The sequence below is a fragment of the Lycorma delicatula genome, chromosome 10, assembly GCF_047948215.1.
Source record: "Lycorma delicatula isolate Av1 chromosome 10, ASM4794821v1, whole genome shotgun sequence".
NCBI classification, from domain to species: domain Eukaryota; kingdom Metazoa; phylum Arthropoda; class Insecta; order Hemiptera; family Fulgoridae; genus Lycorma; species Lycorma delicatula.
In genome coordinates this window covers 110,135,962-110,208,050 of record NC_134464.1, presented here as the reverse complement: position 1 = coordinate 110,208,050, position 72,089 = coordinate 110,135,962, and the positions used below count along the sequence as shown (strand labels likewise).

The following is a 72,089-nucleotide window of genomic DNA, read 5'->3' as shown; positions in this document are numbered from 1 at the left end:
TATAAAACCGAAACTTTGTTTGTTTGTTCTCGCATCACGCTAGAACCAACCGGCCAAAAAAAAGCTGCTGTCAAATTTTCCGGATACAGTCGTGTTATCCCAAAGAAGATTTTAAGTTTTAGATCGAGACCCTAGTAGCCCCCTTGGGAGGTGAAGTTGTGAATTAAAGATATTCATTAAAGAAAAGATTAATCTCCTTACTGCGTTATTATTGTATTCTTATCACCGCAGCAACAAAATAAGTCAGGAATTCTTCGTCGTCAGAGGTGTATACTTTAGTTACCGTAGTTACTATTATTCTGTGTTTTGTAATCGAGTTTCTTTTTCAGGTTTCATTGAATACTTTAATATCATTGTAAACATCGAACACTGCGGTGGCCAGGGGGCGGAGCCATCTGGATAGACGGATTGGCGATCGAAGCCAGTTCTGCGTAAAGAGCGAACAAAGCGAGCTATGCGGGGGTCCAGGGATGGAACCTTCTGGCTAGATGGGAACGGCGAGCGAAGCGAGCTCTGCCGCCCTGGGGTAGGCCCCGGGGAGCCACTGGGTCGACCTGGATCTGGGGGCGGGCTATATCGACTAGTATATATACTGTATATACCAGCATCTCCGTCGCGGTTTCGCTTGCGCTGTGTGGTTACTTGCAGTCATGGGAAGTCCAGCCGGTTAGGGTTTTCTGTGCTCGTTAAACTTGTAAGAATAAGATAGTTAAATAAAAATTAAACTGTTGCAATTTATAAAAACTATCAGTATATTGTCATTTCTTCAGAGCATCAGTTTGGTTAGTGCAGGACCTGCTAATCGGTTATTAGATTTCCCATCGCGGCTTCGTTTGCGAAATACATAATCAGTATTACAAACGTAAATTACCATCAAAATTTTACCAAATCTCATAAAGATTGATTCAACATTGATAGTATAAAATTGTAAAAACGGACAAAATTTTTTTAATCTTTAAAAAATAGTTCTTTACTTCTTAGAATCTTGAAATTCCAAAAACCCGTAAATCGGTTTTAGGTTCACATCTGTAGACTTATTGCAAGCACGAATCGAGTGAATATCTCGTGTTTAGTATAGATGGAAATGTGGAAAATTTGTAAGTTTTGTGGAAATTTATTTACGTATTTTCACCCTTTTCAACGTCGAATTTCAATAAAAATTAGAAATTGGTTTTTAGATATTCACATGAAGATAAAACACGTAAATAATCATGTTGATATCTTCGTTTGTCGTCACCGATTGGCTTGATATCACCGAAACATTAAAAAAAAATAGCCGGGTTTCAAAAAACGCGTCTTCCCAAATCAGCTGATTTGGAAGTCGAGAGTTACAGCGTTCAAGTCCTAGTAAAGCCAGTTATTTTTACACGGATTTGAATACTAGATCGTGGATACCGGTGTTCTTTGGCGGTTGGGTTTCAATTAACCGCACATCTCAGGAACGGTCGAACTGAGAATATACAAGACTACACTTCATTTACACTCGTACATATCAACCTCATTCATCCTCTGAAGAATTATCTAAACGGTAGTTACCAGAGGCTAAACAGGAAAAAGAAAGCCGGGTTTCAAAAAAATTCAAAACTCTATTTTAACCCTTTATGCTCGGGATTTCAAAAAAAATTAGAAGTTGTTTTTTCATATTCATACGAAAATTACTCGCTAAAGCCAAACTCAACTCAAAAATCTTATACGGCAACGGTAACAATTATTTACGATAATTGATAGCCGCGAAACAATTAATGAATTTTCGTTAAAAGAAAATTAAACTTCGTCTATCCCTTCGCTCGGTAGGTGCGTAAAACCATTCCGGGTAGTACTTTTTTTAAAATTTCAATCCAACAAAAATAACTGTAAATTTACGTGTAAATTACGTGTAAATTACATAATAATCATAATCTGTGGATTGAAACTGTGAGAATAATTTAAATGAAACTATGTAGCTTGACACTTCATCGGAAGGCCCTTTGAATGATAAGTAATTTGGTATAAATAAAATAAAAAAATTGGTTCACCGGTATTGAAATTACGATTAAAAATGCGGTTTTTTAGGCTTCGTTGGGATACAGTGTTATTGACCGACACAAAGCATTAGTGTGAAATCGTCCGTTCTTGTTAAAAATATGGGTTTTACGTTTCTCCAGCATTGAAAAACCCGTACCGGCAAATACAGCATTATAACGTCAGTTAAACACACGAAAAACCAATAATAAAGTACTTACTTCTTTGCTGGTAACATGCTGAAAAATTTATTACCAGATAAACTTAATGATTAAATAAAAACTCGTAAATGAATAATTTTTAATCAAAAAATAAAGCTTAAATCATTCATTACTTAATTTTGTTATGAAGGTTTGTAACAGTAAGAGTCCTTAAGAAATAATAAACGGAACTTTTTTTTTTACCTAAATAAAATGGTATCGGTGTTTAAATCGTTTGTTCAAAATGATTCCGATTTTCCTGTAAACAATAATAATAGTCTTTGTTGGAATTCACATCTTACTTTTAATTAAGGTTTCTTTAGTTACATCCCTACATGTTTGATTTTTCAACTCTTGTATGTTAGCACGAATTTCTTTATAGATTATTGATTTTAAATGATCCCACAAAAAAAAGGTCCAGCGGTTTAAGATCAGCAGATCTTTCCGGTCACTTAACTGAACTGTTTCTCTTCTACCTAACCAACGCCCAGGAAACATTCGGTCCAACCATCGCCGAACCGGAAGTGAAGCATGTCTTCGTCGAGTAACATGTTTCCATAGTAATCTAACTGATTTTCCAAGGCGTGGACTATTAGCGGGTGAATAACTTCATCCGGCAACTGCAAATACTTTTCACCTGTCAAATTCCCATCGATAAATACCGGACCGATTATGTTATCACCGTAAATCCCGGCCCGCATATTTATTTTTTCAGGATGCTACAGGATTGAAACACGAGTATTTACATCGCTCCAGTATCGGCAGTCATGTTTATTAATAAAGCCGTTTAGAAAGAAGCTGAATTCTTCAGAAAACCAAATATTTTCGTAAAACCAAACATCGGATCGGCATCTACTAATTGAATCCTTCTGTCGGCATCATCCTAATTCGGTTCTTGATGCGGTTGAATTTTATACGGAAAAAATATATTCGATTTGAATGTAGCGAGTGAAAACATAATCATAAGAAACCTCAGTTTCACGGGATTTTTTACTACATTTCCCAAGATTTCTTTTGCCTTGCACGACAGATCCCGTTTCTTGGAATTTTTTTGACCGACACAAAGCATTAGTGTGAAATCGTCCGTTCTTGTTAAAAATATGGGTTTTACGTTTCTCCAGCATCGAAAAACCAGCATTTAAAACCAAGTTTTACAATGTAAGAGTGTGAAATATTTTTATTTGGATGCCGTTCATTAAACGCTTGGGCAGTTCTTCTAGCCCATTTATTTTTTTCTCCGTCTTTTCTTCCAGATCGCAAGTCATTTTAGCGAAACAAGTTTACTAAAGACAAAAATGAAAGGCCAAACGGTAGAACAGTAACACAAACCAAATGCCAATTTTAACTAAATAAAGACGACGATAAAATAAATACTTTTTGCCACTAATTACGTACAATAAGGAAGAAAACAATTTGCAAAAATTTACCGTAGAAACTAAGATCTCAGTAATCGGCAGAAAATTATCTCCTGTTATAACAAGATATCTTGCCAGCAAAGATGTAGGTACCTTATTACTGGTTTTTCGTATGTTTAACTGATGTTATAATGCTGTGTTTTCAGTGCTGGAGAAACCTGAAACCCATATTTTTACAGTTATACTCTATCCTAACGTAATATAAAAAAAGCAAATTTTTAATCGTAACTTCCATACCGGTTTTATTTTATTCAAAGGGCCTTCCAATGACATGTCATAAGCTCCATCGTTTCATTTAAAAAAAATAAGTTTTCAACCTTGAAAATTTATAAAACATTTAAAGGCGAAATTTTTTCTTGGTAATTAAAAAAATAATTTTCAACGTTTTAATCCACAGATTATGATTTTTGAAACCGTTTAAGAAGTAATATCACGTCATTTTATAGTTATTTTTTGGACTGAAATTTAAATAAATTACCACCTCAAATGGTTTTTCGCACGTACCGAGCGAACGGGTGGGCGGATTTTAATTTTCAGGTACTGTAATATGCCGCGCTGGCGGCTAGACCCTTTCTTGTTTCATGTAACTCCTTTTACGAGTAATCGTAACCTTTGTATACATTATTTTTAATTAATTTTATTATCTTAAAAACAAATAAGTTTTACTATTAATTTTGCGATCAGATTTCTTCTTGTTGTTTAAATTTAATTAAGTTTTATCGATAAATATTTGTCTTAATCCGATGTATGTTTATGAAAATAAGATAGGAAGGTATAAAAAGATCAAAAACCGTTCACAAAAATTGAAATATAAAATAAGTCTCGTCATTAAACGCGAAGGAATTAATAAGTAAATTAATTACAAAAACAGAATATTTACGAAACGTTAAAAAGTTTATTAAAAAAAAAAAAAAAAAAAAAAACTTAAAAATGATACAAGTTTTAGACAGTTCTAGTGAAAAGTTACATTAAATACTAAACGTTGCTAAATAACTTAAAATCGCTATTCTCTCTACCCGTCGGTTTTTATATATTTTTATAAACCGGTAGAAATATTCTTCGTAATTCCCCCAAATTTTTTGTTTTATTTATTTTTTCTTTTCGAATAGCCCGTTTAGAAGGCACGCTTAATCGACTTTTTAGCCTGCGCTTCTTTCATTATTCTAGAGCGGTGTTCTTTGACTTCTTGAGTCCATTTTCTCCCTCTTCTACAAGTGAGTTTTCCCTCTCCTGAAACTCTAATTCCTGTATTGTTTTTCTGAATGCGGCTCTGTCTTTTAAAATGTCCGAGTCTATTGAATCGTTTACTAGGTCATCGTCTATTTCTTTAAGCCAGGTTATCTTGTTCTTGTGAGCGTTTAGTCGGGTGAAGATCTGTTTTGTTAGTCTGGTGTTCTTCATTCTGTATATGGTGTCCGTAGAATTGCATTCTTCTTTTCCCGAGTGCATCTGTTATTTTTTCTATTTTGGAATATAAGCTGTCGGTTTGATCTTTGTTTATAATCTAGTACCGTGTTGTTTTTCGGGCCTAATATTTTCCGTAAGATTCTTCTCTCTATTTTCTCTGTTCTCTCTACGTCCTGTACTTTATGTAGTTTCAGCGTTTCTGCCGCATATAGTATTTCCGGTCTAAGTACCGTTTGGTAGCGTCTTAGTTTGGTGTTCCAGGAAAGGGATTTCTTGTCGTAGGTATTTTTCGCGATATCGTATGCTTTTTCTATTTTGAGTAATCTGTTTTCTAGAGCTATTTTTTCAATATTGTTTTGCGTTATCCATTCTCCTAGGTATTTAAAACTGTCAGCTTTGGCTATTTTATTTCTGTTTATTTTAAGATGTTGCGGCGCGTTCTTGATGTTTGTAATGTATTGTGTTTTCTCAAAGGAGATCTGTAAGCAAGCCTTAGCCGCTTGTCTTTGGAGTTCTGATATTTGTTCTTGCGCATATTCTATCGTATCGGTGATTAACGCCATATAATCGGCAAAAGCTAAGCGGTCTATAACAACTCTCTTGTTTTTCGTTCCGAGATGTAGGCCTTTGGTGTTAATCGCCTTTCTCCATTCTCTAACTATCTTCTCTAAAACGCAATCGAACAATAACGGTGATAAGCCATCTCCTTGTCTTACTCCTGTTTTATTTTTAAACGGCACGGAGTGTTCTCCCGTGAATTTAACTTTGGAGGCGGTGTTTGTTAATGTGACTTTGATCGACTCTGTAGTTTTACCGTCCGGTCCCAGTTCTCTTAAAATGTTGTTTAATGTGTCTCAATTATTCTGTGTTTACTTCCGCCGAGCATTTGAACGATAGAGAATATTGAATTCTCTTCTTTTTTCATTAACTGTTTATTTTCTTCTGTAATATTAAGCGCTGAACTTTTTAATTAATTTATTTTTGTAAAAAATAAAGTTTAAAAAATTGGACCGAGTTGTTTTAATTAGGTGAAAAAACAGTTTTTACTGTTAAAAAAAAATATCTTTGTGCTTCCTACTTTCACGTACATGCATACATGCATACACAGATGATACCTACAACCCTGTATAGAGAAAACAAAACGGACGGGGTGTTGCTATATAGGCTATGTCGTGTTTTTCCAGATTGAAGAGGATCCTTTTGTGATTTTTCAACGCCCTGAACGCTTTTTGTTTGCTTGTTTGTTTTTCCTCTTCTACAGTACGCGGCTGTGTTTGCGGTTGTGTCGACGTAGTAGTTTTTCACGCTTCAGCAAAGTTTTCATCTTTTCGTTTCTAAAATTACTCTTTTCTAAACTTATAATATTTATCTTGATAACGTATCGAAATAACGATATTCTCTTAGCAAAACGTAAACGCTTTCGTTTTCTTTTGTAATGCCGATAGATGAATTTACTCTTTTATAAAAATTAGCCGATTATAGTTTACCGGTATTTCAACCGGTTCGATTCTACCGTTCTACCGATGGTCAGACCGTATGATTTTATTTTTCAAATCGGAGATAAATTGTGGACGCGTTAAAACTTTAACGCGTTGAAATTTTTATTTTTAAAATAGGAAGTAGAGACGGGCACCCGTAAGCGGAAAAAGTAAAACAAGAAAAAACATTCAATCAATTATATTCCATGTGTGTGCGCGTGCGTTTGCACTTCTTTCCCACACACTCATATCGCATACAACATGTGAAAATTTAATTACAGGTATGCACCGGTAAAAAAAAAATCATGAACTTCACATCGGTTGCTAATACTCTCGAAGTACTACAGTTTTGTATCTATAGACCGATATCGACGTTTTTCCCGTTTCTGGAAACAGCGGGTAATCGATATTTTTCCAGAAACACTCTTCCGATGAATGCTTCGTGGCTCGACATATTTTCATAACTGATGAACCGCATTGTCCGGTCGATATTCAGAACTTTTTCTTCGATGAGAATCTTGTAATCGTTTCATCCTCTTTAATATATCCATTAATCGCCGATCAGATGGTACCAGATCTCTAGCTTTTTCGCGTTTGGATCTTCGCTTAACATCTTTCCCTCATCTTTGAATCATTTATACCGTTCAAAAAAAAAAATATTTTTTAGAGGCCGTCACCATATGCAATTTTTTCACCAGCAATTTTTACAGATAACTGATGTTAACTAGGTGTTCTAAATTATATCGTTAAGTATTACGCTGAAAGTTATGGTAGGCCTTAATTTTATTGAAATTGCAGGCTAAAAAAATCGTTTTATAAGCTTGAGGTTAAACGCCCTGATTCTAACCGAACGGTTCGCTGCGGAACCGTTCAGGGAATTAATTTGTCATACCTCGTGTGTAAAATGATCAAAAGTACAGTTCATATGTAAGTTAAAGAAATTTTAAATGCTGATTTTAATCTACAACACATTGCCGTATGACGTACTCGATTAATGTAAAATGATCGATGAAGGTCGACCGAGTTTAAGCTATGCGGCTATATCGTATCCATCAAAGAGGGTGACTCCACCCCCCACTCTACTGCATTATCGGCTAATGCAGTACAACAAGGGAGACACATCGCGATTGCTAATCCAAATCCTAACGGTCAGGTATCAGTGTCGATTTAACTGATCCGATGTCGACTTTATTTTTAATTGTGAAACGGTGAATTTTAATCGTCGAAATATATTTTCTAGTTCTTATTATTTGTCGACCGATTTCTTAGTCGGAATTCGTATTTATCTGAATATGTAAATATATCAGGATGAATTTGAATTTTATGCCTTTTGAATGCTGTATTGCCTTTGAGTCGGTTCAGTTAATTAATGCTCTCTGACATGTACACATTGACACTCGCTACATCTCTTTAGGCGCTGAGGTTAAGAAGTGTTTATCGGGGTTGTGGAATAGCGATTAATTATGCGTTGCATAATTAAGTTTACGTCTGCGTTGTATCTTTTTGAGCTTTAGATACTCTTGAAAGGTTATATAGGGAATATTTGATGAGAACTGTTGAATTATTTTGGTAAACTAGGTCGATGCATGTTGTGCGATAAAATATACTGTACGGATTGATAATTTTGGAAATTGCTACTTGCATTTTATCTAATATATACTCTTGGGTATATCTATCTATCTATATATATATATATATATATATATATATATATAAAAATTAACATTGTTATATTTTGTTAGGAACTATATAATAAAATATGTTTACTGGAGAATTTTTTTTAATATATATACATACTAGCCGGGAAGTCACTGTACCCCCTAAAGTTAGAACTAAAAATTTGTAATAAAATGAAAAAATGCGAATTAATTCTTTTATTTAGACAGTCGATACGTAGTATTAATTCTAATATTCCAGTGAATCTGTGTGAATTGTTGCACGCACAATTCTATACGTCGCCAAGTCCTGTGTGATATGCGCGACGGAGCATTTCTGGTGTTACGTTACGGAAGGCGTCCTTCACAGCGTCACGCGATTCTTCATTTGTGGTGTAGCGACGTGCAGATACGTGTCCGTTGATTATTCCCCGTAATGAATTGTCTGGTAGGTGAGATCAGCGCTTCACGGTGGCCATGATAACGGAGCTGGTGACGCTGAAAAGTACTGTTGTGGCCGATCCAACGCCCCGGGAATTTTTCATTCAGAAACGCGCAGACTGATGGAGTAAAACGTGCAGTTGCTCCATCCTGCTGCAACTATACGCGTTTCATGAGATACTTCTCTTGGTGCTGCGGTATTAACCGTGCCCCAAAAATCTCTAAATAAGTGTGTGAATTCACCGACCAGTCGTCCAGTACATATCATGACGTGCGTAGATTTCTTTCCGATTTTGTCGCGTAATAAGGATTTTCTTTCGCTCAAAATAACACATTTCTCGCACGCGAACGCGATAGATTGAAAATTCATCGGTAAAAGCACCTTTCTACGGTGCGCTGCAACGGAAAATTTTTCTAATAAAGCCCGGCAGCATGCAGCGTGACGTTTCATGTCTGCATCTGCAGTTCATAAACTGTCGGTTTGACCGTCGGACGAAATGGCTTCGCTTTCAAGTCCTTTTTCATCCGATCTTGCGTTGTCGTCTGCAGTATACCAAGTTCAGCTGACCGTTTACCGGTCGATTTCATCGGGTATTGTTCAATGGAAACCGCAACAACAGCGCACAGCGCATATTTCTAATCGCGATAAATTTCGTCCACTCTGCGGCCTGTCTTTAATACTGTCTTATTCAAACGCGCGTTTCTCCCGAGCCAACATTGATGCTTTTCGTTGTGGCGGCTTATTAAAGCGTTGCCGAAACATATCACCGATTAGCTTCATTATTTGATTCGTATGTTGCCGTTCATGAACCCAAACACTTGACACTAACCGCTCCTCGACGCTGTAACTACTTGTGTCAGCCATTTTAGCACGACTCTCTTTAGAGTTGTGCTAAAATGGCGAGTAAAGTACTCAGAGTGTATAAGTTTGTAAAAATCTGTTAACAAACGACCCCAACGAAAATACCGTATGTCCTAAACACATATTCTAACTCGTATTTTTCGTTAACTTTAGGGGTACGTTGACTTCTCGATCCCCTCTTTACAAAAGAAAAAAAATACACGCGATATTTTTTTTTCGTATTTTATTGGAATGAAGGAAGAACTAATAGTAAGGACCGTTAATGTTTTATTTACGAATTAGAATTGTAATATTTAATGTTCTGTAACTACTGAGTATCTATATATAATACGCTAAAAAAAGACGACGATTGTGCACCGTTTATAAGACGCTATCAACATCCATAAATGTCATTTTTCTGGGAAGGGAATTGCCCCCGGGTTTGCATCAAACCGATTTAAGACTATAAAAAAAGTGTTGAAAGTGAAAAAGGTTATTTAAATTCTTTTCACTGGCTCATTGATGCGTCCTATCGACACCTTCGCAGGCCGTATGTATATTTCAATAATTGTACAGCTGTGTTTTCACGGGTTGCGAAATTTTCGCACGGGTCCGCTTGTTGTCATTAAAGGATGAGAAAAAATCGAGAACATCTCTAGTAATTTTACTTAATATATCTATTTATTATTATTATTATTTTCTTAGCCGTAAACATTCGATTGCACTGTGGCGTTATTAGTGAATCCATTTTTCGTAAAGATATTAAGAAACGTTTCTTGGCTGAGCGCTTTGGATACATAATGTCGTATATTATTGTTTCAATACATTTATACTTCGCTGTTAAGAATATAAGCTTACAATATTATATTAGTGTTTTTGTTTTGTTATTTATCTTTTTAAATATGAGAATGAAGTGTAATTAGGTGATGTGCAAAAGCTATTTCTTTGCTTTCTACCCGTGCTAAAAACATAGATATTTCTCGATATACAAGATAATTAAAATTTTTAGTTTTAATCCTTCAGGTTATCGCAACGATAAAGACAAAAGGGTTTCACATCGGGAATTCAGAAAAATAAAAAAAATTATACGATCCGAAATACTATAAAATGAGATTAAAAAGTTTCAAATTTTGATTTCAGGGTTTTATATCGTTAATGCAGATAATGAAATCGGAAGGATTAACAGAATTGTAATATACTGTATCTTCAAAACACACTTACTGTTTATTATCTTTCATAACTTTTCAAATAATTAGTGATTTTTGTCTTTCTTTCAAGAAGTTCATAAAGTCGATCCAAAAAATACTCAAATAGAATCTTGCAGTAAAGATCTGGCAGACGGTTTAACAGTTCGATCGAATGCATCCGCTTTTCATTTATTTTGTGGTTCTTTTCCTGTTTAGCCTTCAGTAATTACCGTTCGGGTAATACTTCAGAGGATGATATGTACGAGTGTAAATGAAGTGTAGTCTTCTACAGTCTCAGTTCGACCGTTTATTTTGTGATTGAGAAAAGGTGTATTTACTACTTCCTTGTACGAAGTAAAGGAAGTATTGTGATCTCGAAAAATTTCGGTTTTCAGATTTCAACGGAAATATCAATTTTCACCATTCCTGAATCCATTTTGACTAGTTTCGGCGTGACGTCTGTACGTACATACGTATCTCGCATAACTCAAAAACGATTAACCGTAGAATGTTGAAATTTTGGATTTAGTCTATTGTAACATCTAGTTGTGCACTTCCCGTTTTATTGAAATCGACTGGACCAAAAGTGTCCAAAAAAGTACAAAATTTGGATTTTCAACTTTTTTTAAATGCAGTAGTAAGCCTCTCATCGAGAGCTTTTCAACGATATATCATAAGTAGTACTTATTTTCATCGGTTTCAGTATTAGAGCCACATAAAATTTAATTAATGAAGTATTTGGGGCTTGCAAGGGGAAGGCACATAGGTTCGAATCAGACTTGATCTCCTTTTTTTTTTTTTAAATATATTGATTTATTAATAATTATTAACCTCTGATTGTAAAAAAGTTTTACGATAAATAAGAATTCAACAATTTAAAAAAAATTTCAGAAGTTATTAATGAAATAATATTTTTATATACTTTTCATTTGAAAAAAAATGTGTATATGTAATTTAATAGGCGTACAAGGAAGTCATGTGGTGTCCACATCAGAGTTTTATCGTACGGAAGCCTGCGCGATTTTTCAGATGGTTCTTTAGTAACTGGAAAAATAACAGTTTTATTGCTCGGAAAATATTTTAAAGCTGCTTAAGTTATAAACGGTGCTGATATTATCCTTAGTAAATATAATCCAATTTCCCGAGAATTTGTGGGGAGAATGAATCTGCCGCCTGGAGCCGACTAAAAGCGATGTTTTTAAAATGATTTTTGCGGTGTTTTTACGGGAAGATCTCTTTCTTATTAATTTACTCTTCCTTTATTTTCTACTCTTAACTTCACAAATTTTCTACAAAACTTCGATGGTGTTTTGGCCAGATGCTTATCGAATCCGCTCTTATGTTATATGTACCTATAAATTTGTAATTATTCGTTTTAAGGGAATCTCTAGCGGCAGAGGTACAATTTAGCGACTGTTTTTTACCTACCCGGAGTAAAATCTCGGGATGAAGTTCTTAATAAATGAAGCCTCTTAATTTTTCTAATACGATGACCATACTGCGATTCGTATAAGAAAAATAAGATTGGATTAACAAATCGGTGCCCGTGCCCTTGATTTTTTAGGGTAATTGTTCACAAGTCAAATTGAATATATATTAAATTTATTTTCTCGTAATTTCTATATAACAGTTAAAAGATTTTCCGAATTCATTATGAAGAAATGTTAAATGAAACGTTATTAAGTGACGCTTTTAAATTTTGATTGACAGAAAATTAAATTATTAAGGACATTTTAAGTTTCTTAATTTAGTCGTTAATGACGAAATACATTTTATATTTCAGAAATGTTAAGAACTCAAAATTTATTGTTTCCATTGAAATTTATATTTTTCAATCGCACCGTAAAATTTAATTAATATTATTCAGGAAATTAATCGATTGTTTTATTATATATTGCGATTTATTTACTTTTGTTCGTGTAATATTAAATTTATTTGGGAGAATGTAAGCTAATTTTGTACATTCTCGTTAGCTGTGGAATGTTACCCTTATTTGTTATCGCGGTATGACTACAGAAGTCGATAAACTTAATATAATATCAAAGGATGACATTAATTCCATTTGAATTTAATTAGTGTATATTGTTTGTTGCTACCTCACTTGTTATATATAATTATCGTACGATATACGACATCGATGCAAAATAACGTAAATCGAATTAATTTTTTGTAAATGTATTGTCCTATATGATAATTCAGTTTTATTTGTTATAAGTTTTCGTTTTTTAAAAACTTTTATCGTCTCGTTTACCTTTGTTGTTTTACTATAGTACTTGTTTTTCTTCTTATACAATAAACTTTCGGAGTCTGTTAAAAAAGTAAAAGAGTTCTCTTGTGACTACTGAACATGTCATTCGTTAAAAGTTTTCTTTTCCGTTCATGTACGCTATTGTTGTTATTTATTGTCATCTTTTATTCTGAGTTTTTGCTTTCGTAATCGTTCTATCTACTTCGGAATCTCCGTGTTCCATTGTTGTATTTTATGAAATTATTATTAAATTCACTTCGAATTTTACAATCGTCACAAAAAAATCTTGTTTATTCCTACTCTGTGCTTGAAATAGTTTCTGACGCTATAAATTTGTTTTTCTAATTTAATGTGTAGATTTACCTCGTAGGATCTTGACCGTTATTTTCTCCCCGTCCAGTCAAACAGATTAACGAAAATCATAAAAAGATTCTTATCTACCATTTTATCGGCTGCTTTTATCACTTAGATATAAAATTATTATTCGTAGTAGATCGTTAACTCATAACAATACTATGACCTCTGTATTAATAGATTTTTATATACCAGGGTTATTTTTTTTCAAGGTCCGATCGGTCACGAAATTAAAACCACAGTGAAAATAAAAAAAATTTTATTTGTAACAAGTACTTACATAGTTACGCTATTTCTCTACATAGTCGCCACTCCGATTTAAGACATCTGTCGTAGCGCGGTACCAACTTTCCGATACCCTCGTCATAGAAAACGGAGTCGCCTGTGTTTTCAGCCGTGTTTCTACGCCGGTCTGCAGCTCGATGTCTGTGTCAAAATGTTGTCCTCCTAGCCAGTATTTCATGTGAATAAAGAGGTGAAAATCGGATGAAGCCAAGTCCGGGCTGTACGGTGGGTGATAAAACACTTCCCGACGAAAACGCTGCAGGAGCTTCTTTGTTACAGCTGCAGTGTGCGGCCGAGCATTGTCATGGAGAAAGACAATGCCTGATGACAACATTCCTCTCCGCTTATTCCGAATCGCCCTTTGTAGACGTTGAAGGGTCACGCAGTATGAGGCTGCAGTGATGGTCGTGCCGCGTTCCATTAATTCCACCAAGAGAACTCCATTCCGGTCCCAGAACACAGTAGCCATACACTTTCTGTTCGCTTGAACTTCTTTGGTTCACTCGTACTGGGAGAATGAGAACGCATCCGCTGTTTTGATTGTTCTTCAGTTTCGAAATGGACCCGTGTCTCGTCCCCTGTGACAGTTTTGTTCAAAAAATCTTCTCCTTCATTGCGGTAGGGCTGGAGAAGATTAGAATCTTCTCATTGTTTTGTGACGGTCGGACAGCATCTTGGGAACCCATCTCGCACACAGTTTGCGGTACTGAAGTCTCTCACTCACAACGGTGTAGAGAGACCTTGAAATTTCAGGAAACGAAACACTAAATACAGAAATTGTGAACCGACGATTTTCTCGAATCGCCTCATCCACTCGCTCAACGAGATCATCGGTCGACACTAGCTTCCTTCCCTGACCGCCTGCATCATGAACATCTGTACGTCCTGCTTTAAGGTTCCTGCACCGTTGTCGCACTTTGCTGTCACTCGTTGAAGTTTCACCGTACACATTACTTATTCGTCGATGAATTTCGGCCGCATTACACCCCTCAGCCTGAAGAAATCGAATTACCGCACGCTCTTCACACTCGGAGGGAGATGCTATTGTTGTAGACATGTTTACGTGCTAGCTGCGCGTTCAGAACTAAACGAAGTGACGCGGCGTAATTGACGGCCACAGTAGAGACGCTGCACAACACGTATGCGCAAAGGTTCATCCGATTTTTGCGCAGGTTTTTATTTCGCGACCGGTCGGACCTTGAAAAAAAAATAACCTTCGTCCTATAAGTCTCGTTAAATCTTTATCGTCGAGTATTTAGCTGTCGCATTGTAAACATACAGCTACGTTTTTATTCGAAGCTGTAACCCTTTCAAAACAGGTTAAAAATCGAGGGCTGGCCTTATTCTATTTTCGAATCGCTTTTCTGTTAATTGGTTGCAATATTTTTAACAGGTTGGTTTTTAAACGTTATTATTTAATAATGAAATTTATTAATATATTTCAGTAATTCTATTACTGATATTCAAAAAATAAAACCAAAACCGTATAAAAGTATAATTTAAATAAATAACTTTACTACCATGTGAACGAAAAAAATCTACGTTTTACGTTTTCAAAATTGTATTCATTTTAATTATTAAATCGATAACATTTCGGAAACTGTTATAGTTCAGCCAAATTATGTTTATTTAGTAAAATTTCAAGCGGGCTTTCTGTATTATGAACAAATTGACGTCATTGTTCAATTGTGGTTTCAAATTTCCCGTGCTACAACGGAAATCGTTACCGTCCTAATCGAATTGTCGACGTTCTGATACCGAATCTGGGAAAGAAGTTTGAATGTTGAACCGGTTTTTCTTATTGTTTTTTTTTTGTTTGTGAAAAAGAATACTGCGTTTTCAGCAGTTAGCAGTTATTACTATTGAATAAATAATGTAGTATTTTTTTTTATTTGCGAGTTGTTTACAGCTTACTTGTGCCGTTTCTTACATCCCGAAGGCCGTTTTATCTCTGCTATATTCTCTCATAAACCTCTTTTTCCCCGTTACATCCGCAATACCATCACTACTTTTTGCTTTCCCGTCTAGATAGAGCTACAGCTCTAGAAGGGTAAGTATTATAATCGGTCCTATTTGGGCATATGCGGTTTTCACTGGATCTTGCCGTTTTCACACCTAAGGAAACCAAAAAACCGGATGGAACTTTTCCCGCTGTTAATGTAGGTGCGTTCGGTGTAGTTTCTAAATCATTTTATATCAACCGGCTATCACCTTATATCGACCGATTTTTTACCAAATTTTATATACGGGGCATTGATGCCATTAAATTTTCAATTTAACGGTCAAGGGGATGAGGCTCTGTAGACCACGGCCGCTCTCAGTATCTCGAGATTTCGCCTAATTAAGGTCATATTTTTTCTTAGATGCATTTGTTAACGACCAAAAATAACAATATTTGCAAAATTGCAATCCGCCCAAAAAAATGCTGTTACAGTCGTCTGCTATGTTGTGACGTTACAGGTAAACAGTAGAATTAAATAAATGAATAATATTTAAGGTGTAAAAACGTAATTCGGTGTGGCCGGGTCTCGAACTCGATCGTCTGGTTGACTCGATATCTTGTGCGTTAAGCCTTGCGACTGCACCAGACTGCCGACCGTACAAACGAAATTTGTTTTATGTAAGTTGTGAAATTTCGTTAGTCTGGTTAGTGGCGCCTGTCGCCGCTAGTACCGCCACACCTGCGCGAATTAAATACGGAAATGCGGAGGCGCCTTAGTTTTAATCCTTGAATTAAATAAACGATAAAGTATTATATTTAAATAAAGTGATAAATAGGAGGGTAAGTCGATTATTATCCGCAATTTAGTTATATTTTTGTTTACGTTATTAGTACTGTCGTGTTGCGTAGATGACGCACGCGTGGTTTAATTGTTATGTCTGTGCAGGTTTGATGCTGCTAGGTTAGTTTCATTTTCGCGGCCCTGCCGTTATCCATGGCCGCTCCGTTTTCTGTTTGCACCGAAGAAGAGCAACGTTCAGCGATCCATTTTTTGCGGTCGGAAAGTGTATCAGGAGCCGAAATTCGTCGAAGTCTTTCGGTACAGTACGGGAACAGTGTGCTGCCGCAACGGAGCGTCTACGAACGGATTGAAAAATTGTCGCACAAGTGTTCTGCACGACGAAGGAGTCGGGCGACCGTTTACCGTCACAAATGAGGAAAACACTGAGCGTGCACGCGACATAGTTTTCTTAAACACACGAGTAGCTGTCGATTAAGCGGCATATCGTCTGCAAATTAGTCACGGTTTTGTCTACGATATCATCCACAACAGACTTGGGTTTCATAAAGTCTGTGTAAGACGGGTCCCAAAACAACTCGCACGGTCGCATAAACAAACTCGCTTGGACATCTGCCAAAAATATTGGATCGCTACGGTAACGAACGGGACATCTTCTTAGACAGAATCATCACCGGTGACGAATCACGGATCCATTGTTACAAACCGGAGAGTAAACGGCAGAGTATGGAATGAAAACATCCAAATTCGCCCTGCAAAAAAACGTTCAAGACCCGACCGTCCGCAGGAAAACTGATGCTTACGGTTTTTTGGGACTCACAGGGCCCGGTACTGGAACATTATGAGGATAGGGACACGACAATAAACAGTGCGCGTTACAGTGAGATGCTTACTGTCAAGCTGGAATCCTGCGATTCGAAACAAACGCCGAGGACTGCTGTCGAAAAGTGTTGTGTTGTTGCACGACAATGCCCGTCCACATACTGCTGCCCGCACTGCTGAAACGCTCCGAAAACTCAACTTTGAAGTACCGGCTCGTCCTCCGTATAATCCTGATCTTGCCCCTTCTGACTACCGCTTGTTTGGTCCACTCAAAGAGACATTAAGGGGCCGTCGATTTACCTTTAACCTTCTTCCTTTATTTCCTTCATTATATTCCTTCGTGTCTTGTAATCTCTTAGTTTCTTACACGAATCGTTCTGAAGACACGAACGTCTCAAAAAAATCTATCCGGGTAGCTAAAAGCTATGTCTCGTCATCTTATGCAGGTACACGCCTTTCTCGGATGGAATTCCCAGTTCTTGTTTTAGTCTCGCTACGATTTATCGTTAGATCGTAAAATCGAGTTTAATATGGCAGTAATGTTTCCCTCTTTTTTTAATTTTCTTCTCTGTTTCCTTTTTCTTCCGCTTTTCTTATTACTCACCGCGTGCTTTGTGAAAACATATGTTCGTCGATTTCGTCCCGGCAACCTAACGATGCGTTCCATCCCGGTAAATACATTGTTACTTCATTATACGAAGTAATGGAAGCATTATGATCGCGAAAAATTTCGGTTTTCAGATTTCAACGGAAATATCCGTTTTGATCATCCCTGAATCCATTTTGACTAGTTTCGGCGTGACGTCTGTACGTACGTATATTCCTCGCATAACTCAAAAACGATTAGCCATAGGATGCTGAAATTTTGAATGCGGGACTATTGTAACATCTAGTTGTGCACCTCCCCTTTTTCATCGCAATCGAATGAACCAAAAGTGTCTTAAAAAGCCCAAAATCCAAATAATTGGATTTAACTGCAGTAACAAGCCCTCGTCGAGAGCTCTTCAACGATATCATAAGTACTACTTATTTTCATCGGTTTCAGTATTAGAGCCAAATAAAATTTTAATTAATGAAAAATTTGGCTCTTACACGGGAAGGCACATCGGTTCGAATCAGACTCCATCTCTTTTTTTGGTAACTTTTTCTTAATTTAAATATATCGATTTATTAATAATTATTATCCGATTGTAAAAAAGTTTTACGATAAATAATAATTCAATAAAAAAAATTATGAAAAAATTATCAAAAGTTATTAATGAAATAAAATGTTATGTACTTTTCATTAAAAAAAAAAATTGAATGTAATTCAATAGTCGTACAAGGAAGTTATGTAGTGGTATCCGCATCAGATTTTTTTTCTATCGGTTTCCTTATCGTATTATTCAGATCCTGCAAACAAAAAGCTATGTAAATAATAAATTAGTATTACACACCTAATTATAAAATTGTTATATGAAAATATTTTATAACAGTAACAGAAATACGAGTATAATTTCCTCGTAGAACACAGCATATCGGGTTTTTCCAGTATATATAAAATTTTAATACCGCGGATTTTTTTGTGCTTCAATATGTTTAATAAAATGTCTTAATCGTAACAACTGTATGCGGCGTCTGCTTCGATGTTTGTGTAGGGTTATCGCAGTTGAGAATTTTCAAAGGTGTCTGCAGAGTACATCCCTGGTCTAGTTTACCGCGTCGCTCTCCTACGTCCAGTTTTTTTTTTCTTATACACAAATCTCAAAACTTTAGTGTAAATCATTTCAGTTATGATCGGTGAAACGTACCGTTTCAGTGAATTTTAATGTTTCTAAGATATTCTTCGATTTTGTCCTTTTACGTTCTTTACATTTTAAGTATTTTTACATAAGTATTCTTTTTTTAAGTATTTTTCTTAAGTATTCTTTACGTAATATACGATATTCGTTGAAAGCTCGTGGAAACTGCAACAGAGCAAAAATAAATTAAAAGTACGGGATTCCAATTTTCATTATTTTGCTTATATTCTGTTATCGGTTCGTCAGCTATACGTTTCAACCGGTATTATTAAACATTTCGATTTTCTTTGTTACGCTGTAATATCGAACGGCGGCGTCGCGTTGATGATACGGAAATCCCCGTCTCGATAAATTATAATTATCAATTTTTTAACTTTCAGTTTCTTAATTATTTTGTTTGTAATTATTTTATTTGCATTATCCTTCTCGATAAAGAAAAAAGCGATCGTTTTTCCTTATATATAAAATATATATTCTTCCCGTTCTATGTATCAACCGTATCTGTGTAATTAATTTCACGTAATTTAAAATAGAACGTAGTTCGCATACGCGCTAGATAATCTTCGGTCGACTTAATGGTGGTTACGCTATTTGTCTGGTTCGGTGTTAGTTGTGAAGATCTTCCTCGGCGTTGTGATCGTTACAGTCCGATTAATCATTCGCCCTCTCGGCTCTATGTTAGTAAGTCGATGCTATATATCATCGCGAAAGGTACAGCTTTGGGGGTACGCATCAAGATTAACGTTTGAATTGGAATTAGAATTATGTATTCACAGACCTTCCCGTAACGGTAAAAATTTATAGACGATTTGTTATCTGATTCGTGTAAATTACACGATTTAAATTTATCTATGCCGGTAAATTTTTAATTCTTAATCGTTAAATATTTTTTAAAATAAAAACGTCAAACCTCACGGTAGCTTTTCTCCGCGGAAATTGTTATACGTATTTTTATCTGCCGCAATTATATCGATTAAATTACTGTGAAATCTTTTTTGTTGTTCCGGCCTACATATGGCAGCGCGTTTTTATTTTCAAAATCAGCGGTACTAGTACGGTATTCATTACTTAAAATGTTTATCGCTTAGCATTCCGAGTTTTGTTTGACAGTTAATATCCGATCGATAAACATATCTGTGAGATCGGCCTTTCCGTAAAAACATTTACGTTATAGCTTATTTACGAGGCGTGTTTTTAGATTAAGATCCGTTTTGAATTTCCCATCTGTATATGCACGATTTAAACGGACGAGACTTGCGTATCTCGGTTATTTCGATCTATATTCGGCCGTTAGCGATAATAGTTTACGCGTTTTATTGTTAGTTGTTTATATTCGTTATTTTTCAACGGGCGCTCAGTTTGTGATCGCTCAGAGTGTGAAGTACGAAAAGTAATCCGATTTTTATAGGTAAAAAAGAATTCTGCGGCTGAAAGTCACAGGCAATTTGTAACTTATACGGGCCGAACACTATGAGTGACGCTTAGATGAATAGTGCGGTACCGCATAATTCGAGAAGGACGAACGATCAGGTTATAGAACGTAATGGCCGGCCGTCGGTGATAAAGGACGATATGATTGAAAAAGTTGACGAAATAATTAAAAAACCGGCGCTTCAATGCGTCACAATTGTCTTTGATGTTTCACCGGCTTTGATTTTTGAAGTTTTGATTGAAAAATTGGCGTATAAAAAGTCGCGTGTCGGGTTGCTGCCGAAGATATTAACCGACATACGCAATGAAGTACGTCTTGCCGCAACGGGTCGATTATTGCCCCTTTACGAAAATAAAGGTGTTGAATTATTTGATAGCGTCGTTACAGGAGATGAAATTGTTACGTTAAGAGAACGGAGAGTTTCTTCATAAATTGCCCTGATGTTTGCTATGTTAGAGAACCAGATGAAGATAAAGGTTAAAGGTAGGCAAAACAAAATTAATCTTTTCTAATAACTGTTATTTAATTTGAGAGCTAGAAAATTTTCCATATCCCGTGTCATACTTTATAAAAGATTTGCATTCGGTAGTGTAAACGTTAATCGTGGAAAGGTGTGTTAAAAAAAGAATAACTTAAAAAAATTGTTTATTACTTTCTTAAATTATCGTATTTTAAATTACAGGTACAAACTATTGAAGCATATCTCTATGCGAGGATGTAAAAAGTAATTTAATACAATTAATCGATCGGAATCTCTTCCTCGTGTTATTTATTTTAAAAACCTGACAAAGTAAAGTACTTCAATGAGATTTCCTGATTCTGGAAGACAATGATAATTAAGTCGTATATAATATCCGATTTCAAAATTTGTTATTCTTTTGAAGATATTAGGGAATATGAAATAAGAAGACTTTTGTTTACGATTAAATAATTTAAGTTGTAACAAAACCTTTTTTACTTAAAAAAATGTTGATATACAATGTAAAAAAATCATTATTACAAAATGATTTGTCTGTTGGCGGAGGCTGCATTAAATTTTCATATTGATTCTCTCTGCTCAGTAATTTTTTACCGGATAATTAAAGTTTTAAGTTTATTGCAGATTTATTTAGAATAATCTTTTATTATTTATTTTACAATAACTGTGGTGTGTTTATAGCACAGAAATGATTTTAAATTGTAGCTGTAGGATATACCCTCTTATGTAGAATACGTAACTTGCTTTCAGAGTCGTAAAGTTTAATTGTTGTATTCCAGATAAATCTATTACACTACGCTAGTTGTGTTGTTAGTTTATCGCCCCGAGTGTTTTACCAGAGTTCCTTTTGCTTTGTTCGCTTCGTTCAAGCTCTTCTAACTAAATCGCTGACTTCTGACGTTCTCTTCAGTCTGCACGAATAAGTCAGCCGCTTAGTCGGTTTAAGTCGTACTTGTATTAGGATTCCTCCACATACCGCACCGTACCGGGTCTGATTTTAGTACGTTCTAGTTGGAAGAACGTTAGAATTATTTGTTTTATCAAAAGATAAAATGAATCGTGCTTGTATGTTTCAACCGTTTTAGTATTTTACCGTAACGTAAAGTTTGTAATCGGCGGCAAGACGTGCGTTAAATATTTCTAATGACAGAAACGGTAGCAGTGTAAGAGCAGGCGGTGCCGAACCTATATACAAATGCGGCCCGATACACGGTTGTAGGACTCTAACTAAGCTTTCATAAAATTTTACTATTTGTTTGTGGATCTACTGAATTCTACGAGGCATTCTGGGAACACGAATTAAGTATTCATAACAACCCAGCTGGCAAATGGAGAAATTACAAGAAGTGTGCGCCGAAAAATGAAAAAATCAATTCGTGTAATCGGTGGCCCGGGTCTGACAGTAGAAATCGACGAGTCTCTATTCGTAAGGAGGAAGAATAACGTCGGCAGAGTCCTTCAGAAGCAACGGGTTTTGAAGGGCTGTCCCGTGTAGCCGGGTTATATTACATTTCGCACTAGATAATCGGTCTGGAGATAGGTTATTGCAGAGTGTAGTGTACCAGATCGAATAATAATTTGTGATCGGTGGGTAGCATACAACGGGATATATATTTTGAACACGGTTAATGTGCAACCCACCGGGTCGGTCTAGCGGTTAACGCGTCTTCCCAAATCAGCTGTTTTGGAAGTCGAGAGTTACAGCGTTCAAGTCCTAGTAAAGCCAGTTATTTTTACACGGATTTGAATACTAGAACGTGGATACCGGGGTTCTTTGGCGGTTGGATTTTCAATTAAACACACATCTCAGAGTGGTCGAACTGAGACTGTACAATACACACTTCATTTACACTCATACATATCATCCTCTGAAGTATTATCTAAACGGTAGTTACCGGAGGCTAAACAGGAAAAGAAAGAAAGAAAGAAAGGTGAAAAATCCGCAGACCACCATCGATAAACCCGGTGTCACAAGTGTTGTATACACTCGTTCGTTGCGAATCGGCTTGTCGGTTTGCTTAGCATTTCTCCCGCCACCTCCTCATTCGGTCACCCTAAAGCATAAGACCGATTGTCTGTGCCACAAACTGCTACTGAGCCGCGAAACAGTTTAGCGACCGGTGTCATAACTAGCTCGCAGAGCTAACCTAAAAGCGTGAGCGGAATAAGCGTGGTACTATACACCACTCGCTTGCGTTTCCCACCGCCCACTTGTCATACATCACTGTAGTGGGTAGGCGCACCCCGTCAACTTCTAAAACGTATATGACTATCAGTAATTGATTTATCTTGTTAAAGGCAGCGATTCGCTGCCACGCCTAGGTCGTTGAATGTCACCAAGTACCTGTCCACCATTAAAGCGCATGGAGCCTTATTCTGGCTGGTAGCCAGCCGTATCTCTCGGTTAGCTTCCTACAGCAGTCCGGTAGGAGTCTTTTCCCCTTAGGTAAACTACTGATGTCGGTTGAATAAAGCTACCGCATCAAGGAACTCCCACACGGTCCGACAATGCGGCTCTCGCCACATTGACTTGCCGCTTGTGAGTGGCCGATTTTCCCCTTGACCTCTAAGTTCCATGGTGGCCTGAGTTCTGGCCCTCCCCAAGAGCTGGGCGATCGAATATCATGTGTTCGTTCGATCGGACCTCCCCGCAGTTGCACAGTTCATCAGCTGCCAGGTGGAGCCGAAACAAATATCGGTTTAAATTTACATTGTTGGAAAGCACACGGGCTCCCGTCGCCCTTAAAAACGAAGGAGAGGCAAACCATCCCCCCAGATCCTGTATAAATCTATACAAGGACCTTCCTTTAGTCGTGGCGTGCCATTCTTGTTTCTATCGTGAGGCTGTAAAGCCTCCTCCGCAGGCGGGAGATGGGCAACTAATCGAAATTTAGAACCGGTGTATTGAGATCGATCCGCTCAGGTACAGGCCCGGCTCGAAACCGCATCTCAGATACCTTAGCCCCACTGCCTCTTCGCAATTTCCACGTGGCCGCCCGAACTTTCACCACTAATTCGGTTGGGAGAGCCTTTCCCGATGCAATGGTAGCCTCGTAGGAGGTTGTTTTAAAAACACCAATGCGTACAATTAAGGCTCTGCGCTGGGCACTCCTTAAATTTTGAATAAGTGCTCGACTTCTTTCCACCTACGCGCCCAAACAGACGCGGCGTAAGAGGTCAAACCTTTGAAGACAGATCGGTACGCTATGTACAAATGACGGCCCGATAGTCCGTAATCCTTCCGAGCAATCCTCCTAAGCTTGTGCATCACAGAGACGGCGTCCGCTGCTACTTGCCTAATGTGATCGCTAAAACAGCAACTTCTCATCAAACAAAACAAGTAGGTACTTATCGACTGGAACTCGACTGAGTACAAGCCTTTATACTTATACGGGGGTTACGATTGTATGATAATTTGTCTGCACCCTTGTAAGCATAAACTTCGTCTCGGGCACAGAAATCCTTAAATTTTGAATGTACATTCAGCCCTCTGCGAGTGACAAAGCCGCCTGCGCTCGGTTTTCTAGCTGCGGTCGTGAATTACCACGAACTAATAGGAGGCAGTCATCGGCGAGAGCCTGGGCCGTGACTCCTTCCGGGAATGTCAGTCCCAAAAATCGGTCGAATACCAGGTTCTACAGCAAGGGACCGAAAACGGAGCCCTGATGGCTTCCCCTGGTGACGGACTTTTCCACAACTAGGTGCGCATCTTTAAACAGAGCCGTACGGTTAGACAAATAGTCTGTTACCACGGCTTGCAGGGATTCGGGAACATTGCGGCGTGCCAAAGCATAAAGGACAGAACGCCAACACAAGGAAGGAAATGCCGCCTCTATATCAATAAAAATAGCCAAAACATATTTGCAGTCGGCGCTTTCCACCTCGGCAAGAGCATTTAAGATGCAGTCCTCGGTGCCAACCCCTTTAATGAAACCGTATCGGCCTTGATTTAGAAAACAGCTTATATCGATGCTTTCCTCGAGCCGTTCCACAACCAGCCTTTCAAGCAACTCGCCGAGAACCGGCAAGAGGCTGATGGGTCGATAACTGCCGACCTCACCAGGATACTTTCCAGGTTTCAGGAGTACCCTTACCAAGGCCACCTTTCAAGCAGCTTAGGCATCCCGTGAACAGTCTGCCAAGCGGTTCTCTTATGACAGGCAGTAGATGGTAAAAAATACCCGGGTCAAGTCGGTAAATAAGTACTGCAGAGTACTTATTTAATTTTTTTTACGGTTACTGTTTAGCAACCAAAAAATGTAGTTTTAGATTTTAATTAATTTTTTCTTTCCCGTCTGTATAGCAGCTATAGCTATATAGAAGCGAAAGTATAATAATCGGTCAACACCGGGCATATCCCACCGAGTCTTGACGAACTGACCCCTAAGGATACCAGAAAACCGAAAGATGGCATCGAAACTTCCGCAAAACCGAAATTTCTGCGATAAAATGTGCGCATATATGTATGCATGTGTGTAAATCGCCTTATATCTCCAGAAATACTTGACCGATTTTCACCAAACTTGACTATAATATTATTATAGAAGGGACATCGGCGCTATTAAATTTTCAATCAAGAAGGTCAGCGGATGGGGGATACAGGGGGAAAAACGAAATCGTCTCCCGATTTTGCATAATTAAAGTTATATATATTTTTTTTATAATTTTGTGAATATCAATAAACAATTTTGTAAAAAAAGTTTTTGCTAAATTACCACCACCTCTAAAAATAGTTTTCGGTGCGGCCTATAAATCACCTTATACTCGTAACTCCAGAACGGATTTTTTTTTTAATTTTGAAGAGTTATTGAAAGCAGTACAAGGGGTGATTTTCGTTGCAGGTTTTTGTCGATAATTTTGTGAATATAAATAAACAAACAACTCTTGTAAAAAAAATTTCAAAATTTCACCCCCACCCGTAAAAATGATTTTAATTTTGAAGAGTTATAGACGGTAGTATAAGGGGTGATTTTCGTTGCATTCTTTTAAGTTAATTTGTGAACGATTATAAAAGAAACATCTTTCGTGTAAAACCGTTTTCTAAATTGCACACTTCACTCCAAAAAATATTAATAATTTTGAAACGTTGTAGATTTTATTGTAGCAGGTAAACAGCTGCTTCTCTAGCGTGGAGATGTTGCATCTAAAAAAAAAAATTAATTTTATTTCTTTTTAATCCCTGATTTGATATTTAAACAAATATAATAATACTTAATAACAAGATTTTATGTGCGCGCGCGTGCGGGTCTGCATTTACATGTATTGTATGTTGAGCATGATTACGTAATAAGTTAGTTACGTAGTAATAGGTTAATTAAATAAGCGTAAATTTTGTTATAACTCTTTCGTGTATCGTTAAAATGGAAATTTATTTTCGTTAATATTTAATGTAATTATAAGTTCCGCAAGATTGAAAATAACTTATTTGGTATTAGAGGACGTTTGATGGTTTGATGGATGGACAACGTATAAGCGAAAAAATTTTTAGATGGAATAATTTTGTTGTTTAAAAGTAACGGTAAAGATGTCGTGACATTCGTTGCCATAGTGGGGGGTGACAGAGAAATATGTGTGTCCCGCAGTCGTGCTGTGTAAGTGTACGGGATAGTGTGTAGTACGTGTGTTCGTAGACTCAATTTGTAAGACTTGTTTCTGACTCGAGGGAACGTCATCCAGTTTACTTCTTTTTGTCGAGATATTACTGATTAAGGTGAGTAATTACTTTTTTAATTTTTTTTACAATTTTTGAAACAATAATCTGCAGATGTTTTCTCTTTCTATGTATGTATTCAAATAATTTATTAAATTAAAAATGTTAATAGCCCGAATTTACACTCATTAATTTAAAAAAATAAATAATTATTCACCGTGTTTAAATTTTCTTCGTAACATTTAAAAAATATTTACCGTTAATTTTTTTAATTGAATTTTTCTGTTTTAAATTTATTACGAGGCACAAAAACATCAATTTGCTGGATCAAACAACCTACTAACATGACGGTTTTGGTTTGACTCCAAGCGTTGAGTCAATTCTTACCAATTTTTTTTTATACAAAAAAAAACCCTCATGGTTTAACTTTAATTTTAAGTTTCAGTTTAATAAGATGCGCTTATTTAAATATTTATATTTGGTTTCTTAAAAACAAATTTATTATTATAAGAGTTAATCTTTTGGATTTAAATTGAGAATATTTTATTAAGCTTCCGGGTTTATTTTCATCTATTTTGGATTCTTGATTTTTTTTGTTGTATTGAATTAGCATAAGGGGTAGCTTTACGGTCTGGTTTTGATGCTTTAAATTGTTAGCTTTTAAGTTTATTTTCTTATATTTTGAACCCTTGTTTTTTTATATTAAATTGATTTAAGGTTAGGGGTAGCTTTAAGTTCTAATTTTGATGGTTTAAATTGTTAGCTTTTAAGATTATTTTTATCTATTTTGAATTCTTTGTTTTGACTTTAGGTTTAGTCGGGGTATTAACGGGCTCATGTAGAGGCCCCTACTTCAGGTTCTATAATTTTAGCCGGTGTAATATTAAAGTTGGGGGGTATGGTTACCCCCAGTATGGGGGGCTTTACCCCCAGTAAAGTATGGGGGTATGGTTGGATTCGTCGATTAGGTTATATTTATTTTTTTTTATTTAATTACGGTTATTTTTTTGTTAGTATTTGTTTATTTGGTCGTTAGAATATTTTGTATAATTCAAAGAGATTTAAAGGTTCTTGTTGCTTATTCGTCTGTTTGTCACATAAGTCTGGTTATTTACTATAACTGGTTTGGGATTAATCGGTTCATCGTCTTTTATGGTCGCTCGTGCTTTTGTTATTTACATATGTCGGGGTTATTTACGATTGATCGGGAAGACGAAGATTCTTTCTCGTTAAGGGATTGCTTAATTATTTACCTTTACTTAAGTTTTTTTTTTTTTTTTTTTGGTTTGCGTCTTCTTGTCCTCCTAGATTGAATTTATTTTCTGATATTAGTTTAATTATTTCTATTTTAAGATGAAGATTTTATTTTTTATTTTTATTTTTCCTGCTTGTTATAAAGTAATAATTTTTTCTTTAACTCAGCACGGTCTTTATTCCGGTGATTTAATTTTAATTAGTTCTTGTTATGTTCGTGAATTTTATGTTTTGCTTCTTTATTTTTTTATATAATATTTGATTTATTTATTTTAATTTAAAATTTTGATTTGTGATGTCAAAGATCTTTTTGAGAATAGGCTATGTTTTTCTGTTACAATCTTTTTTTTTCTTTGGTATTTATTTGTTTGAATATGATTTCGTTTTTTTTTGATTGTATTTCTTGTTTTTTTATGTCTTGTATTTTTAATTAGAAGTTGTGTTTTATTTTATAGTCTTGGTGATCTAAATTTAGTTCGGTTTTATTATTTGGTTGTTTTATTTATTCTAAGTACGGTTTTTTTATTATAATACCTGATTTTATTTGTTTATTATTAGGCTGAGATGGTCTCGGGTTAATTTTTTATTGTTTAGTTATTTATTATCAAAATAGAGTTTCTTTATGTTCTGGTCTTATTACTTTATTAATAAATTGTGCAGGCGATGTATTTTTAATTTTGTGTATCGGTTTATTTATTAATTTTGGTTCTTTTCATTATATTTTTTTGACGGTGATTTTATTAATTTGGTTTTATTTGCTTCTTTTACTAAAAGCGCTCGGTTCCCCTTTTGTGTTTGGTTGCCTTCGGCGACGGCAGCTCCTACCCCTGTTTCTACTTTGGTGACTTCTGGTGTTTATTTAATTATTCGATTTAATTATTTTATTTATTTTTGCGATACTTGTGCCGCTCGTTTAGAAAATGATTTGAGGAAGATTATTGCTTTTTCTACTTAGACGGTTGGGATTTATATTTTTTATTCTTTCTCTTGGGTCTTCATCTCTTTGTTTTATTCATTTATTAATTCACGCTGTGTTTAAATCGTTACTTTTTTGTGTTCCGGTATTATTTTTATTCATTGTTTTTTAGGTAGTCAAGATATCAGATTTATAGGAGGCTTAGTTAAGCATTTTTTGTTTCTTTAGTTTGTTTATGTGGATTTCCTTTTTTTCTGGGTTTTATTCAAGGGATTTTATTTTAGATTTTTTTTTAAATATTTAGTTTTTTTTAGGTCGGCGGCGGGTTACTTTTATTTATAATTTACGTTTAATTTATTATTTGTTTTCTTCTAATTCTTTTTTTCCCTTATATTAATTTTTCTTATAGTTTATATCTGAATATTTCTCTTTTTTATATTTTTTTTGTTTATTTGTTGGTTTTTTTATGTTTTGATTATTTGAGGATGATTTTAGGTTAATTTTTTTATATTTATTTATTTTTTGTTTGTTTTTGGATGTAGTGAGTTCTTTATATTTTTACTTTGGTTTGATTTATATATGGTTTTTGGGTTTTTATTCTTCTGGTTTTTTTTTAAATTTTGTTATTTTAGATATGGATTACTTGTAGAGTATTTTGTTTCAGGTGGCTTAATTGGGTTTTTGAGGTGGTTAGGATTTTTTTTATATAGGTGTACTTGAACGTTCTTAGGTTTTACTTTTTTTTTGTTCGGATAGCTTAATTTAAAGCTTAACATTGAAGTTATTATGAATTTTTTCTCTGGACATTTACAAAATTTATTTATTTATACGTTGAAAGTATTGTTGTTTTTTTTAAACTATATAAATAAGAATAAAGTCTTTCACTTGAAAGGTAATTAGCGGCTCCTTTTCTTTTAATTCTCTTGACTGGATATTATCAATTTTTTCGTTAACAGTGAATAGCTTCTATTTTAGCTTCGGCTAATTTGAGTATGAGGATTATCCTTAATATTAAGTCGAAATTAATTGTAATCTTCTTCATTACTCTATTTAAGAGAAATTGATTTTTCAATAATTTTTATTTGCAAAGTAAATGTTATTTTTAACTATTCTCCTTCTTTACTTCGTTCTAGTATTCCTATCTTTCATACCGTGTATACGTCGATTTCAGGCGTAAGTTTGTCTTCTTCAACAGCCCGTAAGTCATCTAAACAATAACGCGTAAGTAAACGATCGCGCAGGAGTTATAAATTAAAAACGTAAGTAATTTCATCAGAGGGTTAGATACCGGGATTTCGGTTCGATTCCCAGCTTGTGTTCATTTTTTTTTAGCTATTTATCGCACTGTATCGCGTAAGAATTTATTATAACTGAAAGTTACTTCAAATTTATTGTTAAAATAAATGTATTTTTTTTTTCAACAAGTAAAGTAATCAAATGTAAATTTTTTAACAGAAAGCTTGGCACCGTATTTTTTTAATTTTTATATATATAAAATGATTTCATTCCAATGGAGTAAATTTTCTGTGAAAAAATACTCATCCCGTACATTTTATCGATCGATGAAATCAAAATAATGAATCCGCGATGAAAAAATATTTTGTTAAGTTTCGAGTTTTTTGCGTAATTAAAGAACGGAGTAATCTCTTACTCGTACATATTTTTAAAACAGAAATCCGTTCTTTTTGTACAGTAAATAATTCTGGGTTCGATTTCAGGGTTAGGCTTGGAATTATGTTATATTATTTTCAAAATTCGTAAATAATAAACCCTCTTGTAAAAAAAATGCGTGAATATTATACGGTTACCGACCGGTTTCCTATTTACGACTGGTGAAAGAGCAGCGAAAAGGTTTTTCTTTGTTCGATTCAAAATTTGTATAGGCTATACAATTTTAGGAATAATGACTTTAAAATTTCTCATTCGCTAAACTATACGATAAACAGAACAGAAAAGGCAGTTATAAAAACTTATTCTAATCTTAGCTGATTGTAGACAATGGCCTGCTATGCGGGCAGGTACCGTAACGGTAACTATACAATCTCACTACGGAAGCCAAGGATGGAATCCCCCGATCTATCGAAAACACGTTTAAGTCTTAATATATGTCCAAGCCTGTCGAATAAATAAGGTAACAGGGTTAATATTATTTTGAATTCCAAGTAATATGTTCATAACGTTTTGGAAGGTCGGTAAGCGATTAGTTTCATCTTTTTGTTTCCCCGAGAATTTTATACTATCTTACCTTATACCTACCTGAAATATTTCGGTAAGGCGATAACCGTAAATTCTTTACAGGTATAAACCTTTGTTAGTGCAAAATTTAAAGTTACATCGGAAACAAATAATGTTGAAATTATGACCCAAACCCTAATAATAACAGCCTTCCGATAATTATAATAAAAACTAATTTGCAATACTACTAGAAATTAAACGTCCTGGTCAACCGAGGTATTGTTTACTTTAATTATCATATTTAATTTAAAAATTTACCTTCATATTTTCAGTTCTAAAGTCAACAAATTTTGAAAAAATTTAAACAATTTTGAAGTTTAAAAAATTTGTTACAGATTTAGAAGGTAAATCGGTTGTTATTTTAGTACGGTGCGAATTATAGACTTCTCATTTTGGCTTCAACATATACAAGTACAGCATTTATATATATATAACCAGACAAAGAAAATATTTTCGTGTGTCTCAACGCAATACTTCGGCTTATGAGAAGGGCCGTATTACGTTTCTACTGCCTTTTTTAATAAATTGAAAGATTTTAAAATATCCCACCGATTCGATTAAAATACAATCAAAAAATTTTGTTTGTCGATGAAGTTTTACAAATGATTTTCCGCATCCCTTTCAGTCTATACATAAAAATACGCTTAAAATATTTTTGAATAACCGCTGAATTGTTTTCCTCTTCCAAACATAATGTTTTTCTGCAATTTCCAGGGAGAAGTACGGTCCACTTCTTTTTGTTTTTAGAGAACACCGTTACGGAAACAAACCGATCTCGATGTGTGAAAACCGGCTTTTTTCTCTCGATTAGAGGCCTCCGAGATCGCCAGATCTCTTTGTGTGGGATATCGTAAAGAATCCGTGTAAGCGCCTCCTCTTCAGGCTACAGCGGTCGAACTGTGGAACCGCATAACCACCAACGTGTGCTAGCAGTGAACCTTGTTTATCCCGAGGGAGGACGTAAAAACTTCACGAATAACACGTAATATAAAATTAATCTTAAGTTTTTATATTCGATATTTTTCAAAATGTAAAAGATTCAAACCGCACGATTTTTTTTAGGATACGCTTTTTTCCGTTCGTATATTTCCTTTACTACTGCTATTCTAATATTTATTATTTAATTTCACTTTTTAAATATTTTTTTAGCATTTTATCAAAGTATCTGTACTTTTTTCTCGATTCTTTTTTTCTTGGCGGATATATTCAATCGCTTTTAATTAATTTATTTTTTTATCAAGATTCATTTTCTTACTGCTTCTTCGTTTGTTTTTTTTTTTAATTTTGAAATCATCTGTTGAATATCCTGCGTTTTATCTTCAAAAAAGTGTCGTGTAAAAGCTTACGTTTCCTCTTTCTAATGCTATTAAGCTGATTCCCTCTTATTCTTTTGTAGATAATATTTGATATACTAAAGTCAAATTAATCCGCATGATTTTAAGAAAATATTTTGTTAAAAATGCAATTACAGTATTATTATTATTATTTGATGGAACAGAACACAAGTACTTAAGATAGTTGAGAAATTACCTATTATATCATCGATTGAACCGATTACAGATATTTAAACTATACTTTTTACTTTAAAATAAATACCGGTCAAGTAAAGTAAACCCTTGAGACTAAGCGAATAACCTTTTACTTATACTTATACTTATAAGTAAACACTTGTAACATTCGTAGTTTTCCCATTTTGCTTTTACTTATCCAGTATTCTCTTTACTTATCAAGTAAACACTTATACGATTAATATCCTGTACATCATCATGTTCAGACACGTTTGTCAATACATCAAACGTTTCATTTGTTTTAATCTTTTCCCATCACAATGATCCGCGAAAATATGTTTGTATCTGATTAATTGGAGAATTATTTTGCGCATTTCTAACGCGTTTTTTATTAGCGAATTTTTTTTTTTTGCTTTCTGTTATGAAACATAGTTTGCTGATTTTAAAAATAATACTTTCAAGCAAATCGGTTGAAAATTGGGCAAAATATGATGAAAAACCCGTGTCATAAATCACAGATTAGTAACATATGTTAGTATAAGTGAACGTAGATTCAGAAAACTACGTTTTATAAAAATTCCCACCGCTCAAAAGGCTATTCATATTGACAAAACCCCATTTTTACTGTAAACTCTTATTCATTACGAATCGTTATGTGTTACATGTTTACCGATATCATTTGTCAGAAAAGATATTATTATAGACCTCAAATAAAATGACGTATTTATTTCTAAGTGCGTGCAATCCACAGCACCTATTACGCTCGGCATTTTAAAGCGAGATCTCCATTTTCTCTTGGCTTCATTTAACTCATGAGCATTCTGTGGGAAGCGAATCCACTCGGATGCCTTTTCGTTTATTTTATTCAGAACGTAATCGAAAGTTTTGCATACTGTAGAACGGTGAATCCCGAAGTCTTCACCGACACCGTTTTGAAATCCAGGGTCTGATAAGTACCGCAAAAATACTTCCATCTTCTGTTGCGATGACAGAGCACCTCCTCGCTTTTCATTACTTTCTTCCAAAAAAGCGTTCGTCAAAAATTCAACTGATTCTTTTGTAAAACGAATTAGTTCTTCATATCTTCTTGGACTCAATATTCGCCTTTGTAAGTTTTTGGTTGACGAATGTTGACAAAGGCAGCCATACCAAGTATAAAAAATTAAATGAAAGTTTGATTTTTTTTTTGTCTTCAGTCGTTTGACCGGTTTGATGCAGGTCTCCAAGATTCCCTATCTAAAAAGTTAATCTAGAAAGTTTGATAAGGTTACTAAATAGCTACCTTGAAATTCTACCGGTAAATACTTGAATACTCTTCCGAACTTAGGATTTTATTCACTCGTTTTAAGTAAAGTGTGACCGGAATCAGTAATTGCGTATAGTTACAAGTAAACGCTTGATAAGTAAAGGTTATTCACTTCCCTATTTTACAAGTAAAGAAAATACTTGTCAAGTATTTGGTTTACCGTTGTTTATTCACAGAAGTGCAAGTAAACACTTGTATAATTGCAAGTAAAAGTAAATACTGGTTTTTATTCGCTTCACTAATAGTTGATAATCTATAGATCTCCTTATAACATATACGTACGATGGGTAAAGTTAGTTTAAAATATAATCAAAAGAATGATAGTTTGTTTTCAGATGAAGCAAAAAAAGAACAAAACAAAAACGCGTAGTTGTTAGCCATAAATTATTTACGATGACCTAATGTGTCAAAATGTATTTTTTTTTTATTATTAAATAAAAGAAAACCTTTTATTTCATTTATTAATTTATAACATATCCGTGTGATTTTTTTCTAAATTCTTATTACAAAGAAATTACGCAACGTCAATGTATTTTTCGTAATAACGGTCATAAATATAAGGGGAAAGGAAACATTAAGAAAAAATTATTAAATCTATCGAGTGAGATTACGTGTGTGTTGCGCGCGCGCGATATTGGTAAAGAATTAGTTTTATGTAAAGAAATTAAATAATAGTTCGTTGTTAAAGTAATTAACTTAAAAATATTTTTTCAGTCCATACGTGCATAAACCTTTGGAATTTTTTTTATCGCAATTTAAATCGAATTCAAATAGGCCATTTCTTTCTAGCTTTATAGTTTGTTCCATTTTTCAATAATATACAAACATATATATATATATTAGCCGCCGGAATATGCTAAAATGTTTTCCATTCTTCACTACCATCCACCATCCACAAGCTTTCGAGTTTTGTATTTATTATCGACTGAGAAAAAAACCAACAAAAAATCTCAATTTTTCTTCGGTTGTAGAACAATTTACCCTACACTTGACACGCTTATTTCATGCCGTTTGAAAATTTAGCGTATTAGTCTTCGAACAGTCGTAGGCAGGCTGTCGATTAGTTTCTATTGCGTATTTCCGTAAACGCATTAGATGTAGTTAATATGCCAAGGTAGATCTAGAAACTGTAAGGACTCTGAAATGAAAAGATTAGCGCAGAAACAAAAGCGTGTAGAAGAGCGTAAAACTAATAATATTTCATAAAATCAAATTATTTGTTATACTTCTTTCTGTATCAGATTTGACGGAAAAATTTTCACGATTATTCAGTAGAATAATCATTTTTATAGATTTGCTATAAAAGAATGACTAATTTCATCAACAGTTACAATCTTAATCCTAATTATAGGACTTATCCGTGAATGAAAAATAGGAATACTAGAATGAAGAAATTAAGGAGAATAGTTAAATATAACATTTACTTTGCAAATAAAAATTATTGAATAATCAATTTCTCTTAAATAGAGTAAAGAAGTAAAATTACAATTAATGTCGACTTAATTTTAAGGATAATCCTCATACTGAATTTAACTGAAGCTAAATAGAAGCTATTCACCGTTAATGAAAAAAATTGATTATATCCAGTTAAAAGAATAAAAAGTAAAGGAGCCGCTAACTACCTTTCAAGTAAAATCACTTTATTCTTATTTATATAGTTTAAAAAAACAATACACTTTCAATGTATAAATAAATAAATTTTATAAATTTCCAGAGAAAAAATTCATAATAACAATTTCAATGTTAGGCTTTTAATTAAGCTATCCGAACAAAAAAAAAGAAAAAAAAAAGTAAATAAAACCTAAGAATATTTAAAGTAAACCTATCAAAAAAAAACCTAACCATTGCAAAAATCCTACTAAACCACCCGAAACAAAATATTCTAATCAACCCGAGTCAACTAATCTATAACTAAAATAACAAAAACTAAAAAACCGATTTAAAAAACCCTGAAGAATAAAATCTTAAAAACCACATAGAACTGAAAAAATAAAAATAAATCAAACCAAAATAAAAATATAAAAAACTCAAAACATCAAAAAACAACAAAAACAAAGGAATCAAATTAAAATCAAAAGACAAAAGAGCCAACAAATAAACAAGAAAAATATAAAAAAGAAGAGAAATATTCATAAAAAAACTGTAACAAAAATTAATATAAGGAAAAAAAAAGAATTGGAAGATAATAAATTAAACGTAAACTGTAAATAAAAGTAACACACAAAAAAAAAATTCTATAATCAAATAAAAAAAAAACTAAAATAAAATCCTTCGAGTAAAATCCAGAAAAAAAGGGAAACCCGCATAAACAAATTAAAGAAACAAAAAATGCTGAACTCACATAGGGACATTGCTTTACCAACCCACCTATAAATCGAATTTCTTGACTACCTAAAAAACTACGAATAAAAATTCCAGAACACAAAAAAAGTAACGACTTAAATAAGGCATGAATCAACAAATGAATAAAACAAAGAGTCAAAGAACCTAAAGAAAGAGTAAAAAATATAAATCCTAATTGTCTAAGAGTAGAAAAGGCAATAATCTTTTTTAAATCATTTTCTAAACGAGCAGCAAACCCAGATAAAACTATTGTAACCAAAGAAATAATTATTAAAAAATAAGTATCACAAAATAAAATAAAATAATTAAACGGAATAATTAAATAAACACCAGAAGTTACTAAAGTAGAAGATTGAACCAAAGAAGAGACAGGAATAGGAGCTGCTACAGCTGAAGGCAACCAAACACAAAATGGAAACTGAGCACTTTTAGTAAAAGAAGCAAATAAAACTAAATAAACCAAAATAGTAAAATCATTATTAAAAAAATTAATATAAAAAATATAATGAAAAGAACCAAAATTTATAAATACACCCAAACACAAAATCAAAAATACACCTCCAATACGATTCATTAATAAAGTAATAAGACCAGAATACAAAGAAACTCTATTTTGATAATAAATAACTAAACAATAAGATACCAGCCCCAAACCATCTCAACCCAACAATAAACAAATAAAATCAGGTATTAAAATTAAAAAAACCATACTCAAAATAAATAAAAAAACCAAATAATAAAAACGAACTAAATTTAAATCACCCCTTATATAACCTAAACTATAAAATAAAACACAATCTCTAATTAAAAATACAAAAGACATAAACAAACAAGAAATTCAATCAAAAAAAAATCAAACTTATAGAAAAGGAATTAAAAAAAATAAATAATCACTCAAAAAAAAAACAAGATCATACTCAAACAAATAAATACCATAAAGATTGTAGCAGAAAAACATAGCCTATCCTCAAAAAGATCTTTGACATCACAAATCAAAATTTTAAATTAAAATAAATAAGCAAAATAAAAAAAAATATAAGTCAAACATTATATAAAAAATAGGAAAACAATGGAGAAGAAGAACATAAAATTCACCAACACAACAAGAATTAATTAAAATTAAATCACCAGAATATAAACCATGCTGAGTTAAAGAAAAAATTATCACTCTATAACAAGCAGAAAAAAAATAAAATAAACATCAAAAAAATAACTGAAAAAAATCTTCATCTTAAAATAGAAATAATTAAACAAATTTCAGAAAATAAATTTAATCTGGGAGGACAAGATATATTTATAACACAAAACAAAAATCAAAAGAAACTAAGTGAAGGTAAATAGTTAAGTAACCCACTAACAATAAAAAATCTTCGGCTTCCTAACCGATCATAAATAATACCGATTAAAAAAAAGAGACCAGATGAAACAAAGGCATGAGCAACTATAAAAGATAATGAACCAACAAACCCAAGACCGGATATAGTAAATAATCCACAAATAACCAAACTTATGTGACAAACAGAAGAATAGGCAACAAACACCTTTAAATCTCTTTGAATTATACAAAATATTCTTACAAAAAAACAGCCAAATAAACAAATACTAACAAAAAATAACCATAATTAAATAAAAAATAATAAATATAACCTAAACAACGAATAAATCCATAACCCCCCAACTTTAATATCACACCAGCTAAAATTATAGAACCTTTTATGTAGGCGCCTCAACATGAGCCCTAGGCAACCATAAATGAAACCCAAATAAAGGAAACTTAATCAAAAAAGAAAATAAAATAATAAACATCAAATAATTATTCAGTAAAAAATCAAAAAATAAATAATTAAAATAACCATAAAAACTATTTAAATAAAAAATTGTAAACAAAAAGGGGAAAGAACCAAAAAGAGTATAAAAAATTAAAAAAAATGCTGCGCTTAAACGTTCAGGCTGATATCCTCACCCAAAAATCAACAAAAATAAAGGAATCAATCTACACTCAAAGGAAAAAATAAAAATAATAAAAAATGAAAACAAAAAATATAAATCTTAGACAACAAATCAAAATAATAATGTAAATAAACAGATAACAAAACAACAATAAAGATTCAAACACTTAAACAACAAAAAATATATGAAACCCTATCAATTATAAAATAAAAAAAAACAAACCCACTAAATACACAAATCAATTATTTAAGACACAAAAAAGGATTAAAGAAAACAGAAAAAAAAATCAATTTTAACATAAGGTCAATCTATCTAAATAATCTCTTCTAGAATTACGAATTAAAAAAACCAATAAAGAAAGTCCTAAAACACAATCACAAACCCCAAACACCAAATAAATAACTAAAAAATAATAATCAAAATAACCTATAAACCCAAGAATAAAAAAAAAGAATAAAGTAATAAATATTCAAGCCCCAAAAGACATAAAAGAAAATGCCTACGAACAAATAAAAAAATAATTAATCCAAAAAAATAAATAATTATCATAAGTAAAGTTTAGGATAGTTTAAAAAAAACAATGAACTTGTAAATCATAATTTAAAAAAATTTATCTAAACAAAATCAGTAAAGAAAAAATCATGTTTAGTATCCAAAACTAATATTTTATATTAAAATACTTACTGAATTTTCACAAAATATTTAATTTTATCAAACATTATTATATCTCCAATACTTAAAACACCCTATATCACTAGGATCAATACTAATTTTCCAAACAGCCCTAATGTGCAGAAATAATTCAATAATAATTAAATCATCATGATATATTTATATTATATTCTTAACAACAGTAGGAGGACTAATAATTATATTTATATATATATATATATATATATATATCAAGAATTGCATCAAATGAAAAATTCAAACCAAGAACAAAATTTTTTTTAATCTGAATATTAGTCGCATTAATTTCTGTTATAATAAGAAATTTAGATCCAACAACAGAAATAATTACTAAACTTAATGAAATAAAGGAAATGACAACCGAACTAACTGAAGAAAAATCAACAAGAAAATTTTTTAGAATATATAAAATAAATATTACAATTACAATAATATTAATGCTAATTATTACAATAATCTCAGTAAACAACATCGTAAGAACATTTGAAGGACCACTTAAAAAAACTTATGTTTAAATCAATACGTAAATTAAGACCGATTAATTCCTTCTTAATTGATTTACCAAGACCATCAAATATTTCATTACGATGAAACTTTGGATCGCTTCTAGGAATATGCTTAATAATTCAAATTATTTCAGGATTATTCCTAGCGATACATTATTCACCAAGAATTGATAAAGCTTTTAAAAGAATTGTACATATTACCCGAGAGGTGAATTACGGATGAATAATTCGAAATATTCACGCAAATGGTGCATCATTATTCTTCATTTTAATTTTTATACACGCAGGACGAGGTATATATTATGGATCATTTAAATAAAAGAAAACATGAATATCAGGATCATTAATTCTTTTAACATTAATGGCAACCGCATTCATAGGATATGTACTACCGTGAGGTCAAACATCTTCTGAGGAGCAACAGTAATTACAAACTTAATTTCAGCAATTCCTTACATAGGAGAAATAGTAGTACAATGAGTGTGAGGGGGGTTTGCTGTAGACAATCCTACGCTAAATCGATTCTTCACATTCCACTTTATTTTACCATTCATCTTATCAATAATAGTAATGTTACACCTAATATTCCTACACGAATCCGGATCATCCAACCCACTAGGTATGAAAAACAATATTGACAAAATTCCATTTCACCCCTACTTTACAACAAAGGATATCTTAGGAATAGCAATAACAATAATAATTAATTTAAATCCATTCCTCACTATAGACCCAGAAAATTTTACACCAGCAAATCCACTAAGAACACCTCCACACATTCAACCAGAATGATACTTTCTATTCGCATATGCAATTCTACGATCTATCCCTAGAAAATTAGGAGGAGTAGTAGCACTAATAATATCGATTATAATTATTATATCGATACCATTCTCAATAAAAATAAAATTCCAAACAAGATCATTCTACCCGATAAATAAAATAATATTTTGAACTATAGCAAATACATTTATTTTACTCACATGAATCGGAGCACGACCAGTAAAAAGAACCATATATTATTACAGGACAAATCTTAACCGCAATTTACTTTTCATTTTTTATTATTCATCCCATGTCTGCAAAGATATGAGATAAGTTATAAGTTAATAAGCTCAAAGCAATATAACTTGAAATTATAGGAAAGTATAAAATACTATTAACTTTTTTTCACCTTAAAATAATGAAAAACAAAAAAAATAAAAAAAATAAAAACCAAAATATAATTTAAAGTAACAGGTAAATAGCTCTTTCAACATATATATATTAATTTATCATAACGATAACGAGGAAAGGAACTACGAACCCAAACAAAAAAATAAATAAGAAAAATAACCCTAATAAAAAAAAAAAATTATACAATCACCCCCCAAAAAAACTAAACAAGTAAAAAATTTCATAAATATTATATTTCTATATTCAGATTAAAAAAATAAAGATAATCTAAATGATCTGTATTCAACATTAAATCCAGAAACCAACTCTGACTCACCCTCAGAAAAATCAAATGGAGAACGATTAGTTTCAGCCAAAATACAAGAAAGAAAAATTATAAATAAAGGAAAAGAAAAAAATAAATCAAACATCCAACTGAAAATAACAAAAATAATTCAAATTAAAAGACTCGCAATATAAAATAAAACAAAAAATAACTAAAAAAAAACAACTTCATAAGAAATTCTTTGAGAAATTCTACGTATACAACCCAATAAAGAATAAACAGAATTAGATGACCAACCAGCAATTATAATAAAAAAACCCCCAAACCAGAACAAAAAAAAAAAAAAGACAATAAGGAAATCCAACAAAATTAAAACTAAAAGGAAATATTAACCAAAAAATTAAAGAAACAGAAAGACCCAGAATAGGTACAAAAAAATAAATCAAATAATTTCCAAAAACAAGAAAATAAAATTCCCTTCTAAATAACTTTAAAGCATCTCTAATAGGCTGTAACAAACCAAATAAACCAACCCTATTAGGACCCTTGTGGAATTGAATGTAACCTAAAATCCTACGTTCAAATAAAGTAAAAAAAGCAACACCCAAAAGAATAAAAATAAATAAAAAAAAAGAACTAAGAATAAACATTTACTAACTGTAAAAATACATTATTAAATTCTAAATTTAAAGCACTTAAATCTGCCAAATTAGTAAATAAATTATTATATTACCAAAAATCCTTTCGTACCAATTAGAATAAATTGAAAGAAGATAGAAACCAACCTGGCTCACGCCCGGCTTGAACTCAGATCATGTAAAATTTTAAAGGTCGAACAGGCCCAAAACTGTAAAACCTACCCCACAGAAACTTTTAATCCACCATCGAGGTCGCAAACAAATCTATCAATAAGAACTCTTCAGATTTATAACGCTGTTATCCCTAAGGTATCTTAATCTTTTAATCAAAATAAAGGATCAAATACACATAAAAAAATGTAAAAAAAAATAAAGATTAAAATTTTATTTGTCACCCAACAAAATTTAATTAATAAAAATTTTAAAAATAAACTAAAAAAAAAAAATTAAAAATAAAATAAAGATCTATAGGGTCTTATGTTCCCTCTCCTAAATTTAAGCTTTTTAACTTAAAAATAAAATTCAAACTAAATTTCAAAAATAAAGTATAATTCTCGTCAAACCATTCATTCCAGACCTCAATTAAAAGACTAATTATTATGCTACCTTAGCACAGTCAAAATACTGCGGCTATTTAAATCATTGAGCAGGCCAAACCTTAAATAAATTACAAAAGGACATGTTTTTGATAAACAGGCGAAATTATTTCTTGCCTAATTCATAAATAAAATTTTTAAATTACTAATTTAATCATAATTAAAAATAAAAAAATTAATTAAAATCCAGTAAAAAAATAAATATAAAAAAACCTAATTTAATCTACAACGAACTTTAAATGATTAAAGATTCTAATCCAACAAGAAAAATAAAAAAAATAAATTATATATAAAAAAGAGCTTATCCTTAATATAAAATTTCAAAATGAAAAAAAAAATTAACAAAAAGAAATTCTCGATTAAATCAATCTACCAGATAACCACATATAAAAAGAAATGAATTTCATATCAAAACAATCCCAAACTTATAAATAATTATTCCACAATAAAATACAGATTAAGATAGATCTTCACTATTCGGGAAAAATAAAATAAATTTAAAAAATTAATTAACCCTGATACAAAAGGTACTAAAAAAAAATTATTATTCTAAAATAAAATTTATTTATCCAATACTAAATTAACAATTAAATGAATATAAAGAATTAGCCCGTCAATTACTAGATAAAAGGTACATCTTCACGTTAAGAGATAATAGAGGTACACTTGCTCATGTTGAATTTGCTTAAGCAAATTAGATGTACTTAAGGAATTAATTAAATTTAAAAATTTTACTATAAAACAGGAAGACGTGATAAATGCAATTGTTGAAAGAATTGATTCGTTTGATTCATAGGTTCATGAAAATGAATTCTTTTATCAGATATAAGTCAATCTAATATACTATATTAGGTGTTTCAAAAAGGACGCAACCCTAAAATTAAGAAGGTAGAAGTCACGCATAGGTAAATTTTATTTCTCCCTATTGTACAGTTGGCAACACTGTACTCAAGGTTAGCGCAGCTTGTAACAGTTTAAATGTCCTTCGTCTTATATGCTAGTGCTAAACCAGTATAAACCAGTATTCGTCTCTATTGTGTCAACTACGTCATTTTCCAAGGACAAAAGTGTGTTTATTATTGCTCGAATAAATCTTACGAAAGAGTGAATAAAATAATATAAAATGATAAATTAAATTTTACATTTTTTTGTCTTTTTTTAACGATATTATTTTATCTGTAAGATAAATATTTTTAAATTTCAACGTTATTTTATTTACTGTAATAATTTAGGAGAATGACAAAACACTCGGAGCTTCCTTATATTATGTCTTGAAATGTTTATAAATTTGGATTATGTAAAATTTATTAAAGTCCAAATTTTTCGTATACGTATGCATATTTATACGTATATACAAGTGGAAGATTATATATGATGTTAACTTTGTTTATTGTAGATATTTCCTGTCGCCCTATGTCTCAATTTAGCCATTCTTTTACCTTAATTTTTAATATCTCCTTTTTCCAAGTATTTTATTATTTTCTTCTACGTAAACACACATGATGGGTTACATGATATATTGATGCTCTTGTATAAACATGGAAAAAATGAAATTCTCAAACTTTTTTTTTTTTTTTTTGGTTATATTGTTTTACTTAATTATAAAAAGTGATTGATATTTATGCTGAAATTTTTTATGACTACCGATACTGAAAACAGATGTTTGCTGTAAGATTTTCGTTATTTGTGTATAGCAATAGGAACATATTAAAGTTTAACTGTTATAACAGCAATACTATAATAACAATAAATTATACAATTAACTAAATTAAAGAAAATCAAATAAAAAAAAACCTATCAGACTCAACTGAATTGAACAGTAACAAATCTTATTGTAAATAAGAATAAACCGAAGTCCGATTCTAGATACACTTTCCAGTTCATCTACTTTGTTACGACTTATCTCAATTTATGAGAGTGACTGGCGATATGTACATAATTAAGAGCAAAATTCAAAAAATTACTATTAAATCCAAATTCAGATTTAATCAAATTAAAAAATCAAAAAACAAAAATTAATGTAACCCATAATAACCTCTTTATAACTGCATCTTGACCTAACATAAATCTTTAAAAAGAAAAAGAAAATAAATTTTCATTACACTCAACGACAGAGATATACAAGAAAAAAAAGGTACAAAAAATCGTGGAATATCATTTAAATTACAGGTTCCTCTAAAAAGATTTAAAAACCGCCAGATCTATTAAATTTCAATTATAAAAAATATACTACCTTAGAAAAAAATTACTAATTAAGAATAACAGGGTATCTAATCCTGGTTTAAATTCAAATTTACATAGAAAAAAAAATTATTGTATAAATTTCACCTAAATACAAAATATTAAAACCAAATAAAACTAAATTCTAAAAAAATTAACTTGAACCTGAGGAATAACCGCAAATGCTGGCACAACATTTTTTGGTTCTAAAAAATATAACTTAAATTAAAAAATTAAATTAAAAAACCTTAACACTGAAAATAAAAATTAACCATTAAGGATATTTAACCTAACAAAAATTTACATGCGTTATAAATTTAAAGCCAGATTTTAAAACAAAAATCAAATTTTTTTTAAAACTATATTTAAAGGGGACCTTAACTCCAAAATTTTAAACAACAAATTAAACAAATTACATTCAAAAAAGGATCTCCTCCCTCGAGCAAACATAACTTCAAGCTACCCCTAACTGAAGTTAAATAAAATTATACCTTAAACCAGTCAATAAAATCAAAAGCTAATAATTTAAGAAAAAGAAATATTAAATAAAGCTACCCCTAACATTATCTAATTTAAATAAAAAACAGTAGTTAAAATAAATAAAAGTAAACTTAAAAGTTGATATCTAAAAGCCACACAAATATAAGATAAAGCTACCCCTAACATTATCATAATTTTCTATAAAAAAAAAAAAAAAAACAATGGTTCAAAATATATGAAAGTAAACTTAAACAACAATAATCTTAACATCACAAATAACAATAGTATAATAATAAATTTGTTTTTAAAGAACCAAAATAAATACTTAAATAAAACATATGTAATTATTTTACTAAACTAAACCTTAAGATAGGAATTAAACCATGAGGTTTTTGTTTTAATAATTATATATTTTTAAATGCACTTATCATAGGTTTTATACTTTCAGGTTTTTTAAACTTTAAAATTTATTTGAATGAATAAAATTATTTTTAATAAATTCCTAAATTATTTTTAATAATTTAATTAAAAGTTGATTTTAATTAAATTCTTATAAAATAAGTATTTAATTAAATAATCTATTTTAGATGATTATCTTTACAAAAACTATTTTACATTAAACTAAAAATCTATATTATATTAAAATCTTTATTTAAATATAAGAGGTTATCTATTATATAATAAATTTTTTAATTTATATAACACTTATAAATTAAAATATTATACTTAATAAGATTAAATATTAAAGGGAGAAATAGATATATTTAAATAAATATATTACTATATATAATATATATATTATAACTATCTTTTTTCTTTTTTGTAACATAATAATTAATCAATTGAATGATATAATCTTGATAAATATCTTATTATAACGAAAAAATTTTTGTTGAAAAATTAAACTCAAAAATTGCAAAAAAATTGCAAAAAAACCAAATAAGCAAATAATGTACCGTATAAAAAAAAAGATATATAAAAAAAAGGAGAAAAAACAATGGATTTTTATACTCAAGCAAGAGGCCTGATTAAAGGATTACTTTGATGAAGTAAATTAAGTGAAACCTCACTCATGCTAAATTGTAAAATCCAGAATTAAACTGAAACTAAAGAAATAAAAATTCTTAATGGATCACACATCCTTTTACAAAAAGATAAGCTAAATTAAGCTTTTATGGGTTCATACCCCATCGATGAATAAATTATCTTTTTAATTAAAATAAATTTATCACAACAATAACCGTAAGAATTATCATAACAATATCCTCCAACAGAATAATATTCTCATGAATATCTATAGAAATTAATTTAATTTCTTTTCTACCCCTTTTAAAAAAAGAAATAAAATAAACGAACAATCTATAAAATATTTAATTATTCAAAGAATATCTTCATCAATTATAATAACCTCAATAATTATTAATGCTATCATTAACTGCCCAATTAATGAAAGAATTTTAATAATAATGAGAATTTTAATAAAAATAGGTATAATCCCATTCCACCTATGAGTACCAAGAATCATGCAAATAATAAGATGAGAAATATGTATAATATTAACTATACAAAAAATCATTCCCACAATTATTACAACCCAAATAACCAGAATTAAACTAATAATAACATCAATAATTATGGCACCAATCTCAGGAATAAAACAAACATCGCTAAAAAAATTAATAGCATACTCATCAATCTCAAATTCACCAGTAATAATCTTTTCATTAATAATTTCAAAACAACAATTTACTCTTCTATTAATTATATACACCATAATCAACTTAACTATAATAAACACGTTCAAAAAAAATAATATCAATTTTTTAAACCAAATCAATACTCAAACAAATTTAACAAAAACATCCCTAATAATTTCATCATTATCAATAAGAGGATTTTTAATAAAATGAATAATTATAAAATCAACAATTTGTATAGCACCAACAATTCCATTAATTATACTAATTTCATCAATTATATCAACATACATATACTTGAACATAATAATCCCTACAATAACCAAATCAAAAATAATAAAAAAAGAATCAACTATCCCGATTATCCTAAATTTAATAGGAATTCCAATAATAATAATTTTTTAATTAAACTAAAAAGAAGGATTTAAGTTAAAAAAAACTATTAACCTTCAAAGTTAAAATTATTATTATAAATAAGCCTTAGCAAGTAATGCACCTCTATATTTGCAATATAGAATCATAATTGAATACAAGACAAATAATGAGAGGTTTAAAACCTTAAATAAATTTACAATCTATCACCTAAATCAGCCATCCCATTCTCAATGAATAAATGAATATTTTCAACAAATCATAAAGATATCGGAACTCTTTATTTTATTTTTGGGCTCTGAGCTAGACTACTTTGAACAATAAGAAGAATAATTATCCGATTAGAACTAATACAACCAGGATCGATAATTAAAAATGACCAAATTTATAATACCATCGTAACATCACACGCGTTCATTATAATTTTCTTTATGGTTATACCAATTATAATCGGAGGATTTGGAAACTGACTAGTTCCTATAATAATCGGTGCACCAGACATGGCATTCCCACGAATAAATAACATAAGATTTTGATTACTACCACCATCAATCTCACTTTTAATTGCAAGATCAATCGTAGGGTCAGGATCAGGAACAGGATGAACTGTTTACCCTCCTCTCTCAGCCCAAATTGCACATTCAGGACCTTCAGTAGACCTAACTATTTTTTCTCTTCACATTGCAGGATTAAGATCAATCATAGGAGCGATTAATTTTATTTCAACAACAATAAATATACGACCAAAAGGAATAACTATAGAAAAAATACCCCTTTTTTGTTGATCAGTCCTAATTACAGCAGTTTTACTACTAGTATCATTACCAGTATTAGCCGGAGCAATCACAATACTATTAACAGATCGAAACTTTAATACTTCATTTTTTGACCCCACAGGAGGGGGAGACCCAATTTTGTATCAACACTTATTCTGATTCTTTGGACATCCAGAAGTATATATTTTAATTCTACCAGGATTCGGATTAATCTCCCACATTATTACTAACGAAAGAGGAAAAATAATAACATTCGGTCATCTAGGAATAATTTATGCGATATTAGCAATTGGTATTTTAATATTTATTGTATGAGCACACCACATATTTTCTGTAGGTATAGATATTGACACACGAGCATACTTCACCTCTGCAACTATAATTATTGCAGTACCAACAGGAATTAAAATCTTCAGATGAATGGCCACTATACAAGGAATAGCAAAAAAAAATCACCCCAAATAATTTGATATATAGGATTCGTATTCCTATTCACTATCGGAGGATTAACAGGAGTAATTCTAGCCGACTCTTCAATTGATGTAATTTTACACGATACATACTATGTTGTAGCCCATTTTCATTACGTATTATCAATAGGAGCAGTATTCGCCATTATAGCAAGAATCGTTCACTGATTTCCACTAATAACAGGTATAAGAATAAATAAAAAATGATTAAAAATTCAATTTTCAACCATAATTTTAGGAGTAAACCTAACATTCTTCCCACAACACTTTTTAGGCCTAGCGGGAATACCACGACGATATTCAGATTACCCAGACAATTACATGACATGAAACACAATTTCATCCATAGGATCATTAATTTCAATAATCAGAATTATAATATTCATATTCGTCATATGAGAAGCCATAGCATTTAAACGAATTACAATCTTTAAAAACAATAAATCATCCTCAATTGAATGATTTTCAATTACACCACCCCCTGAACACTTTTAATGAACTACCACTAGTATCTAAGCCATTCTAAGAGTGGCAGAAAATTGCCATGAACTTAAAATTCATTAATAAATTTAAAAAAATTCCTTAGAAATATCATCATGAATAAAATTTAACATAATAAATAGAGCCAGACCAATTATAGAACAACTATTAAATTTCCATGATCACACTATAATAATTCTATTATCTATTACAGTAACAGTAACAATTATAATAGCAATAATAACAAAAAATAAATTATCAAATAATATATTAACAGAAAATCAAATAATAGAAACAATCTGAACAACAATACCAGCAATCATTTTAATTTTTATCGCTATTCCATCAATTAAAACCTTATACCTAATAGAAGAAGTAATTAAAACATCAATTACTATTAAAACAATTGGACATCAATGATACTGATCTTACGAATATTCAGACTCCAAGAAAATAGAATTTGAATCATATATAAAACCACAAAATGACTTATCATTTCGACTAATTGATAGACAACCGAATAATTATCCCATTCTCAACACAAATTCGAATAATTGTATCATCATCTGACGTAATCCACTCTTGAACAACTCCATCAATAGGAGTAAAATAGACGCAATCCCAGGACGACTTAACCAAATCAGCCTAATAACTAAAAACCCAGGAGTATTTTTTGGACAATGTTCAGAAATCTGTGGAATAAATCACAGATTTATACCAATCACTATAGAAAGAATTAATATAAAATCATTCATTAAATGAATAAAAACATAAACCTAATAAACATTAAGCGTCTGAAAGAAAGTAATGGTCTCTTAAACCAAAATATAGTAAACATCGAATACTCTTAATGAAAGAAGCTAGTTAAAAAAAAACATTTAACTGTCAAATAAAATATACATTTTATGTGCATCTTGATTCCACAAATATCTCCTATTATATGAAACATCATATTAATAATAACAACAGCCACAATCATAATAAACATAACAAAATTATTCTTTATAACTAACCTAAATACAAATACAAAAAATAAAATAAAAAAAAAGAAAATTTTATATTAGCTGAAAATGATAACTAGACTATTCTCAACATTTGATCCAATAACTAAACTTTTACAAAGAAACTGAATAATTATAATAATAACAACAATAATTTTACCAAAATGATACTGAACCAAAAAATCTCGAATAAATATAATAGAAAAAAAACTAATAAATGAATTTAAATTAATAACTCACCAAAAATAAATTTTAATCATAGTAATATCAATCTTTATATTTATCATAATCAGAAATATAGTAGGATTAATCCCTTATGTATTCACATCCACAAGTCATTTAGTAGTATCAATTTCAATTGCATTACCAAGATGAATCATAATTACAACATACAGATGAAAAAACTTCACAAATGATATATTCAAACACATACTTCCAAAAGGAACACCCTCAGCCATTTCACCAATAATAATTCTAATCGAAACCACAGAAAATCTTATTCGACCAATCTCACTAGCAGTTCGACTAACGGCTAATATAATTGCAGGTCACCTACTAATAACCCTATTAGGAAACACATCATCCATTAAAATCTTAGTATTCATTATACCAATTCAAATAACCTTAACAGCATTTGAAACAGCAATTTCAATAATTCAAGCATACGTATTTGGCACACTTGTAACTCTTTATTCTAGAGAAGTACCTTATGAAAAAAAATCATCCGTTTCACATAGTAACAAAAAGACCGTGGCCAATTATGTTATCTATAAACGTAATAACAATATTAACAGGAACTGTAAAATGAACTCAAACAAAAGAATATAACTTAATAATATTAGGATTAACCTTATCAACAATGTCAATAATATTATGATGACGAGACATCACACGAGAAGCAACATTTCAAGGAAATCATACAAATAAAGTAAAATCACTAATAAAAATAGGAATAATTATATTCATTGTCTCAGAAATAATATTCTTTGTATCATTTTTCTGAATATTCTTTCACTCAAGACTAGCACCATCAATTGAAATCGGAATAAATTGACCACCAAAATCTATTAAGCCATTTAATCCATTAGAAGTTCCCCTATTAGACACAATTATTTTAATCTCATCAGGAATTACAGTAACATGAGCACATCATAGAATCTTATTAAATAAACTATCAATATCAAACAAATCATTAATACTAACCGTCATTTTAGGATTATACTTTACATTTCTACAAAAATGAGAATATCAACAATCCACCTTCACAATAGCAGACTCAATTTATGGATCATCATTCTTTCTAACTACAGGATTCCACGGTATTCATGTAATTGTGGGAACAACCTTCATTATAATCTCAATGGTACGATGCATAAAGATACATTTTTCAGCCAGACATCACCTAGGCTTAGAACTAGCAATCTGATACTGACATTTTGTAGACGTAATTTGATTATTCCTATATCTTTTTACGTATTCCACGTAAAACTTTTATTAACATAATAAAATCCCACCGATCGTAAAAATCATTCTTACTCTTTTAAAACGATTTTGTCCGTATGGTTTTTAGGTTATAATTTTCTTAATCGGAATTATTGGGGAATTAATTAGTTACATTAATTTTATTTATATTTTAAATATTTACTTTTTAAAAACGTAAATATCCTTCGGTTATTACAGCTAGTTAATTAAATTAAACTCCTTGAACCGTGATTTTTATTTCAACATAAACAAACTACGTATTTTCTACTTACGTTAAAAGTAATTTTATTTACGTCTAACTTAGGAGTTTTTTGAAGTTTGAATTATTTTTACTCCGAAATAAATCTATTTTGTTTTAAATAGCGCGGGCTTTGTGATATACCGGGGCGATTAACGATTCTAGGTTTCGTAAGTGGGGTTTTTCTCTTTTATATATGCTTTTTTGTACATCATTCGTTTAAAATATTTATAAGAGTCTCATTTTGACTGTTTTCTCCGGTATTGAAGTATTTTTTTGTGGAAAGTTAAAAGGGGCAAATTGTTTAAAAGCAATAAAGAAATATTTTCTGACTTCGTTAAAGTTTAGTAGAAGTTAACCGACTACCTTGAGCGATATTCTTTTTATTTTAATCGGAACGCTCGCTTCACTTTTACGTTTCTTGAGAAGGTCTATACGGACATTTTTATTTTTAATACTGATTATATTACAGATAAAAATAATTTTTTTTTTTTTAAATTGATGAACGCTTATAAAAAACTAATAAATAATCTCCGCCAAATAAACAATTTGAAAAAGTTTCTGAATCAACCGAATTTCACAAAGTCGAAATTTAAAGAATTTATGAATAGTATTATTTTTTATTTTGGCCTTTTTTTTTAAAAAAAAACCTTTCTTGAAAGAAAAAACTATTGACTGTGTTATCGCTCTCTTGTCTCGTTTAATATTGCTATATACGCCGATAACTTCTTTTATTTTATTTTTTGTCGTCATCACTTCGATTGACTGGTGTGATGTTACTCTTCGGCTTTTTTTGGACCTTGATGTATGTATTTTCTAAATTCTACATTCTTAATGAACTGTTTTATATATATATAACCCGTCAAATTTTCGAACAATTTTCATAAAAAATAGTATCGTTGATTTTCAAAGCTTTTCGTCCAGCGACCGCATCGAGAATCAAACATTTTCTACCGGCCCCCAAATGTAAAAATAACAATTATAATTGCGGTTTTTAAGATGCGCTATTAAAAGCGGCAATTGAACAGCATTCTCGCTCGTTAAAACCTCGGCATAAAAGTCAAAAGACCTCACGATTTTTCATTAAGCTAGATGAAAACCCGTTAATGTCCTTATTTATTCGTATCGATACGTTGCTTAGATCGGGGGACGTGCGGCATTTAAGACAAAACTGGCCTTTTCTCATTAAAGCGGAATAATTTTTTTCAGAAAAATTGTACAGACATAAAAAAAAGAAATTGAAGCTAAATTGCAGTAATGTGTACCGACCGGGTTACTCGATTTGTTACTCCTTACCGGTATTTGTATAATACTTTATCGTCTGTCGCGGTTTGTCAGAGTTTATGCGACCTAAAATATAGCTGCCAAGTAATCAGTTTATAAATAAATCGATTCGGTCGGCGCCGAATGAAAACAACAAATAAAAAAACGATTCGTTTCTACAGTATTTATTGTTATTTACTTTTATTAGGCTATTAATTCAAATCGCAACAAGTGTTCAACGATCTGTGTATGACAGACCGCTTTTCTACTTCTTACGAACTAATATTTATGAACCAAAACGGTCTTAAAAGTAATCGAATCGATTGGACTTATAAGTCTAAAACTTTTACGTAATGTAGACAACGGAAATGTTACTCGCAATATTTGTCTTCCTGAGAAGCGGATTGCAAAACTTTTATCCGTATTTAAATTTAGGATTTGTTTGGTGCGGTTCGTAACTTTACGTAAGAATTCTGTTTCGAGGAGGTTTTAAAAGTTTATTTTGTTTTGTGTCCTTTTTATTTTTTTATTAATGCGTGTCCAATTTGCTTTATACAGTAGAACGTAAAGCAGATACTGCAATTACTCTCAAATCGATATCTAAATAGGTTTACAAGCGATAATACTTATTTTTAACAACGATATTACTAAGTTAGCGATCGTATAAAATTCCTGAAAAATGCTTTTCTAAGCGTTTTTGTAAAAAAATGTTAAGAAAAATTTATTCCCTTTTTCGATAAAAAGGTAAAAAATAATATTTTTATTTGCGATAATTTAATGTAATTATTTATTCTCACGTAAAAAGAAAGAATAACGATTAAAAATTAATTAGGATAAAAACGAATTAATAAACAACAATGAAAATTGATATTTTAACATACCAAAGATATTATAAACACCGCTTGTCTATCGACGATATGAAGAGATCTGTCTGAAGAACACCTTTAAAAAAAAAAATAAGGACCTGTAATTAAACAGTATTTCCTAATAGAGTTTTTATTCTGATGGATGTGTTAAATTGAAAAGTCAGATGTACTACTGTGTGATTAAAAAAAACTGTCTAGCATTTGTCTGGATTCTTATAGATTTACAATAATTAGATTGATTCCAGTTCGATTCTCTATTCCTGGCGATAAATAAATTACTTTTTTAGATTACGACTGATGTTATAGATTTCATTAGTATCGGTCGATTCAGTAACGAAGCTACCTGAAGGACATGATGGTAGTTGAATAATTTTTTGGTATATTTCTTACTACGCTCTCATAGTGATTAAGATTTCAGAGTATATTTTCAATCGATGTTCATCCTTTATTATCATTTGGGTAATATATTTGCAAGGTTTCTTTTTGTTGTTACCTTTATGTTCAGATTTATTATAAAATAGACGGTTTTGATTTTTTAATTATATATTCAAAATATCTTTATTTTTTAACGTTCTTTTTCATTTTTATATTAAACGGTTGTTTAATTTGTTTGGTAATCTTTCTGTCTTTTTTCCTGATGAAATTGACTGTGCCCTGGGGTTGTCCATTTTTAAGAGGTTTTTTTTTTATCGGATACGATAAACGTATAAACTTTATTTCGTATATATTCTGTCGACGTGTTAGTGAAATTTTTCACCGAGTCGGCACAGAATTTCACCGAGAATCAGTGTTATTAGAGTAAATGTTTTATCTTTCTTGTTCTAAATTGGATTTTAAATTTTCACACTTAAGTTTAGTTACGTTAGTGACGGGTGAATTACTTTTAAGCCTGTTTGGTTTGTCGACATTAAAATGTATTAAAGTGGAAAAGCTATCTGTTATTCCCGTTTTCAAAATAGTATTTATTTTTGCGTTTAAGGAAAATACGTTCGATTTGAACCGTAGTGTGTTTATTTATGTAGGATTTAAAACCGTTATAGGTTTGAAGCCAATTACATATTCATTTGTCGGTTAACTGTTGTCTAAAATATTTATATTCACGTCACCCGATATGAAAATATTATCGTTATAAAATTTTGAAATAGACGTCTGAGCTCTTGTAAGTTCAGTGACGTTCATCGAATCGATGAATTTAAGGTTCTTATCGGTTATGTGCAGTCCACGTCCTTATCGGTTAGGTATCGTGCTGGATACCGGTTCCACAATTTCAGATTACCTTTCTTAACTGCGATCCTTTTTATTTATTTGCGGGCGCCAAAAACATCGTCGATTACATGGTGTAAACGGGAACCGGATATGTCGGATGAAACTACCGTCGATCGGAATAACTATTTACTCGAAATACGCGCGGACGTTCTATCAAAAACGGACCGCCGAGAGATCAGTGGTGTTTTGATAATCGTTAAATCGAACTAAAGCTTGTTTACAAGGCGCAAAAACAATGCCGGGCGGATTTTGCCGCAACAGTGTTTTTTTGCCGGTACATTCGAGAAACCGAGGAACGCTTTCTCGTTGGCCTTCCCTATCGTTCATTTTCAAAAAAATACGTGATGGACATATCGTACACGAATCGGCGGATTGCGTATATAAAGAACGAAATCGAAGAAGCGAAATTGAACCGCCGTTTTAACTTCGTCGATTCAATTACACGCGCCCGCACACAAACCATTGAAGACTGTTAGGCTCTGTAAAATGGCGGAACAAGCAGCACAGAGGCACCGACCACCATTATCTGGAGTCATACTTACTCCGGTAAGTATTACTCATGTGGCGGGGAGAAGTTCGCGAAGAAGACGCGTTTGACGCTATAATTGAGGCGATTAAGGACACTCGGTAGCCTGCAAAAAACATGCGAGGTAAATCGCAATCGATTATAGTAATAGACTAGCGGGCGATTCGATTAAATCGTCGATTTAAACGATCGTACGTGGCGGGGAGATATCCGATAAGTGCTGAACTGAATTATGACGATCGATAAATAAATAAATATAATCAAGGGTACATTCCTTGTTTACGATTTCAAAATTAATACCTAATAAATCTATATCGCCTAGTATCATCTTTAATTTTATTAAAGTTTATATTCTTTACAACAGACAAACAAATATCGTTTGCATTAAATAAATTCGCTTATTCTATAAATTGTTTGTTATCCATCAATATTAAAATTACGAGTATATTGTGAATCTTCTGTTAATCCACATTTCAGATAATAAGTAATTTGAAACTTAATTTTACTATTACTTAAGCGGTAAAGAAATTTATCAAAACTTTTGGTAATGCTACATATATTTATATGTGATTGTACGTTTAATAACGCGGGTCAAAAAGGAATAAAAACTTGTACCTGTAGTGTCATAAATGTCGGAATTTTTATTCATCAAAAGAGCGTTTCAATGAGTCTCTCTTTTGCCCTGCCTATATTCACCAACATTATTTCCGTCCTTGCCTTTTTCAATGCTTGCATTCCAATCTCCCTACTATTGTTATATTTTCATCCTGTATTATGTATTTAATCGCTTTGTATATTTCTTTGTATACACATTCTACCTCATCATCATTATCATGGGCACTTGTAGGCATGTAGACGTTAACAATCGTCGGCTTTTGTTTTGATTTAATCCTTATTGCAACGATTCCATCGCCGTGCATTCCCGATCGTTCATTTTCAAAAAAATATGTGATGGACGTATCGTATACGAATCGGCGGATTGCGTATATAAGGAACGAAATCGAAGAAGCGAAATTGAAGCGCTTACAATTGAACCGCCGTTTTAACTTGGTCGACTCAATTACACGCGCCCGCACACAAACCATTGAAGACTGTTAGGCTCTGTAAAATGGCGGAACAAGCAGCACAGAGGCATCGACCACCATTAAGTCAAGCAATTTCTTTTTGATAATATGTAAATTAATTTTAATATGTACTTCATTTTTATTTAAGATATTGACTTATAAAAGGATGTGGATCCAATTACACTTCAGCAATCGGTTTGTCGAGCTGAAATCGGACCTTACATAATTTTACGCTTATAAATTTATTTAATTATTTTTTGTTTATAATTTTGCATGGATTTTAATCTAAGCTTATTTTCTAAAATTACAATAAAATGCGCTACATTCAGCTGCGAGTTCAACGTCATTATTTACAAATAATATTATATCAATTTATAACCGCGAGAGTGTTCATAACTTAACATAATAGGCATATATATTTCATGAAAGTATAAAGCTTAGGATAATACCAGAAACAGCTAAACCTGATTTGAACTTTAGTTTTAAGAAGCCATCATTATCCAGTTTGTTCGCTGTTACAGTGGTTTTCTTTGCGGTTCTTCAGCATCACTATCCACCGGTGCCAAGTCTATATCTTGGTGTACTGTTAGTTCATAAAAGCGCTGATCGATTACAGTCTAATAACGAATTAGAAGAAAGAATACGAATCAACCTGGCTATTATCATGGGCTGCACCATCGCATGGCAATAAAATTAAGGTAATTTATACTACTATTATATTTTGTGAGAGGCGGCAGTGGACTGAAACATAATGGTATGTCAGTAAACTATAATTTTTGTATAAGAAGTTTTATAATCGATAAAAGACATTATCTCTGGGTATCTTAGTCTCAAAATCAAGTTTATGTACAGTACTTTATGTGTGGCCCGCCACATAACAAAAAATGTTTAATATTTTGAATTTTTACGACTACATATTTTTACACGTTTACAATTTTAACGTGTGATTTTTTAAAAAGAAAATGTTTTATTAACTGATGATGAAGGAAAACCTTGAAAGCGCTATTATGAAATAACAATAAGCAAAAGTAGAAGCATTATTCTGTACTCTTATTAGTAAAATATTTTTATAATTTTATCTTTGACATGATTAGTATAGAGAGGAATATAGCAAATGCAATAACAAAAGAATTGATTTTGCTAAGTAATATAGATATATATATATATATATATATATATATATATATATATATATACACACACATAAATTAAATGAAAGAATAAAAATATTTCAGTCTCTACTGAGATTATCTCCATAAAACTGACTTTTACCATTATGTTTCCAAGTATTTTATTAGTAATATTTACTTAATATGTTTTCTTTTTCTTAAAAAGTAAACTATAATATTGTAATAACGGTTTACATTTTTATTACATTACTAGTCAGTCCCTCCGTGAGGGCGGTGTCTCGGAATGGGTTATTAGGTGGCTAAAATAAAGTGAAATTATTGAAATACCTCGTCATTTTTTTTTTTTTTTTTGAATGAGGAATATTGATTTAACGAAAGTTAGATAGAAATTTTAACTGTAGAATAATGTACTAACGAATAGGGATTTTCGCGGTAGTGAACGGTACATTGTGGTTCTTTTTTCTAATTGTAGTTTATTATTTTTTGAAGAAAAACAATCGCGTAAATAAAAAAATTGATGTGGGCACCATATGACTTCCTTGTACGCCTATTAAATTACATACACATTTTAAATTGAAAAGTTGATAAAATTTTTTTTCATTAATAACTTCTGAATGTTTTCTTATTTTATATTTTTTTGTTGTTATTGAATTATTATTTATCGTAATCTTTTTTTTGCGATCAGAGGTTAATCGTTAATAAATCAGTATATTTAAATTAAAAAAAAGAAGATATTAATTCTGATTTGAACCGATGTGATTTCTCCTAACATCCAAATATTTCATTAATTAAAACTTTATTTGGCTTTAACTCTGGAAACGATGAAAATAAGTACCGTTTATGACGTATCGTTGAAAAGTTCTCGACGAGGGCTTATCACTGCAGTAAGAAAAAGTCCAAAATCCGATTCCTTTACTTCGTAGAAGGAAGTAAAAATATATCCGCTTCTATTAAATCAGAACTGTTTTTTTAAAACGCAGTGTAATATTTCGGTTACGAGAAAATATGTTACGCTTCGGTTACCGTTTTAATAAATTACCTAAGCATTTATAAGATTTTCCCGCCGATTTATTTAAAATACAACTAAAAAAGCAAAGTCTAATAAAACCGACTATTCTATAAATTAATTTTTAAATGATACCGATAAAAAAATTCAGAATATTTCTGCTTCCCGTTCAACGTGCAAATCAAATAAATTTCCTTATTACTTCCTAAAGTTGAATCGATTTTATTTTGTAAATATTTATTATCTCGTGTATTTATATTTTAAATAATAAATATAGTGTTTAATCGCAAATCTTTTAAAAGTACCCCGTTAGTTATTTTTTTATGTAACTATTGCTGACGGGATGCGTTTAATGAATTAGTACGTACCGATCAAAATAAAAGATTCATTAATATATTTTATACGGATAAAATCGGTTGTGAAAATGTTTATGAATTTTAGAACTGCGTTGTTAAAAATGAATAAGTTATATATATATATATAATAATTATAGTGTCAAAAGAATGGAAATCCCTCTACAGCATTAAAACCGTTCCGCATAGAGAATACTGTAACTTACAGGGTTAGGTGTATCGGTCAACCCCTTTACGTTTCGATGAAAAATACAATTTAAACTTGGCTCCCCGATATATAGGTTGCAACTCAAATATTTTAGATAGTAATGTTCAGTTTCACGACCTCCTTATTAAGTAATTCTTTTCTTCTTATGTAAAGCATATAAATTTGTTCTTCTAGTCGAGTTCAACAGCTGTTTTATATTATATATTTTGTCTTTGGAATAGTATCGCTAGTGTAAACGAAACGGTAAAAGATTTAACTTAAAATGTAATTACCCTAATTATAATACTCTTAAGCATTAATAATTTACACGTACACCGTTTTAAACTTAACAGTGCGAGATAGTTTACTAAATTATCTAAATTAAATATATATCGATCGGACTAATGATCCTGCGGCATAAGTTTTGAATAACAAAAGGTGCACTTTGGCTCAGTTATCCGAACCACCTAACATTAAAATAATTTATTTTCCTTCTGGACTCCGTTTTGAGAATTTCAACAAAAAAATTATTTCTCAGAAACCGGTAAACCTAGATTGATTAAATTTGGAAAATTTCATTTTTTATTCTTCCATATCTTTATAACGGTTTGATATAATTTTTACTTATTAAAAAATTTATTAAAGCGTTTTATTTTGAATAAAATGACACATCGCTTGTAAAACTCCGTTGACAAACAATCGAGTTGAAGCCGTACAAAATCGGTATGTTTCATACGGATTTTTACCTAAAAATTGAATAGAACATGTAGGAATATTTTTAACGATTTTTAAGAAAATTATTGTAAAAACCTTACGTGTGAAAATAAAGAGTACAATAGTTCCGTCGTTAAAACCGGCACAGTTACTGTTGTTCGATTCCCGGCAAGTTCTGACATTTATTTCATATATCCTTTTATGTATTTCTTCTTCATCTTTAAATATGTAGTTTCTGAGAAGGTTTTAATACTGCAATAAAAGTAATATAAACATATTTTTCAATTGTATTCCAGTTCATGCGGCCAAAAGTACCTTTTGTGTTTTTAGTACGTAAACCCAAGAAACCTTTCAATTTTGCGCTATCTCTCTCTGTCAGTGGGTGTGTGTGAAAATATGTTAAAAGAATTTTAAAAAAAAGGAAAAAATTTTTTTTTTTTCAAGTTCTCTTATTTATTATTACGGGTTTAATTCCACGGTCATTTCTAAATAAGTAACAAAGAAAACGGTTTGTCAAGAGTGATAGAGATGCAAATAATGTTTGATGTTACAATCGTGACAACGTCGGTATATAAGATTATTTATGTATTAATAAAATTTGTCAAAATTCAACCTTACCGACAATTCGTCTGTGCTTTTTCATGTACTTTCTGTCGTTCGACCATCATCAGGAAAAATTCTACTTCAATTTAAAAGTATTAAAATCAAAATTATCAATATATAAAATAATTTTCATCTAGACATTTTTACGCGTAGATTAAATTGTTATACGTAGTCGTGTCGATTTAACCGTTTGATTTATTTCAGTAGTCGACACTTTATTTGAATCGCGATAATTTTTAATTATCGTAATATTTATAATAAATCTTGAACGAAAAATAATTTGTTTGATATATTTTATTATCGTATAGACTTGTTGATGGTGTCGTCTTGTCAAGCGCAGAGTACATAAACAAATAACGACTGTCAGTAGTTTGTACGCGACACAATACCGAATTTATTATTTTGTTATGATTATGAAATAAATACTCAAGTTAGCGATAATATTTTCTTTTTCCTTATCGGTTCATTATTAAAACAGGGTTTTAACATTCCAACGAAAATCTGACTGAGGAACACCTTAAAAAAAAAACTAAGGACGTGTAATCTATTTTTTATTCTGATCAATTTATTAAATTGAAAATGCAGATTTACTACTCTACATAAAAAAAAAACTGTCTAGCATTCCAACATATTTACAATAAATATGAATTTTTAGGTAGATTTCAGTTAAATTCTCTATCCCTGGCGATAAAAAAATTACTTTTTTATTTACGAATAATGTTATAGGTTTCATTAGTATAGTCGGTTCGATAGCGAAGCTACCTGCAGGACATGATGTAGTTGATATTGGAATTTTAATATTATCGTTCAATAATTTGTCGCCTCACAAAGTGATTATTTAAGATTCCGAGTCGATTTTCGGTTGACGTTCATGTTTTATTGAGTTTATCATTCGGGTACTATAAATTGCGAATAAAAATTTCGGTTTAAACGATACATTTTTTTTTAATATAAAAATCCACGATAATACATGAAAATTTTAACAAAATAAATGGAAAAATAGCTTAGTTTGATTTTGGAAGTCTACAAATGAACGATTCTAATATTCCGGCATTAAAAACAACACAGGTATTTATTTATTAAAGGAAAGTGGATTTTACTGTACACTGTTATAAATCTTTGATTCAATAATTTCTCTTAAGTGTATGTCAACCGCAAAACAAAATTAATTATACTCGGTTTTTTTTTGTATTTTTAGTAGCATATACGTGACGTAACTCGAGCAAAAAACTAACAAAACCTTACTGCATTAGATTGAAAATAATACTTATATATAATGAGTTTTGATATAATTAGATGTAATTAATTAATAACGCGATAAGAACTTGATACCTTTATGAGCACAATTTTAAAGTATCTTAAAAAAACTGATGTGCCACATGACTTCCTTATACGTCTATTAAATTACATATACACATTTTTTGTTTTTTAAAAATGAAAAGTAGATATTTTTTTATTTTTTATTTTTATTATTGAATTATAATTTATCGTAAACATTTTCACAGTCGGAAGTTAATAAATATTAACAAATCAATGTACGGGTATTCAAAATTAAAAAAGGAGATTAAGTCGGATTTGGACCGATGTGCCTTGAAAGATTCAAATATTTCGTTAATTAAAATTTCATTTGGCTATAAGTCTGTAACCGATGCAAATAAGTATCATTTATGATATATCGTTGAAAAGGTCTGGGCAAGGTCTTTTTAATACAGTTAAGTTTTTCGGATTTTGAGTTTTTTGGAAACTTTTTCTTAGTTAATTTCAATCAAAAAGGGTGGTACACAGCCGGTTCTTACAACAGTCTTATATACAAAATTTCAATATCCTACGGCTAATTGTTTTGTAGTTAGTCGCGAGATACGTAAGTAGAGACGTCACACCCAAGCTAGTCGAATAGTATATTTTCGTTGAAATTTGAAATTTTTCGCGACCACAATAATAATACTTCCTTTACATCGACAAGGAAGTAAAAATATACCCGCTTCATTAAATCAGACATCAGAACTGTTTTTGTAAAACGCAGTTTAATATTTCGGTTTACGAGAAAAGATGTTACCCTTCTGTTACAATTTTAATATGTTACCGAAGCTTTTGAAAGATTTTTTTTTAAATCTTGCAAATTTCAAATCGAATAACTTTCGTTAGTACTTCCTAAATTTGTATCGTTTTCTATTTTGCGAATATTTAAAGTTATTTATTTATAATTTAAATAATTAATGTAGCGTTTAATCAAAAATATGTTTTCTTGTATAATTAATTTGTAATTTGTGACGGGGCTCTGACAAAATGTCTACTACAATTTCTGTAATTGTAACTGATAAAATACCGGGTTATTTCTTTTTTTATCTGACTATTCGTGACTCGATGTGTTTAATGTATTAGTATGTACCGATCAGAATAAAATATCGATTTAAATATTTTATACAGATAAAATTACATTAAATGTACCGTTTCGATCGTGAAAATAGTGTTTTCCGAATGAATGTAATATTATACAGTTTCAAAAGAACGGAAATCCGTCTACGACATTAAAACCGTGCCAGGTAGAAGAATACTGTAACTTTTAGAGTAAGGTATCGGTCAACTGCTTTCCCTTTCGACGAAAAATACAATTTTAACTTGGCTCCCCGATATATAGGGTTGCAACTCAAGTATTTTAGATAGTAATTTCATGTCCTCCTTATTAATGATAAATGAACTAGCTTACTCTTTTCTTCTTACTTACGTAAAGCATATAAATTTATTATTTTAGTTTAGTTCAACAGCCGTTATAATATATATTTTGTCTTTCGAATAGTGTCGGTGTAAATCAGACGGTAAACGATTTAACTTAAAATGTGAAACAAAATATAAACGCATAACAAGTCATAACTTATGATAATTCTACATCATTCTATCGTTCACAGTACCGGCGCTACTGATAACTTCATTAAATATTCTAACAAAGTATTCATAAAAAAAATATTAACGATTTCACATTGTCAGAAATATTACCGTTTGCACATATTTTTGGTAGTTTATTTGTAATCCTAGATACTAGTATACCGGTTTATAATTCTAAAATATCTTTTAGCAGGTAATTTTCTCATTTTTAAAATATTGTTTTTTAAGAGCCGTACTCTACACATGTATTTTTTCTTAGGTTTATCCTCAGCAATGCAATCTATAATTGAATTTAAATGACCTAAAAACAAATTAGATCTGGCAAATAACATGTAGTGGAAAAATTTTCGTTGTAAGGAAAGAATTAGAACACCCTTTTTTATAGTAGCAAACAAATAAAAAAAAGACATAAAAAACTACGCATACGGGCTGAGAATATTATAAAGACGCATTGACCGACACTTACGAGAAACGAGTTTCGGTGAATACCGACGCGTGATGTATAAGTTTCGCTTCCCTCTTTGTATGTCGACTCATTCTTTTTTGTTATCGCACAGTACAGGAAGTGAAACACGTTTGTTTCATATTTCTGAACTGAAAATAAGAGCGGTATTATTATAGGCCTCGCGTTAAACTTTGGTTTTTTTTATATTAATTTTTTATAAACCGATCAAATTTTTACTTCGACTTATAGGATTTTTGTTCGGGTTAAAGGCATTATATTTCCGTATAACGTAATGCAGTTCGGCAGGGAATTAAAATAAATTTCGAGTTGTAGAAATTCTCGAGTTATAGGCGTTCGAGGCGTTAATATTGGAAGGACAGGTAGAAGGGAAAAGTTGTGTAGGCGGCCACGTTTGGAATATGTAAAACAAATTGTTAGGGATGTAGGATGTAGAAGGTATACTGAAATGAAACGACTAGCACTAGATAGGGAATCTTGGAGAGCTGCATCAAACCAGTCAAATGACTGAAGACAAAAAAAAGAAGGTAAGTCAGTTATTTTACAACAATGGGAATTATTAACTTGTCATTTTGGCTTTTTACTTCAACATATAAGTACTTATATTACACAGTACAGTATTATTATATATATATAATTTTTATCTGTATTTTTATAATGATTTAAATTATTATTTTTAATATTATCAATTATATTAACAAACTGATGTCTTTAGTTTATTTTGATTTTTTCTAATCTACCAGTTTTAAGTATTTCATTTTCCACTTCTATAATGGGGTTTTTGATAATTTTATTTTTATTTAAAATCTGTAGTTTATATTTATATGCGTGTTTAATGCGTCTTAAATGTGCCTGTCAATGTTAGATGAATTGTAAAGGACTACTTAAAAATTTTCCACGAAACGTTGTACGGGTAAATTAAATTCTTATTTATAGTCTGTATCGGTATAACCGTTTGATTTATTTACAGATCTTTCAATAGTTCTCACATTATTAGAATTTCGTAATTTTTATTAACGATTACGTAATTTTTAATAAATCTTGATAACAAACACAAATTAAAAATAATTTGTTCGATACCCGTTATTGATGATGGTGCCGGCATGTCAAGGTTAAACGAATTACAATAGAAATAACGATGTGTCAGTAGTTTGTACGCGATAACCAATCGCTTTATTATTTTGTTAGGGCTACGAAACGGTTACTGAAGTAGCAATAAATTTTATTAGTACAAACAATTTGTCATCATAATAGGCTGTTATTTGAAAATCCTTACCTACCGATCGATATCTTTTGTCCATGCGTTAGGGGCGACGAGGGAAGCTTAACTCCAGAACAAAAAATATTATATTTCACTAAATCGATTTAAAATATTTTAAATTAAGTTGTTTGTGTAAGCTGTGCACCTGAAAGGCAAGTCGTACAAATGTGTTTTCAGTTTTTTCTTTTGGTAATTAAATTCTAAATACGATATAAATTTGACGGTAAAAACATTATTTGGTCAAGAGGATAAACTTAGACGCAAAATGTTTTATTACAAATTATTGTTTTTTTTATTCTCATCAACGCTTTTAATACCGCATCATTTGTAAATTAAAAACACAATTTGATCAAGGAGTTCAAATCTGGCCCGTTTCCCGTTTTTATTATTTTGTTTTCGTTATGCTGTTGACAAGTTTCTTCTTAGCCGTGCGCGTGTTTAAATTTTTATTTCGACTATTAGTACCTTCTTTATTATCACGGTTTAGTTTATAATTTGAAGTGTCATTTTTTCTACCTTAGTACTTGTCCCCTCTATTATTACCGTAACCTTTATTTTTATTTCTAAAAATTACATCGTCGTTTCATTTATAATCGTTAGACCTATCAAAATTATAGCCACCTTTGTACTCCCTATCTCTTGTATGTCCCCCGCTATGCTTAGGTTTATTTTCATTTTTATCATTTATTCTCTAACGTTCGTCGTAATAAGGATACAAATTTGGATCGTCATCCGATTTTCGTGAATTATAATATTTATGTCGATTAGTGTTTTCATTATAGCTTAAATACTTTAATTCCGGTAAATAATTCCGGTTAGTAATTTTATAAACTCTAAAGCGGTTTTACTTGTGCTGTTCTAACTCTGTTTATAATCGGATCAAAACGATTTGAAATAAGAACAACTAACTCCTCCTCTCTTACAGACGGTTGCAGAAATTTTCCCGTGTTATAATTTAAATGAAAGTACAGACTTAAACTCGTATGATTTCCTGATTTAAATTTCCCAAAGTGTAACTTACTTCTGACCTCATTCTATTTATCTACCGACCAAAATTTCTCTTTAAAACTGTCACAAAAATCCTGTAACTCCCTACCTGAGACTACGAACGAAAACCGCAATCTTGTTTCTGAATCGGTTGAAAAACTACGTAATATTGAACATATCTGACTCCAATCTTTAATATTTCTAGCCTTTAATTCATTTAAAAATTCAATCGGGTTCCTCAAGCGTGTTTATAATAGGTGTCTATAATAGGTTTTACAAAATAGCTATTATTACGTTTCAGATATACTATTTCGTCTAATATTAGTTTCTACGATTTTTTCCCGCTAGTTAATTTTTTACACCGGTGATTTCATTAGAAAATTTTTCATTAACTTTTATTTGTTTGTTCTGTAATCGCTTTAATTTTGTTTCATTAACGCTACCTTTTCCTGTGTCACAATTAACCGGTCTTTGATATCATTTTGTTTTTCACTTAAATTCCTAACGCGTCCCACAATTTTATTATCTAAGCGACCCGTTTCGGACTGACAAATTGCTCTGTTTAAATCTTTCTCGGTCACCTTTTCTCAAAATTTTGAATTTGTTTAGTTACTTCATCCCTAATCTCACTCTTACCGTTATCTATTATTTCTAAATTTTCCTTCCTAATCGTTTCAATTTCCTCGGCTACATGTTCTTTAAACTCCTTTCCCGTAAGTAATATTTTATTCTCAGATCTATTTATATTTTGAACAATGATAGTCTTATGCTACCCTCTTGTGAAAAAATTCCTTTTATAAAAATTCCCACCGCTTAAAGGGCTACTTAGATTGACAAAAACAATTTTTACTGTTTCTGTTATTCATTTGGAATCGGTATGCTTTTCATATTTACCGACATCTTTTGTCAGAAAGATTGGACATATTTATGACCGCAAATTCTTTCTTTTTTTGTTTGTGCCGTATAACATAATTTATTGCGTTTCAATACATCTGTATGTTGCTAGTAAGATAAGCTATTTTTGTAAATAAATAAATCCGTAACCCTCGTAGCAATTATAATACACAAGTCACACACAAGCACATTTCTGAGAAAAAAACGGTCAGATTCTTTCTAGTTTTAATAAAACCTTTTACATCGTAAAAACGTGGTTCAAATTGTTAAATAAAACTGATTCCTTTGTGAATATAAAAAAAACCGACTTAGTTGCCATATAAAATGATTTTGTAACGGAGTTTTAAAAACTGACCCTGCATATAACCAGTTCCTTATTTTATTACTTCCTTATTTCCTTATTTTATTACTTATGATCGTAGGACGATGCACTTGTCTTGTACGAGAACATATAAAATATTAAATAATTTAACTGTAATCTGGTGAAAATTTCATTCTCATAGTTTCAAATTCCTCTGTAAAGTTAATGAACAACAAAAGCTGACATCATGGCAAACACAGCTGTAAATAAAAAAAAAAAAGAAAAGTATATTAAACCCCTTAGCATAAGAGCGACAAAAGTTAATCATTTTTTATCAGAATAAATTATATCTTAATATTGTGAAATTTAATAATAGATATCGTTCACCTTAACTCATTATTTATTTTGTGATGATTATTTAAACATTACAAAGAATTATAAATGTCAAGGTCACTATGTTAAATAGAAAAGAACTAAAAGTTCACATTACAGCAGATGACTGTCCAGATCGGTGTTTCTCAACCTGGGGTGTGCCCCCCCCCCTTTTTAAGTGGGGGAGGTGATAACACTAAATGGGGCATGCAAATATATCTGAAAGGAAAGCAAAACAAAATACATTTTGACTTAATAATAAAATACACATTTACACTGATATAATACACTTATAAATAGGATGGTATCGGTAGTGCACAATGCAATGTATTTAATAATTAACTTATCAGTTCTAAATTAAAAACAAGTTTAATAATTTTACACCGGTCAACAAAATTTTTAATTTTTTGTTTGTTAAATAAAATGGCTATTTCTTATATTATTTTGTATGCTAATTTCTTATATGTTAATGATTTTTTTCTATCGGGCTTAGTTTTTTAATATTCAAAGTTTCTTTCGAAACAAAAAATGTTATAACACTTTCTCTTCACTTGTTTCACACGTAAACTTCAAAAAATGCACCAAAAATGTTGGCAGATTAAGTTTGTTTCCTACATCTTGTAAGCAACATGACATTGTTGTGCACTATCAGCGTCCTTTCTAACCGTGACGTTAACTATTACTCAATTTAACGATGTAGATTAATTTGTTACATAAAATAATCTTGCTTGAATGCTTACTAAGAGAAATAATTTTTGGTTGGTCTACAGATTGGTTTTTGCAGATAATGAAATACTATTTTGTGCCGTGGTCCATTACTAAAAGTAAGTAATGACATATAGTTAATTTTCTTAAGTGTACATAATATGAATGTGAATTTTGAACCCGTTTTACATTAATTAATTATTTACAGTTGTATTGATTCTAATTCTATAATATAAAACTATAAGTAACTGTTAAGGCTTTATGTTTATAGTTAACTTAGACCTAACTTTTTGGTGTATCTTTTGTCTGAAACTTTTTTACATGGTAATTAATAATTAATTCAATGAACCATAATTAATTTTAAATAATATAATCACTGAAGGAACAATTAACTTCATTAATTATGAATTGCACACTATCTAAATTTTAGGGCACAAATAATTTGTGAACAGTACAGTACATAAGCGTGCATTAAAATATACAATTCATTTTATATTATATAATATAACCACTAATAGATTAAAATTAACAATAACGATTAAAAAATAGTTAATTACTTCAATTTTTTCTAATGAACTTTAAAAAAGCATCTGCATCTAAAATGCAATAATTTGTGCTCTTCTTATTTCATCTGCATGTACTTCTTTTATAATTTATTTAAAACAACATTTGTGTATATTATCAATACAATTAAATATCTTTATGATTAAAATATAATATTTATTTATAGATAATTATTAATTAAATTACACTATTTAAAATTCTATTAAAATAATCATAGTATTAACATATGTTTTTTAAATAATCATACATATATATATATATATATATATATATATGTATATAATTTATTCTACGCATCATGTAATGAATAGACATTAAATAGTTATGGTTAACGTTTTTCTGACATACATTTTTTACTACCTTATTAACATAATATAAAAGAAAAATGACAACTTTCAAAATTAAGATTATTTACTTCTTAACAATAGACAAATTGTTAATCTACATTAACAGAGAATAAATTTCATTACCAACATGTTATTCTCTCAATTAAATTTAAAAAAATCAAAATAATTATGTTTTTATAAAATACATCTAAAATACTTTTTTATAATACTCAACTTTTTTAAAACAATAGTAAGATCTCTCTCAACCATTCATCTGGAAGTTTGTGGGTTTGAATCCTAGTTAGACTTAGCATATTTGCAAAACAGAATATTGTAACTATAATATTCACCCTCATATTGTAACTATAGGATATAAGTTCTTATTTTTTTTTTATACATAAATATAAAAGTAGTTTCTTTGTAACACATTAATTTAACTGTATTCCAGTAATAAATTGTCAACCAATTGTAAACATACCTACTTTTTGAAACAAGATTCAACAACTGGTAAAAATCTAGAATTATTTAATCAATCCCTTACCTATTTAATTTATATATGTCATCATAAAAATACACATATATAAATAATAATAAAAAAAAACAACAAAAACTAGCCAATCCTTCCCTCCTAATGTCAAAGAAACTTAAACAAAACATGTCAAACAAGAAACGAAAAAAGTATTATTAAAAGTACACGAGAAAATTTACTTAATTGGTTTATTTTTTAACGATTTAATTTTTGAGAGAGATGCTCCTGCCAACTGTGAGCTGTAATATGTTACAACATACTACGGTTAATAGTTTTTTAAGTAATGCGAGATACATACATAAGTACAGAGGTCACGCCGAAACTGTCAAATGGATTCAGGGATGGTCAAAATGAATATTTTGGTTGAAATCTGAAAAGCGAAAGTTTTCGCGATCACAATACTTCCTTTACTTCGTACAAGGAAGTAAAAAAGGTCTGAAATACTCCTTACCTGTGCATGTGTTCCCACGCTCGGTATGAGGTAAAAAGACAGTAATATTATTTTTCGCTTAAGATGCAGTCTAGTACTACAATTAGTTACCCAACCTAACTTCGCACGGGCGTTGCTCTATGTTCAACCGTGCAGCTCATTTATGCATAATCATATCTCGGATAATTATAACAATAAAAAAATATTACAATTTAAGTACAGTTTATTATTTTTTAATTTTAATGAAATGAAAATAATAAATAATAATTTTTTAAGACGCTAAAAAATTATATGCACCAGTCCCCATAAAATACTATTGGTGGAGAAGATCATTAATTTTGTAAGTTTAATTAATTTTTAGTAAAATGACTATAAAACTTTCATGATTTCCAAATTACTTTCATATAATCTTTATTTTTATGAAGGAACAGTTTGAGAGTGTAATTGCAGAAAAACGTTTTTGTGAACAAAACAGTCGAAGAATCGATAACTATTTAAATTAACGGGTTGGCTAATTAGCTTTATTATTTGTTACGAGTTAATAATTAGTAAATGAATAAAATATAATGAAAAAATGTCGGCCTATATCTAGCGCAAATATAAAACAGAATAACATTTCCTGAATGAACTGAGGAAACGCACACGACGGAAAGAGCGGTAGAATCAGTGGAGAGTTCTGGGTTTAATCCCGGCAAGATTTGGTATTTTTCATACGCTTTAAATCTATGAATTGAGAAGGTAAAATTGATTAAGTGAAATGCTAGCGCATTACGTCATTATTTACCATCGGCTGTGAAATTACGTAACTAATTAATTATATAAATCTCTGCTATTATATAAAACAAAGACACTAGGTGATCAGATTAACTAGGGATCAAAATAAATAACAGGTAATGTTATTTATTTTGACCTTTGAAAAAATTAAGTTATGTATGTAGTTAGATTGACTCTCCGATAATGAAAGTCAGTCTGACTTAAATGTTGAATATTGTTACTGTAAACATAGAAGAATACTATGTTAATTTTATTAGTTCATTTATATGGTTCATCAAATGTAAGTTGATAAATTTATTTATTAATATTATTAAATTAGTATGAGTTACCTATGATTGTTAAAGATTAAAATTTTAAAGATATATTTTTTATCTTACTTGATACATCTGTTATTAAAGACATAGAATTATAAGTATGTTATGAATATTTCTTATGTTAATGTTGTAATTTAAATAAATATATATATATATATATATGTTGTTATTTTGTATTCAGTTATTAATCTTATTTGATGTCTATGAAAAATATTTATTTTAATTTACCAAAAGTTAGAGTTTTTTGAAAGTAATTTTGAGAATATTCTGCTATTTAATGATTTATCATTTTCTTCATTGTTCGCCGAGAACATGTAGATATAAATATTTACATATTAAAAAACAAAATAAAAAAAACTAATTTTATTAAAGTTTTTTAAGTTTTAAGAGTTCAAGAAGTTCAACACTGAGTAATCCAGCTTGTAAGTCATAATAAAAAAAAAAAAAAACTACTTGGTAGTTAATTTATTAATATTAATGATAATCAGTCACATATATAGTGGTTATTATATTTTAAAGATATACTTTTTAAAACTATAATGTACTTAAATTTTTTTCTCCTTCTGGTAAGTAAATGCCAATGTCCAATTCAGCAACCCTAATTTCTTTTATTTTCTTTTTATGATAATAAATAAATTTTGTGGCAGATGATTACCCAAATCAGAACATAACATCTTCTAGTGCAAATGAGACAGCTTGCATGGTAGGTGAAATTTTCTTCCCCACAATTGCCTGTTGCATACCTGTAAAAATATATAGCAAATAATAAATATCCATAATGTTTTTCTTTTCATCTAATTATTAGATGATTTAAGCAAACATGTGGCCCATAGAGAATTAAGAAATTGAGGTTGTCTACACATCTTGCGAAGTTGTTGAATTTTTGGGTCTTAGAAGAAAAGTAAAATTGTTTTTCTATAAAGATAAGTTAAGGAGAGCAATTAACAATGAAAAAGGATGAGCCGGCCAACATTTTAAATATATTAAATCATTCATGAACAGTTCAAGTTGTTTGTCCTATTACAGGAAATACTATTTTTATGGATGCTGAAGTTCTTTTCAAAGATCTGGAAGAGTGCACTGGTATCATTAGTTTTCAAAAATGATGATTTACATGATATAAGAAATTATAAACCTATGTCAGAGCTCAATTGAGTCTTTGAAAAAGTTGTTTACATAAACTTTTATGAGACTTTATGCAATTTTATTGATTCGTACTGTAGTTTCATGGTCTGAAGAGCTACAGTTACAGACCTGAATGAAATGATCTCATTTGTGGCCTCCAAAATTGAG

General features: G+C 31.0%; 1 protein-coding gene, 1 long non-coding RNA gene and 2 pseudogenes across 2 annotated transcripts; all 4 read left to right on the top strand.

Moving 5' to 3' along the window:
- The first annotated feature begins 26,245 nt into the window (after window positions 1–26,245).
- Window positions 26,246–68,006, top strand: LOC142331326 (uncharacterized). The gene is made up of 3 exons (XR_012757962.1): window positions 26,246–26,476; window positions 56,522–56,698; window positions 67,925–68,006. It is a non-coding gene; the product is annotated as an uncharacterized LOC142331326 (long non-coding RNA).
- On the top strand, window positions 38,910–40,252 carry LOC142331412 (cytochrome b-like; annotated as a pseudogene).
- On the top strand, window positions 46,817–47,553 carry LOC142331629 (cytochrome c oxidase subunit 1-like; annotated as a pseudogene).
- Window positions 49,365–50,123, top strand: LOC142331628 (ATP synthase subunit a-like). The gene is given in 1 exon segment (XM_075377655.1): window positions 49,365–50,123. A coding segment is annotated over 1 exon segment (759 nt).
- Window positions 68,007–72,089: the final 4,083 nt, after the last annotated feature.